Source organism: Syzygium oleosum, unplaced genomic scaffold, assembly GCF_021117445.2.
Source record: "Syzygium oleosum isolate NSW1041296 unplaced genomic scaffold, Sole_v2.1 Sole_v2.01, whole genome shotgun sequence".
In the NCBI taxonomy this organism is placed as follows: domain Eukaryota; kingdom Viridiplantae; phylum Streptophyta; class Magnoliopsida; order Myrtales; family Myrtaceae; genus Syzygium; species Syzygium oleosum.
The window spans coordinates 33,614,160-33,681,023 of NW_026607485.1; the positions used below are offsets into that span (position 1 = coordinate 33,614,160).

The window sequence follows — 66,864 nt, forward strand, 5'->3', positions numbered from 1 at the left end:
GTTCATCCCGCTATCCATGGCCAGCTTTGATGTTATGTTCATTCCCGCGTAGCCCACTTGAACAACGACCATGGCCAAGAATGGCATGAAATCTACATTCGCCATTTCTTTTCTCTCTCTCTCCTTCTTAGCTTCTGTATTGATCTTCTTTGGACAGATCCCAGAGAGAGAGAGAGAGAGAGAGAGAGAGAGAGAGAGAGAGAGAGAGGTTGTGGAGAGATGCGGGGGAGAGAGCTTCAATATATAGGAGAGAGAGAGAGAAGATGCAAGTGCAACAGAAAGCTAGCTCTTTTTTGAGTTTCATGGGGGAAAAAGGAGACGGATCCATAATAAATGAAAATGAGAGAGACGGTTCAAAAAAGATGACTTGCAACACCTGGGCGGATGCATGGGACAAGGGCTGCCACTATAACCTCCTAAGAGTTGTTGCGCCTTTCAGTTCTAATTTACTTGCCATCCTAACATCCGATTGTCTGCAAAACTGGTATACTAAGTCATATAAGCGATTGTGATTAGGCCTTCAAACGAGTTTATTCTAATAATAGATTGTCACATACCTCAATCTCTACCACATTAATAATGTGTTTGTGGATTTCATTAGTCAGTCTTGCCGCACTTACTACATATAATTCTATTTCTTGGAGTCTTTCTCTTCTCTCTCTGTGTGGCTTCTCGCAATATACAAGCCTTCAAGCAACCGAACGAGGCTTGAGTGCGCAGCAAAATATGGCAAAAACAAGGAGAAGTTTGCTTTTTCTCGTGCCATTGCCATGCATGGCATTGTCGTTGTATGTTAGCTAAGAAAGGCTGAGGATGGAAGTCCTTATCTCGTGAAAAATAGCGGGATTGTGCCGTTGTGGTGATTTCTGCCCATAGCGAAATCCATGTGAATGGGTTGCTCATTGCGTTTGCTACAAGTGTTGGACCCGTGTCAGCATGTATAAGTTCATTATGTATAAAACCCAATTAATCATGACTTTCCATCTTTGATTTGTATCAAGCGTTTCAATTATGACCCAAAAAATTGGGCTACCAGGCATTAACTCACATGATTGGTGGTGTGATTTAGCTCGATGGGGGTGCATTTAATGCGCTACAGCTCCTGCATAAAGACCGGATATTTGCATATGGAAAATCAAGAGAGTTTGTTTATCAAAATTAATAGCAAATTTCAAATTGAAATCCTCACGACAAATTTATTCCAAACTATCATAAAAAAATCTTAAATCAGTACCGCATAACACATTTACTCCAAAGTAACTTGCGTCTCACAAAAATCCCAAATTGGTACCACCTAGCCATTGTACTCTCCAGGTTAGATCACAAATTGTTAATAGAGCGTATATTTGAGTCGGGGCTACCGGTTTGAGTTTTTCGTGAGATGGCAATTAAGTTGGGATAAATGTATCATGACATAACGGTATATGATTTTTAATGGCATTAACCTAATTTGTTACGTGTGCGTGGCCAAAAAAAAGTATTTTCTAATTAATACCAAATTTCAAATTGGTATTCTTGTGACAAGTTTATCCTAAACAATCACCTCATAAAAAATCTTAAACCGGTACCCCATAACACATTTACTCCAAATTAATTTGTCTAAAAAAAAATCCCAAACTGATACCATCGAGTCAATGTACTCTCCAGCTTAGATTGCAGACTACTAATGGAGCGTTGACTTGACTCGGAGCTACTAGTTTAAGATTTTTCGTGAGACGAAAATTAGTTTGGGATAACTTTATTTTGACATATACCGGTTTATGATTTTTAATGGCATTAACCTAAATTGTTATGTGTGCGCAGCCCCAAAAAAGTACTTTCTGAATGTTTACTAATCCAGAAGAGGGTGCACCAAATTTGAAGTTTTTTGAACTGATACCTGTCTGGTTGGCCAAGAAAAAGAACTAATACCCTACACGGTTCTCTTAAATATCCATCTGCTCTAGATTTTGAAAAAAAAAAACACTGTTAAATTGATTAATTGAACCTTATAATTACTACATTTTTTGGATTCTGGTGCTTCATTAATGAAACATGCTCTACATCGAGTCCCTCGAAACCTGGCTAAAAAAACAAAGTTGACAGAACCCAAATCACAATTTAAGTCCCATTTATGGTTATGATTCATGATTTGTCTTCCTCCTGATCCATCTGTCCCATTCTTGGAAGGAGGGCTTCAATAAACTACTAATTTCCCCAGAGATAACATCTTAGTGAAAAGTTGGAATAAAAATAATTAAGAAATAATGATACATTAATTTGGAAAATATTTTTAAAAAGTGATTGGTTATATAACTTAGAATCTACGGAAAATGTTTTCATTATCTACAATAATTTATACTTAAGTATTTTCGTAGGTGATGAAAATATTTTTCATATATTTACTTTTGTAAGAGATACAAGCAATTATTTTTCCAAAAACATTTTTCAAATTTTGAATATTCCTTGAAACAAACTAACCTTAAGAATGGGAATTGGTTCCTAGCTTATTGCGCTTGGGTTTACTTTGAAAATGAATTTCTTGTTTTCAATTTTATATTCGTAAATTATTATAAACTAAGAAAATTACATAGTTATAAAATGCATTTAGCATTTTAAAATTTTCTTTTGTGCGTGGCTATATGTTAATGGAAACACGGTGATGTAACATTTTTCATGTTGAGATTTGATAGTACTCCTCTTCATCTCATGCTACCAAACACTCTCGAGGATATAAGATGAGTGATCTCATCTCCATTTTCATTAGTGCTATTCTCAGTTACCAAACAGGGCCTAAGGATTCATACAACTATACAATAAAAGTGTTACTAAAAAAATTAGGAAATACTTAGCTATACACCACACATAAAATAAACCCATTGACATTTGTTAAGCTCAAACTTTACCCCAAATTTTCATTCTTGCAATAATATCTCTAACAACATACGAAATCATAATTTAAGCGGTCATAATAAAACATCAAATGACTCCACACAAGAAATACAACATGTTTTGAAATCAAGCTTAAATTTCTTTCGCAACATTACCAATTAAATTAACTTCACAAAATTAATTCTCCAAACATATTCTCCCCAATAAAAACAGAATACTTCTTTTCTTTTTCTAGATGCATATGATGTGCTCTTTTGCTAGTGTAAAAGATAATGCCAACATCTGAAACAAGGATGATAACTAATTCCTTGTTGTAAGTCCCATTAGATTATGTAGACGGACTTCAAATGAAAAATGCTGACCATGAAGCTAAAATCAGTGTTCAATTAGGAAAGGATGGAAAAACACATTTGAGAAACCTCTTTGGTGAGGGTATAGTGAAGCTGTTCCATTTCCGCTATAGTGGGTGCAATTGTTTATTGCGTAATTATTTATCATATTATTTGCGATTTGACTCCCTCACTGTGATATCAAGCCATGATGGAGAGAAGACTCTTTCTTTCTAATGTGTGGTGGTTTCAGATAGGGGTGACTAATCGAAATAATTCAACTCAGAAACCGAATCAAGAATGGGCTTTTCTTGGGTAGAACGGTTATCTCTGTTCTTCTTTTTCCCTTTCTTTGTTAATAACATGATAAATATGTTGAAGATGGGTTTCAAACCTAGGAAGTTTAGGAAATCCATCAAGGCCTTAATCGCCATGCCGCAAATTATTCACATTGCATGTATCTAAAAATAATAGTTATATAAATTAAAGTTGGCCCTGATTCCCAGGTCAACTCAGGAGAAACCGGCCAATTTGGGTTTGAGGCTACTTCTAAGAGAACCGACTCTGATAGGATATACTTCAAGTTTTTGATTTAGAATCTACCTACCCTAGCACCTATCATCCCTAATCTCGGATAATATGCTTTACCACTATGGTAGTTATACATATAGTTGTTTATTTGATTTTTGAGAGATTTTTATCCAATTCTATCCTGTTAATTGATCTTATCACGAGCTTGATGGCTTATCAGGCACTTAGGCTTGATGCATAATCTGGGTAGCCTTGGACAAGCATTTTCCTTGCTTAGGCTCAAGCCTGCCCATTTAGGCCTGCCAGGCCTGGTCAAACCAATTCATGTTAGTACATTTATATGATGCTCAAGCCCAACTAAATATGCAAAGATATGAGACCTCAAATGGGTTTCTTTCAAGTAAATGACTTTCAATGAAGGACTGCTCTCCAATTATGTTAGGATTACTAATTCTTGAGGTGTCAACGTGTGCAATTGAATAGAATTTGAGAAATCACAGCCTGAGAAGTCGAATCGAATTGGATCGTTAGTTAAGCAACTCATGAACATCGGTTTGGATTTTGCCGGATTTCTCTGTGGCCGCGTGAGACCCTCAAAGCGAGAGTGAAATGAGGTTAGAATTTCTTCCATTTGTTTCTATTCTGAGGACCGCGAGACACGAGTAGAATTGTAAGGTAAATGGCAAAAAGTAAGAGAGAAAAACTCACTTTCACTGGAAGTGAGCTAGAGTTTTAAAAATATATTTATAGCGGCTCGGTTCGGGTGGGCGGGCCCACGTTTGGAACCGTGAAAGGGACCGGTATTTACTGGTTCCAGTAAATTGAAACTGGGAACTGGTCCAGCCTCTATGGGAGCCTACCGTTCTAGGCCGATCCGATCCGATTTCGGGCGGTCTAGGCGGTTCCCAGTTCTTTTGCATACCCTTAATTTCTGGATAACACAGGAAGCTCAAGCTAAAGCGAAAATGGAGAAGGAGCTCGGACTACAAAACTATACATACATAGCTTAGGTAAAAAGAAAAGCTTTTGGGTGTATAAAAAAAATACAAAAAAAAAAAAGAAAGAAAAGACCATTAGATAATGAGTTGATCGTCAATGGATTCAATTTCAAGGGTTTCTAAAGATGCTTTAATATACGTTTTGCAATCGCATACTATATAACTCGATCTTTAGAACCCGTGAATCGAAATCGATCTATAACCCCAGTCACACTAGCTATAATTCGTTGTACCAACGGCTGTAATTTGCTTAGGGTAGAACTCAACAACCTCCGTGGCCGATAAGGTCACGAGAAGGTAGAGTCTCCAATTAAATTTAAGGGGTAATTTTTAGAACTATTTGACTCGCAAAAATCGCGGGATTAGTCTTCAACTGGATTCCGTGGCAGTGAAGTTAGCCACGAAAGCCGCCAAAAATTTTCTATTTTTCCGATCCGTGGACCGACCCTGCGCCACGTCACCGCCGCTCCGACACACCTAACCCGGTGACGACGGGCCTATTTAAAACCGCTCGCCGACGGTGCCAACGGCGGTGGTGGCGGTTGTGCTTGTTATGGAGGAGAAGATGGCGCCGACCGTGGAGATCAACGGCCTCTGCTTCACGTACCCGGGGATCGACGGCCATCCTCCGCCCGGGTCCAAGCCTCTCATCGACGGCTTCTCCCTCGCCCTGGGCTCCGGCCACCGCTGTCTCCTCGTCGGGTCCAACGGCGCAGGTTCGTGTCGGCTTCAAACCGTTGTCTTCTCCTGCAAACTGCAAACTGCCCGATTCTTTGTTTCTGGGTGTCTCTGTGTTAGTTAGTAGTGGACAAGTACGGGTCGATCTCGGCTTGTGGGAAGACGTGGGATCTCGGTCGGTGTCCCTTTTGAATTGGGCCATCGGCGAAGCTGTTTTTATCGTATTGAATTTTGAGTTTGGTGGTTGAAAGTATTCGAATTTCGGTAGTTGGAGATAGTAATTTGATTTAAGATGAAAATAGGGTGGGGAGAATGAACGAATTCTCATGCAAAATGGTTTGTCCCTTCTGATCTTGTCGGGTGCCAGGACGAACTAGTGAATTGGCGAATGCTATCAATGTCCGTGGGGACATTGGAAGATTGGGGCAAGGGTTTTGGAATGGTAATTGGGAGAGAGTGTATAATTTGGCAAAATTCAATGATGGGCACTTGCAGTTTCTCGTTCGAGAACAGTAATGTAAGAGTCCAAGAACCGCGTGACATTCTCGTTTGAAGCAGCGCTTGTAACCGTGAATCGTGGGGATGTGGGGTTTTAGTCATTTGTGTGAATTCTCACTGCCTGCTCGTCCTCGGCGATATGCTTATGATAGGTAAGACTACCATATTGAAGATATTAGGAGGGAAGCATATGGTGGAGCCTCACATGGTCCGCGTGCTCGGGAGATCGGCGTTCCATGACACGGCATTGACGTCCTCTGGGGATCTCTGTTACCTCGGAGGAGAGGTGAGTTCTCTTGTCTCCTGATCTTGTTGTTGGACCACACACTTCGTTGTGAGACTGCGTTTGCGCTGACGTTGACTCTGAAAAGTTGTTGCTTTCGATTGTAATATCTGTTCTCTTCTGCCTTTTATGATAAGTTGTATGCTATAGCTTTGCATTCTGCGATTGGTGATTAGCGGGAGAGATTAATTATGATGTGATTATTTTCCTTCTCCAGTAAACTATACAATTCCTGATATAATTGTTTCTTGTTCCCTTTTTTCCTTTTTCGTTCCACAGTGGAGACGAGAAGTTGCTTTTGCGGGCTTTGAAGTTCCTATACAGATGGATATCTCTGCTGAGAAAATGTTATTCGGGGTGGCAGGTATAGATCCACAAAGAAGAGCTGAGCTAATCAAGGTGAAACAATAACTTTATGGACATAAAATGATTCAAAAACAGATCTTTTTTTTTTTTCAAAAAGAAATGCTGAATTTTAAAGTATATGCCAAATGTATATCCTGGACATTAATAAAGCTTAAGCAAAAAGTATGTATGCTATGTTTTTTATTATATAATAGAAAGGAGATGACTTGGTCATTTGATTGTTTAGGTGCTAGACATTGATTTATCCTGGAGAATGCATAAGGTTTCTGATGGACAGAGAAGGCGAGTGCAAATCTGTATGGGACTCCTCAAACCATTCAAGGTGCCTGCACCTTTTAATTCATGCAAGCATGGAGCCTGAATTGTTTTTATGTTTAAAGATGATGCCCTGTTATTACAGTTTTGGATTTTGGAAATTCTTGTTTACTTTTGCAAGTTGTGGCCTTTTGGGTACTTATGGATTACATCCTTCCAAAAGTAGGTGCTTCTTCTTGATGAGATAACAGTGGACCTCGATGTGTTAGCAAGGGCTGATCTTTTGAAGTTTCTCAGAAAGGAATGTGAACAGAGAGGTTCCACAATTATCTATGCCACCCATATTTTTGATGGCCTAGATGATTGGCCCACACATATTGTATGTACTTATCTACTTCTCCACTATCATTTCGCTTTTTCTATATCAGTGCTGGGATAAACTATAAATGTTTGTATGGCAATTCCGCATCAAAGCGAATTTATCTCTCCTTTTACTCAGGTGTATGTGGCTCATGGAAAGTTGCAGTTAGCAATGCCGATTGATAAGGTTAAGGAGATTAGCAAACTGTCTCTGATGGTAACTTTTCCTTTCAAAGTTTTGTCGTGTTTTTTTAACTTAACTTGGTCAACATAGATGTTTGATTTATCATGACAACTATCTTTGCAGAGGACAGTTGAAAGTTGGCTGAGGAGAGAAAGAGATGAAGAACGGCAGAGAAGGAAAGAGAGGAGGGCAAAAGGTCTCTCTGAATACGAACAGCAAATCGATGGAAGCCGGGTCACCGGTGATCCGGCTCGTGTTGCTGCACGACCGTTGAATAACGGTTGGGCTGGTGGAAGGTTGCACTCTACCGTTGCTGGTGAAGAAAGTTGTTTCTTCAGCTCAAACAGAGTTCTCAGACAGTAGTCAAACGCAGACATCCTCGTAACTTTTCAAGCATAATAATTCCCTCATTGATGAAAGATTACTTTCAGAGGTTTCGCTGCTTTTGCCTTTAGTTTATCTGCAGATTGGATATTCTAGGAAAAACCATCCAAAAAGGGGAAAGTATTCAGTATTGTTTTTGCTTTTTGGCTTGGGAAAGTATTCAGAAGCATTTTGCTCCTTTATTGGAGATATTTCGGTTTCTTATTCTTTTCATTTGTTAGCTATATTTTTCCATATGGTGGGCTTTGCAAGTTGTATCAAACCTATTCTTATTCGAATAGTCCTAATTTGGCACCTGGGGGGTTAATTGTATCATCTTGTCTATTGCTGAAAACTAAAGAAAAGTTTGATTCTGCATTTGGAAAGGTGTTTTGATCGCACTGCTTTGTGAAGTCTCATCTGCTGTTCAGTCTGACGCAAATCCTGATTGGCATTTACTTGCCAAATGACATTGGGATCTATATGATCTGTAAGACCTTCTAGTGACTAGTGAGTGATTGTCATTGATCACGAGAGTAATCAGAAATGGAAGAGCTTGGAGTGGTTTTAGAAGTGAAAAGCACATTGCAGCAACTAGAGTTGATTCTTTCATAAATTTTATAGCGGGCTATTTCTTCATGCAAGATACATATATAAAGCTCCTTGGGTTTGCATAAGAGCTAAGCTTGACAGAGACTTGGAACCTAAAAAGAAGCAGAAGATGCATAAACATGATCAGATGCCTGAGAACTAGCGAAACAGCAGCAAAACTTTGTTGGTACACAAACGAGAAAGTTAAATTGTATGGTCTTCTTCGACCAAAACATACAAAAAAAAAATTGGATGTCTTCTTGTATGGATAATACTCAATTGTGATCATATTGAACGTTGCTGCCGTTTCTGTGTTCCTGAAGCTGCATCTCCAAGTCTTCTTTCTCTCCACACTTCACTGCTGCTTCCATCTCCTCAGCGATCTTTGCTTGTTTTGCCTCTTTATCCTTTCCCCATAGGACAGAGTAGAGCCCAGCAATGATCAATGTAGACCCCACCAATCTGAAATCAAAAGACACGAAGAAATGAAGAACTCTCACTGAATGCTTCTTTGAAAATTGTAGACAGTCCTAGCATCAAATGGATTGGGAAAGCCAAAACCGTAGCAGTGTCAAATACATACGTTCCGACAGACAATTTCTCTTGAAGAAGTGCCCAGCTCAGGATGGCCGTGATTACTAGCAACAAAGGGCTGAAGACCGCGGTGTATAGAGGACCCTTTCTTTCGATGCACCAGGACATAACACAAAATGCCAGGGCCGAACATATGCAACCCTGAATATAAATTCCAATTAGCATTACGTTTGTGCACGAAATTTCTAATAAATCAGTGTTGCATAAAAGCTAAACGATAACTCTCCATTATTTGCTAATGGTTCGTTTAATGTCCACGACACTTTACCGCATAAATAGCTGAGATTAGCCGGATTCCAGATCCCAACGACCATGCAGCGACACGGTGTTCAACAGCTACACCAACGACTGCACACTCGATGCTGGCCATGAGAGACATTAATGTTGTGGTAGTGTAAGGAGCTGGAAACTTAGTACTCAGTTTCGCCTAAACGCACCACAAAACACGCATTAGAAAATTGAACTCTCTAACTCTTTCTTCGATGGCAATGCTCAACACCCAAATTGATTTTTGATAAGTGAAGTGCAGCACTTGTTTTAGCAACTTTGGACATGAATTAGTTCCTTTCATGAACTCATGATAAGAACGACTGCATAAAATAAATTGGTGATGAAAATGAAATGAATGTATCCCTCACTTGGATGATGAACCACAGTGCCCAGGCAGCAGAGCTAGTGAAGAGAAGAACTGGTCCCAACAAGAAGTTGCTTTTGTTGGTAGGGTGTTTGTCTGTCATTCTCTCTGCATATGTCCAATGAATCCTCGAGTGACCGATCCCGATATAGGGTCCATGGTAAAAGGAAAGTAGCATCGCTCCGCCAACACTAACAAGCGTCCCGATCACTTTCACCTGCCCTGCCTTCGACTTGATTCCAAGCGATTCTTGTCTATAGACAAATCACGAAAAATGTGAACAGATTGTTGAATACGGATTGCATATGGACTAGTAGTTCATAATGCAGCATTCGAACAACTAAGTTAAGGAAAAAAATAATGAATATCGTTGTCGAAGTAAACAAACAAGAAGGGATGGAATGAAGTAGCACTATCAAAGGCACCTGAAGATCAGCGCGAACACAAATGTCACGGCCGGGAGGATATTTCCCAGCGCGCACGCGATTGTGGGCGTGGAATTGTTCAAGCCGATGAAATAGAACACTTGGTTCATGAACGCCCTGCACATTTTTTGTGGAACCGCAGCTTATGTAACTCCAAATAAGAATGGAAAAACGACACAAATGGTTCTTAAACTTTGACTCAATATTTAATGTGGTTATTCAAATTTTAATTTGTTCGATATGGTATCTGAACTTTTTGTAAATGTTCAAACTATGAACAAATCAAAAGTTCAGGGACCATATTGCATATTGTGTTAAAGTTCAGGTATCGCATTGAACAAATTAAAAGTTCAAGGACTAGATTGCACATTGGGCCAAAGTTCTAAGATCATTTGGGTTATTATCTCAATAAGTATCAATGCAAAATCAAGATTCAAGAGTCAGCTTACTCACCCGGTGATAGAACATAGAAAGATTTGGAGCAAGATTGGGACTGTGATTTTGGGTCTTGTCTTCCTGTAATGGACCGTTAGGAATGTGAATACCCTCAGAACCATTCATTCAATTTGCCAAGCCACAATTGTTCTTCATCCTTTTAATATATGGTAGATAATTTAAATCAAATTAAAATTTTGAAAAATCAAACACTACCCTCGTTTTTTCGATTTTCAAGAAAACTCATTTGGACAAAAAGGTGACAAAATTCTCGCAAACGTGAATGGTTTCAATTGATATATATTGCCTTTAAAATTATAGGAAGCTTAAAGTCATTTCGACCGGGGTATTGTTCTTCAATTTTCTTAGAAATCTATAGTTATTATATGAGCGAAACTTTTGTCAACAATCGCACTCATATTGATCTTGTCCTACACAGCATAATGCAAGCCTGGACAAAAAATTTCCTCGTAAACTGGGAGGTGACGTGGCAGCCATGCAGGCCCGCCTAATCCAGCCGTTTCAATGGGGTCAGTAATTAGGCCTCTAATTAACTTTGCTTGCTTAGGGTTTCCGCCCCGTTCAAGCTTTACAGCTTACACCTAATCAGTGAGAGGAAAAAAAGAGTAGCCTACTTAAATATTTGCAGATCCATTTAAATTAACCAAAATATTCTCTCTATTCCTTCTTCAACGCTACCATTTTTTATTCATTAGTCATTATTATAATTATAATTATAATTATTTGCAAACAACCATGCCATCATCAGTTTAAAGGACAAACACTTTTTTTTCTTTATCTCAACGCTCATTTGACCGCAAGAGCACGATCAACCTTTCCTTGTTTGGGGGTCAGTGGACAAAGCACGATTAACATTATTTGATCAATTTGAGTTCGAAGCTAGAAGCTAGAAGCTCTCTCCCTAGAGAATGTGCGACACTTTCATTAGTCTTGGCGACCCCGAATAGAACACTGGCATGACCTAAATGAACACTCGAGAAACTATGGCTAAAGTTGACTGAATCATCCTAGCAAGCCAATTCGGCATAAAATAAAAAAAAATCCTAGCAAGCCAAGAGTTTATTTGTCTTTTCACCACAAAAGAAGCCATATGCATTGAAGATTAAAAAAAAAAAAGAGTTTTTCTTGATGGAGTTGTTTGAAGAGATACCTCTCCATGAAATGAGCAAAAGGGAAGGTGGCAAGGGTGGCGAAGATCTGGCGATAGGTGACTAGCACGAAAGGGTTCATCCCGCTATCCATGGCGAGCTTCGACGTGATGTTCATTCCCGCATAACCCACTTGCACGATCACCATGGCCAGGAAGGGCACGAAATCTACACTTGCCATTTTCTTTGGTTTATTCTGGTTTTCTCTATTCTTCTTCGGACAGATTTGAGAGAGAGAGAGAGAGGTTGCAAAGAGATGCAAGAGAGAGCTTCAATATAAAGGGGAGGGAGAGAGGGAGAAAGAGAAGATGCAAATGCAACAGAAAGCTAGCTCTTTGTTTTTCATGGGAAAAAGAGAGATGGTTCCGTAATGAATTCATCAAATCGTGTGCATCTCGGAGAGAGAGAGAGATGACTTGCAACACTTGGGCGCATGCATGGGACAAGGACTGCCACTGTTACCTACTAAAAGCTATTGTGCCTTTCAGTTATAATTTCCTTCGTCATATTAACGATCAGTATCATGAAAAATTGATATACTAAGTTACACGATCAATTGTAATTAGACCGCCAAACAATCATTCATATCATACTCCCAATAATAGTTCGTTACATCATTTAATATGTACCAAATTCATTCATCAGCATGAGCGCACTCGCTCTTTTTCCATTTTTTGTCATCTTTCTCCTCCTCTCTCTCTCTGGCTCCTCACATTTTCAAGCCTTCAAGCAACACGAAACAAAGCTTGAGTGCGTAGCAAGGTATGGCAAAAAACGAGGAGAGACCCCCCAAAATTTGCTTCTTTTCCTCGTGCCATTTTCATGCATGCTTCGTCATTGCACATAGCTTAGATAGGCTGATGATAAGCATCTTTTTTTATTCATGGAAAATAGTGGGTTCATGGTGATCTCTCTCGGAGCGAGATTCACGTGAATCGGCCATTAATTTAATTTGCAACAAGTGTTGGACCCGTGTCAGCATGTATAAGTTCATTTATATGAAGGAAATAATTAGCGGCTTTCCATCTTTGATTTGCTTTAAGTTTTTCGATTATGACATAAATCAGGTTCCTGGTCATTAACTCACATGATTAGTGGTCAATTTAGCTCAATGCAGTTGTAATGGGGATGAAAAAACCACAACTCCTATATGGACGAGATATTTGGAAATAAAATATCAAGAGAGCTTATTTATTAGGATTATTACCATTAAAAGTTGTAAACCGGCACCTTCATGCCACGTTTACAAAAAAGGCTTAGGTGATAAAACGCACGTTCTGCTGACGGATCGTAGATTTGGGTTAGGGTGTTGGTTTGGAATTTTTCGTACGACAAAAGTTTGTTTGGCAATGTATCACGGGGTACCGGTTTGGAATCTTTTGTGAGACAAAAATCAGTATGGGATAAACATTAAACATGTTATATGGCACCGGTTCGGGTTTTTGATGCTATTCATCTTAATATTATGCTTGCAAAAAAAACAAAAGTAAAGGTGTTTTCTAAATGTTCACAAATCCAGAAGAGGGTGTACAAATTTGAAGTCTTGAACCGATACCTACCTTGGTTGGCCAAAGAAAAGAACCTCCACCCTACACGGTTCGCTTAAACATCCATCTGCTCCAGATTTCGAAAAAGGCAAAACTCCTCTTAACTAAGTAATCGAACCTTGTAATTACTACATTTGGGATTCTGGCGCGTCGTTAATGAAACAGCCTCCTCATCGGGCCTCTCAAAACCTGGCTAAAAAACAAAGTTCACCGAACCCCAAGTCGCAATTCAAAGTCCCATCCATGGTTACGGTTCACGATTACTCTTCCTCCTAATCCATCTGTCCCTGGAGATCGATATCTCATGTCCGAGTTTGGTTTAGGAGAGACGAAAGGAAACGTGAGTAAGGAATAAGAATAGGAATTGAGGCGATCACAGTGACTAGGTCCGGGCGACTGTCTACCAAAAAAACAGGTCTCCGCGCAAAGTCATAAGACCGTGTATGGGGGCTGATGCCTGCCCAGTAGTTTTGAGGATCCGTTTTCGAGAGTTTCTTACGATGGAGGTTATCTAAGATCTGCAAAACCCGCCATGTTAACACAATCGATTGTAAAATGTAGCTTTTTACTGCTCTTTCCCTTTCAACTTTTCGCTTGTGTTTTGTACTGGAAGCAAGAATACGAGAGGGAGAGAGCGAAGAGAAAATATAGAGGCGAAGAAAGTGATAATTCGTACTTAGAGAACACAAATGAAATTGAAGAAAATAATCGGATTGTACCAATAATAATCCCATTAAACTTCTATTAACGTTCAATAAGTTCAGTACACTTTGGTGCAACTTTTAGAGTTTCTACATTTTAGGCGGTGCCCCAATTCACAGGTACAAGCATGTCCATGGATGGTGGTGTCGAACTTTTCCAATTTTGGTAAGATTTTCTCCTACCCATTTAGAGAGCATTAACGTGTGCAAATAGTGAATCATGCATCTCTAAAATCGTGTTCATTATTTTTTGGACTTATTATTTTTGTAGATTATTAAAAAGCTAAGCATATTACATGCTTATAAAATGCATTTACCACTTCCCATTTTCTTCTCATAGAAAGTTGTCAATAGATGCCTGGCTATATGTCACTATTGGGATCTCATTTTCATTCGACTATCTATTCTCGGTAACCAAAAAAGGCCTTTAGGATTCACACAACTAAGCAATTGAAGTACTATGTTATAAAAAAAATTAGGCAATTTATTTATTTATATACAACATGCTAAATAAACACATGGACATTTTTCAAGCTCAAACTTTACCCTCGAATTTTCATTCTTGCGACGACACTTCTAACAAAAAAAGACAGAAATCATAATTTGAGCGACCATAATAATTAATATGAACCACCTCCAAACAAGAAATGCCTCACATTTCAAAATTAAGCTTAAATTTCTTTCATTTTATCGCCATTTGAATTGATTTCCAAGGCTAAGTCTGCAAACATATTCTCTCTCCAGTTAAACATCTCTTTTCTTTTTCTTAGACGCACACGATGTGCTCTTTCGCTCGTGTAAAAGATAATGCAAACATCTGAAAAAAAAAAAAAAACAAAGGAAGATGACAATTAGATAGATGGACTTCCAATGATGAAACATGAAAACTAAAATCAGCTTCAATTAGGAAGGAAGAAAAATCCATTGAGAAACATTTTGGGTAGAGTCGTGAACCGGTTCTTGCGCATAACTGGCCTTTACCGTGTAGAACCAATTTCTAGTTTTTTCTCTTTTCTCTCTTTGTTTAACGAAATGACATATACGTTGGAGATGGAATTTTAGTTCTTCCCGTTGAGGTGTGGTTCATACTTTCCTTCAACAAGAAGGCACGGGGAAATCTTCTGGTTAATGTAACCTTAGTTTAAAGGTGAATCAGGATAAAAACCTCGTGTCTCAATTTACTTTTCCCCCTTTTACTCTCTATTTCCTTGTGATTATGCGCCGAATCCTAACACCGTCGATAATTGGTGACACTTGCTCAAATTGTCTTTAATCTGCTAGTACAACGCAGATTCCGGCACCTTTTCTCTCCTATAGATCCAAAGTCCAATTGTAAATTTGAGCAGTAAATGGCACTGGTCTCTTTCACTGTCAATTCGATGGAGATGAGCGAAAGAAAAGGATTATCCACCAATTTAGTGCCCATATCACTCAAAAAGAGCATCATACAGAATTCAGGATCTTTCGTCTTGTTGCAAATTTCAAGTATTACATCTGGAGAAACTGTAATGCAAGCAGGTATAAAAAAGAAGATGAAGAGTGATGATGTAAGAACAGTTACAGGAGGTGGAAAAGAAGATGAGGCCATTTTGGTTGTTGGTTGGGTGGTATTTGTGTGCGTATTTAAATCAAGAAGTTATATTGATATTTGTCTTAGCGAAAAAGGGAAATTTTTTTGAAAGAAACATCATTGAGAAATGAATTACATTCCAGTTGTGCAATTTTCATTTTTTTTTTCCAATTTTGATCACAAATAGTCAATAAAATTGAGATTGGTATTAATTTTTAGCAAGTAAAGAAGCATGTAAAGCAAAACTAAGCCCAGGAAATGCTGGAGGAGTGAATGCTGAAGACACAGCCAATATATCTTTTTGCAAAATTACTGCTTTTTCATCATCAGAAAAAGAGAATTGTGAAAAAGGAAAAAAAAAGGACTTGTATGTATTAGTTCAAACATTTAAGTCAACTTCTCTGTTTAGGACAAACACATTTGAATTTATCAACTATCTCGACACAAGAAATACCTTATATGTCAAATCAAACTTAAATTTCTTTCATTTTATCGCCATTTGAATTTAGGGTTAACACCACAAAAAATCTCAAATTAGTACACTTACGATAAATTTACTCAAAACTAATTTTTTGATTACCAAAAACTAAAAATTGGTACATTTGTGACAAATTTACCCTTCGTTAAATTGAATTAATATCACGAAAAATCACAAACTGGTACATCTGTGATAAACGGAGGGTAAAACCCTAAATCGGTACGCCCCTCCCTCAACTGTCCCGTGTCATCCAACTCAAAAATTTGAAGGTAAAATTTAACGGAAACTAATGGAGGCTAAAATTGTCACAGGTGTACCTAGTCAAAAAATTAATTTGAGGTAAATTTATTACATGTGTATCAATTTGGTATTTTTTTTGGTATTAATCATTGAATTTATTTCCAAAAGCTATGTCTCCAAACATATTCTCTCTCCAATTAAAACATCTCTTTTCCTTTTCATAGGCCCACATGATGTGCTCTTTTGCTCTTGTAAAAGAAAAATGCGAACATCTGAAAAGTTTGCTGCAAGTCCCACGAGATTAGATAGATGGACTTCCTATGATGAATGCTGAGCACGAAACTAAAATCAGCGTTCAATTAGGAAGCAAGAAAAATCTATTGAGAAACATCTTGGGTCGAGTCGTGAACCTTTCTCCCTGATAATTGGCCTTTATCGTGTAGAACCGACTTTTATTTTTTTTTTCTTTTCTCTCTTTGTTTAAAGAAATGATATATATTGTTGGAGATGGGTTTTGAATATGAAAACTTAGGAAATACGTCAATACCTTAACCATTATGCTACGGATTGTTCGCATGACCTCTTTTCCAAAATTAATAGTAAGATTACTTGAAGTCAGGCCCGATTCCAAAGTCGATCCTGGAGGAGCCGGCCGAATTGGTTCCATGCCGGTTTGAAAGGGAACTGACTTTGACAGAGTATATTTCGATCACCCCAATCTCAGAGACGACGTACATGACCGCTATAGTAGTTGTCATTTCTATTCGACTTCTTACAAACCGGTGACCGCTTATTTGATGGTTTCCTCTCCTTGAGTGAATGTTGCGCCATTGGGATTCAGAGAGAGCAATCATTAGAGGTCCTATACTTAAAGTTATTTATTCGATTTTTAAGAGACTTTAACCTGATCCTATACTATTGCGAGCTTGAGGACTTATTGGGAGCTCAAGCATGATGCATGATTTTGGCCGCCTTGGACAAGCATTTTCCTTGCTTAGGCTCGAGCCCGCACGTTGAGGCCCACTAGCCTGGTCAGACCAATTCATGTTACAAGCATAATGTAATACAATTTGATATCCTGCTAATTATGCACAGAGATGAGAGATCTCAAACGGGTGTCTTTCAAGTAAATGGCTTCCAATGAAGGACCGCTCTCCGATTATTGCCTGGAGATCTAATTCTTGAGGTGTCAACATGTACAATCGAATGGAATTTGGGGAATACACGACCCAAGAACTCGAATAGGATCGAATTGTCATTTAAGCAACTCATGAGCATCAATTTGGATACTGCCGACTTTTGCAGTTTGCGTGAGGTTGAAGCTGCAACTCTGAGTCTTCTTTCTCGCAGTACTCGGCTGCTGCTTCCACCTCATTAGTGATTCTTGCTCGCTCTGCTTCCTTGCCCTTGCCCCACAAAACAAGGTAGAGCCCGACAATGACGAGCACAGCCCCTACCAATCTGAAATTCAAAAGGAAACACTGAAATCTCGGTGAATGCATCATTGCCAATTTGTAGACGGTCCTCAAAAATTGTGCAGCTTCACATTTTATATATCTTAACCTAACATTACCATAAAACGGATACGTACGTTCCAACATATAGTTTCTCGCCAAGAAGTGCCCAGCTCAGGAGGGTCGACATGACGAGCAACAAAGGGCTAAAGACGGAGGTATAGAGCGGGCCTTTTCTGTGGACACACCAGGACATAATGCAGAACACGAGCGCTGAACTCACAATACCCTGAAATTGAAAAACCATCAACCCTACCTTTGTGCAAAACATTTCCCATACTATTGATGCACCAAGAGCCACAATAAGCCAACTCTACTATTTGTTGAAGTTCATTAAAGTCTAGGATATGTACCGCATAGAAAACTGTGATGAGCCGGATCATGGATCTCAAAGACCAGGCAACAGCATTGCATTCAGTAGCAGCACCAACGATTGAACATTCGATGCTAGCCATGAGACACATTAGTGTTGTGGTAGTGTAAGGAGCTGGAAATGTAGGGCTCAATTTCGCCTGAATTTGTTACAAACAAGCATCAGGAGATTGAAGTGAACTCTCAAACTTCCTCTTCGATATAAGTTTGTCCCCACAAAAGAGAGATATAGAAAATAATTGTAAAAGCAAGAAAAGGAAATGTTTCATTTACTTGGATGATGAACCAAAGAGCCCAGCTAGAAGAGCTACAAAAGAGAAGGCAAGGTCCCAAGATGGAGTGGCTTTTATGGGTTGAGCGTTTATCTGTCATTTTCTCTGCATAGTTCCAATTAATACCAGAGTTACTACCTGCAATGGTGTGCCCATGGTAAAACGAGAGCAGCATCGCTCCACCCACGCATAGCAATGTTCCAACCACTTTCGCTCGCCCCGCCTTTGTCTTGATACTGAATGATTCTTGTCTATCCAAAAACATTCATTGATTATGCAATTGCATTTTGCTTAGTAGTTTCTAACGGGTTCAAACAAATAGATTAAGGATGAAAATATACAGTACTTGAAGATCAGGGCGAACACAAATGTCATGGCGGGGAGGGTATTGGTCATTGCTCCTGTGATTATGGGACTCGAATTGTCCAGGCCAAGAAAAAAGAAAACTTGGCTCATGAAAGCCCTGCACAATTTGGTTCAACTATCAATTCCATGAAAATCTTTCTTTTTTTCTTTCGATTCTTAAGGTGCGGAGAAGAGCATAATTTTATGTGCATCAAAACATTGTTTTTCTGGATTTGCATTTGTGATTCCTAGCATACGACTGAGAATAGAATGGCAACAACCTAATTAATTCCAAATCAATGCAAGATCGAGAGATGGAGGCTTACTTACCCAGTAAGGGAACTTAAAAAAATATGGAACAGGATTGGCACTGTAATCTTCGGTCTTGTCTTCCTGCGATGGAAAATAATTAAGAATAATAAATAACCTCGAAGTCAAAATTCAACTATGGTATGATAATCAGTGTAAGGGTACTCATGTATTCAATTTGCCAAAGAAGAGAAACTTCTTATGTATTGAAAAAACCTGGATATGTCTCTCCTGGTAGCACTAATTCTACGATAAAGCCATATTGCTACTTTCGCAACTCTTTTGTTTAAGGAAAGAAGCCTAACATATACACATGCATCTGGTCCAGGAGAAATTCTTCGATTTTTCTATTTTCAGATATTCACTTTGTTAGTCCATTTTTCCTCCAATATATGCACCCGTTTATTTCATTTCTTAATGATGTTACATAACATATTTAAAATGAAACTCGAGTAAGTGAACACCATTTTTTTAATTTTGAGAAAACCCTTTTTTGAAAAAAAGATAGATTGCCTAAGCCCTTAGAGATTTGATTCGGGTGAGTTTGTCCAATTGGGTGCTTCATTACCAAGACAAACCACTTATGCATAAGTGGTGAACAAAATTTTCACAAGGTTAGATGGTCTCCATTGGTATATTAGTTGCCAAATCTAGGAAATCTATAATCATTTCAATTTTACATTATTGGTTTTCAAGTATAAGAAATCTACAATTCGTTGTAAGAGACAATTTTCTGTTTCAAATAGACATAAAAAAGTAATTTACATTTTTTGCATCATAACTGTTTTTGTCGCACGTTATTTAGAACGCGAGTCCCACACCTACCCCTCCCCTAAAGTGCGATGCGACGTGGCACCCATGCATGGCCACCTTAATTAGCCGTTTCAACAAGTCAGCAATCTTGGCCAAACAAAAAATAAAATGGGTCAAGAACTCCTTCACTGCTCCTTAAATGACCTCATGCTACAGCCTCTTAGCTTCGCTTTGCTTGTGGTTTTGACCTCACTCAAAGCTCTCATCTATGCTGTGATCAAGCTTGAGCAGAAGTTAAAACTCAATCCAGAGAGCGTGCCTAACCTCACATCACATGATAGTTCTTGTGAACCAAGAAACATGCATGACCAATGAACCCTAATCGTTATCCCCAACCAAAGTTGACTAACCATCATCACCCGAAAAGCAATGCAGCACGCAGTCATGTAAAAAAGGAATGAAAAGAACATCATTTTTCACACAAACCCGAGTCCTTTATCTTCCCCCTAGAGAAAGCCATTCGAGTTGACGATCATCGAAATGGAGTTGCTTGGTAATTTTAATTGTATACCTCTCCAAGAAGAAAGCGAAAGGGGCGGTCGCAACGGTGGCAATGATTTGGCGATAGGTGATGAGCACAAAAGGGTTCATTCCGTCGTCCATGGCCAGCTTCGATATGAAGCTCATTCCTGCGTATCCCACTTGCACGATCACCATGGCCAAGAATGGCATCAGATCAAAATTTGCCATTTCTTTTATGTTATCTCTCTGTGTCTCTCTCGCGGGCTATCTTGATCTTCTCTGGACTGATTATAGAGATCAGAGAGAGAGAGAGAGATGGATGGAAAGATAGACGTGAGAGAGACCTTCAATACGAAGAAGAGAGAGACAGACAGAGATGCAAAATCAACAGAAAGGTAGCTCTTAAGTTTCATGAACAAAGAAAGAGATGGTTCCACAGTAAATGAATGTCAGACATAGGGAGACAAAAGGAGGGATGTATTGCAACACCTGTCGGCATGCATGGGACAAGGGTTGCCAGATTGCGAAATTCAAGTGACATTATGGCTTTCAGTTATGGGCTATTCTTTGGTTTTGGCTTCTTCTTTCTTCTTCTTGTTCTCTGTGGCTTGCATTTGCATTTAGAAGCATTCAAGCGACCAAACCGCTTTGCTAAAATGGCAAAAGGGGAGAGACCCAGAATTGCATTTGAAATGAATGTGTTGTAAGTGATAACGTAATCCGTTTATGCGGAAAATTTATGAAATCTAGGATATTAGATCTTCATGATTTTCACAATAAAAGGGATGAAGACATACCTTTATCCATAGCGTTTCCCTTGAAGATAATTGTTGCAGAAAACGGAAGAAACAAAGAAATCTGATTTCTCTCCCTTAACCCACTTTTCGCTTAATGTATCTTATCGATGGAGGATAAAAAAATATAACGTTCTTTTCTTGCATTATCGTGGGTGGAGAGAGGACCAAACTCTATTTATATATACCTCTTTAACTGGTGCCTTCCATCAAAGCATATCCCACTTCATAAGAGTCGCACCTCTTCGGAGGAACTGTAACTTCTCAATAGAATTACACATTTTCATCTATTTTTCATAGCCAATATGTTTTAGCACTTAAATATTTATTAAACCATTATTCATAACATCATGTGAGCCACATTATTCTTACATTCTCCCGCTTGGCCCATATGACCTTCCTTTCATGGTTTAATAAAGACCATAATGTGCACAATAACATTATGCTAAAACTTTTCTTAAATTGGCTATGTCATAATGATCACAGTTAAATAAAGAAACTAATGCGAGTCATAGCGATTGTATGCCATTAATCGACATAGGGTGCGTTTGGTACAGCATTTGGAATGCTACTTTGGGAATGCAAATGCCTTTGGGTGGAAGCCCTTTAGGAAAAATGCAAATGGCGTTTGGTAAAAACTCATTTGCAAAGCTATTTTGACCCAAGTGGTGTTTGGTTAATTTTTTTACAAATGGGCTTTGAGGGTTTTTTAAAAAGGCAAAATACCCTTCCGGAGAAGGGCTACGCTCCGGCGAAAGGGCCGTCGCCGTCGCAAGCGACCCGGCGAGGACGCCGACCTCGGCGACGAGGCTATACCCCTGCCGCGATCCGCGCGGCCGCGGGTCGCGCGACCCAGCCCGCGCTGGGTCGCGCGACCCGCCGCGGCGCTGGTCGCGCGACCCGCCGGACCCCGGGTCGCGCCCGGCCGACGGCCGCTGGGTCGCGACCCGGCCGAGCGCGGGTACCCCAGCGGCCGCCGCGTCGCTAACCGCGGCCGTCGCTGGGCGCGCCTCGGACCGCCGCGGCCCTTGCCTGAGTCCACAGTGAGGTTAGTTTGGGAAGTATAAAAATGATTTGGCATTTGGTTCGAAAGTAATGGTCGCCAACCATAATTTTGGGAAGGGGCTTTCTTGAACAAACGCGCCATAGTCCCTTCCATGTACTACAACTATAGCTCTTTACTTAATATGATCCACAAATGAGAAGTATCGTAATGGTCCAACCATAATGTCTCTAGAGACGTCATACACATTCATCTATTTCCATCACGTATACCAAATAGAAAACAGGAATCAGAAACACATAATTGAGCTCATAGTGTCAAATAAATAAACTTAATGCACTCATAATTTAATCATTAATGACATCCAATAATACCCATCCTTTCAACATGTTCTTTAAATATTTTAGGCGGCAGTCCTTTTGTTAAGAGATCTGCAATCATAAGGTTGGTGCTAATGTGCTCAATTGACATTCTTTGTTTCTGAACTTCTTCTTTAACATACAAGTATTTAATCTCCATATGTTTAGCACCCTTGGCGTACTTGTCATTCTTAGAGAAGAAAACTGCTGCAAAGTTATCACAATAAATTTTCAGCGGTCTGGCAATATTATCGACAATCATAAGCCCTGACATAAAGTTTCGCAGCCATAACCCATGAATAGTGGCCTCAAAGCATGCCACAAACTCAGCCTCCATAGTAGATATAGCAATAACTGACTGCTTTGCACTTTTCCATGAAATTGCGCCTCTAGCCAAAAGATACAAGTAACCAAAAGTTTATTTTCTTGTATCAGTACATCCGGCTAAGTTTGAATCTGAATATCCAATCACCTTAAGATGATCAGATCTTTTATAAGTGAGCATGTGATTCTTCGTTCCTTGCAAGTATCTGAGAACTTTCTTTGCAGCTTTCCAATGATCTAATCTTGGGTTACTTTGATATCTGCCCAGCATTCTGACAACAAAACTAATGTCTGGTCTGGTGCAAGTTTGTGCATACATTAAGCTTCCGACAACAGGTGCATATGGAATACTTTTCATTTGTTCTTGTTCCAATTCACTTTTCGAACATTGCATAAGACCAAATTTGTCACCTTTCTGAATTGGAACTGCTCCTGCTGAACATTTATCCATATTAAATCTCTCTAAAATTTTATCAATATAGGCTTTCTGAGACAACCCTAACAATCCTTGTGATCTATCACGGAATATTTCTATTCCTATCACATACGTTGCCTCTCCCATATCTTTCATTTCAAAAATTTTTGATATAAATTTCTTGGTTTCATGTAACAAACCAAGATCATTAGTAGCAAGCAAAAGGTCATCAACATACAAAACTAGAAAAATAAACTTGCTCCCACTGACCTTCATGTATATATACCGATCAACAGTGTTTTTCTTAAATCCAAAAGAAGTTATGGTATCATTAAACTTAAGATACCATTGTCGGGAAGCTTGTTTAGGTCCATATATTGACTTCTTTAACTTACACACCATGTGTTCCTTTCCTTTAACTGAAAAGCCTTTGGGTTGGTCCATATAAACTTCTTCCTCTAAATTCCCATTAAGAAAGGCAGTTTTTGTAACATCCTAGGCTTGCCCCTTACTAATACTATTCACATCACTTACTAAATTTATTTTGTTAATATCCCAGCGGAAATTATTATTCTTTTTAGTTCAGCATTTATAACATGGTTTTAATATAAGATAAATTTCCATAGAAACTAATCAAGCCTAAACTTCTTATTATATCAATCCTGACAAGACCTTCTTTCCTTAATACTCATCCGAATCATTTGCGTAGTACAAATACCTGTTAACTAAATTTTTAACCATTTGTACCCTATCTAATGCCCATTCAATCCAAGCTATTTGATTGATTAGTACAGAAATAGTAAATATAGGAATGACAACGCTTTCTAGGAAACTCGTCTTTCTTTATTTATAACGTTGGGTGATGTATAGGGCGAAGATCGACTTGGGATTCTATCCCTAAACTATGTCCTAACGGATCACTTACTCGTCTTGCCTATAACATAAGTCAAAAGGTGTCACCCAACTAGCATGACTCTATACCCCACAAAAACTGACTAGTCATGCCTCAAAAATGGTTCCCACCGTCAACTCCCGCCGACCTGCTCAGCCACGCTTGCCCCTTCAGTTACCTCCGTTGCTGCCACCATCACCATTCACCGGATATCTGAGTGGTCCCACTAAATTGCCGCCAATGTCAATGAAGACCGAAACCAGCCTGATGGGCACCTTGTGGTTGGGTAGTCCCACATCCACCCATAAGGTAGCCTCATATCGGACCAGTCGGACTATTGGGAACTCCAGGTCGTTGAATGGGATGAGTCGGCCCTCGAATTCAATAGGAGAGCCAAAAAAGGTGACAAGAACAGCAGGTGGGGGAAAGCTCATATTTACTAATCTGAAAAAAAAAATTGTAATATCCACAAGAGTGAGTGATAGCTCAGCAATGAAATATCAATCACGCTATACTAAACGAATAACTCACCAAGCAATACGAATCAGGTCATGCATACGTAAACTACGTTCAACATTTCAACCAGACTATCAATCGCTAGAAGAACTGACCTCAATCATGAGTATCATGATATAATTCAATATCACATGCAATCTTTCAAGACATATGAACACACACAATTCATCTTTTCACTTATACTTTAATTCTCAACTCCAAGTTACATGCCTGGTGCACTTGCCGGTCACACAAGGAGGAAAACTCCCATCTGGCAGGATCCGGTGCGCCCTCCAGTCTGCCGTGGTGTACGCCGTAAATCTCAACGGCCTCGCAGGCTTCGTGATCCACTGACCACGGCATCCCGATCAAACTTCCGAGGCATCCGGGGCAGAATCCTCCCAGGCATCGTAGTTCCACGGACCACGGCATCCCGCATTCCCTACGGCTCCTCGGGGCATTTGTCAGTTCACTAACCGACGGTATTCAATTGTATCTTAACCAAGCAAGCACAAACACAAAAATTCTTCCCATTCATTACACAGACTGTCAACGACAATCAATATTTTCTCAATGTCACTTGGTTTGTCTGACTTAGACTTACCACTTACCGAATACAATTCTAACGAAACGTTCCACGAGTTCATTAGGAAACAAGCATAAAACTAATATACCGAACATATCTCACCACTGAACCTAGCTCATCACTCTACTAAACAATCCATGAATTCCCAATCATCTAGTTAAACTCACGGTCCAACCGAATCACTAAGCTCGTGACCCTCTCTACCGCAACCACATCAAGCCACACAATAAACTTGCTGCCATCAGATCGCCAATCTCACAGCCCTGTTCCCCTCTCTACCGCGGCTACAACAAACGGCACCATGAGCTTACGACCGTCCTCCCACACCGTTTTTGTGTCCTATCTCATCCATGTCCACACGAGCTTCAATATGTTTATAAATTTACAGACTATGATACACACAGCCTCACTGACTATCCGAAAAATCAGCTCGAGCACCAACCTAGCACCCCTTCTCCTTCGCGGTTCCATTTTTCCCTCTCGCACGGCAATTTCGTGGTTCCGCCCAACAATGTCTTACTCCCGTTCAGATTGTTTACAACCACATCCACCAAAATTCTTGTTCCCTGAGTAAGGAACTTCATCATTTGCATCCCAACCAATTCGCTTACGGTCCAAAACTCATGAGCCGAGTTCGTAGCTTTCTTCTCTTCGCAACACCATCCACCCGAGCACTACAATGCATCCAACAGCATCTCACTCAGCATTCGACTTATCTACAACCAAATCCAGCAGAAAGTTGTTCTCTGAACCACAAATCTCATCATCCATTTCCTCACCAACCCGCTTACGGTCCATGAATCACCAATTAAAATCGTGACTCCTTCCTGTTGTGGCAACGCCAACTACAAGACACTATAACCATCAATAACTCAAGCAGCAACACAGCATTCCCTACACCTATCCGGGACCCTATTTCGACATGCAAGCGGTTAACGGTTAGTATAAAATTACAGAAGTTCACTTGCCTCTAGTGGAAGGACTTGGCGCCGAGCAGATCAGACCGAAAAAGAGAAGAACGAGGCTGTTCTGGTTCCCGGTCCGGCCTCTAAAGCTCACGAACGGGAAGAGAAGGTCATCAGCATTCACTCCTGTCCAGCAAAGCCGTGATGACCAGAGTTCAACGACCGAGAGCTTCGGGAGTGTCGGGCGAAATTCACGCAGAAGGAAGAAAAATGTCAAAAGAAGAGGAAGGAAGGAGTTCCTCTTGCATGTTGCGCTGAAGGAGGTGGAAGAAAAGGTTGCCACGTGGTGCAACACCCCAGCCACTTGGCAGGGACGAAGGAAAAGAAAGAAACAACGGGAAGAAAAGAAATCAGAAGAAAATGTGGGTGAGCAGAAGAGAAATTAAAAGAAAAATAATTGGGAGGCTTTGTCGATAGAAAATGGAAATTAAAGTTTAGGTGCACCCATCAAAGAAGTCGTGGCAAAAGTATAAGATGCATGATAATTGATGTCTGAATTTAAAGAATTGAGACCCACCCAATAATTTATAAAATAAAAGCAAACAACATCGTGATGACGTTCGAATTTCTAAAATTGATAGGTTTTCCAATTCTACTACGAACGTCCAAAATTCCGCCGTCTGTATTCGATTTTACTTGTTAAATAAGCTGACAAAAATGAGGATGCCACAGTTTTAACATTCATTTGATGTAACTCTAAATTGTAATGAGCCACCAAAGCCATAATGATTCTCATTTACAATCCAAAGACTTCCTTATATCGTTCGATATTACCTTTTGACTCGCGCTTGGTCTTAAAGACTCATTTACACCCGACCTTTTTGCATCCTTCAGGCAATTCAACGAGATTCCAAACTTGATTTTGCTCCATAGATTTTAACTCTTCTTCCATGGCATTGAACCATTTGGTAGAATCATCACATTCCATGGCTTGTGAAAATGAACCTGGATCATTACCAATTCTTAAGTTAATTTCTGATTACTGTAGATAAACAACGTAGTCATTAGAAATAGCCGGCCTCCTTTCTCTTTGAGATCTTCTTAAAGCTATTTCTTGTGGCTCAACTACTGTAGGTTCAATATTGACATTTTCATTATGGAGTCTTTGATCATTAATTTGTTGTTCTTGATTATTGTTGGGTTGAGCTATAATATCATGAACAACTTTAAAAGTTTTGGGTAGAGGAACTTCCAACCTAACTTCTTGAATGCAAATATCACGCATTCTTTCACTCCTACTAATGTCAACATTTTCAATGAACTTGGCATTTCCAGATTCAACAATTCTTGTACTATGATTATAAAAGTAAAATCTATACCCTTTGAATTTCTCTGCATAACCAATGAAGTAACCACTCGTTGTTCTTAAATCCAATTTCTTTTCATGTGGATTGTAACTTCTTACTTCTGCTGGACAACCCCAAACATGCAGGTGTCGTAAACTAGGTTTCCTTCCCGTCCACAGTTCAAAGGAAGTCTTTGGAACTGCCTTACTAGGAATCCTATTTAATAAATACATAGAAGTCTTTAACGCATGCATCCACAATGATAAGGGTAGAGATGAATAACTCATCATACTCCTAACCATTTCTATTAAAGTACGATTACGTCTTTCTGCTATACTATTTTGTTGTACTGTACCTGGCATTGTGTATTGAGCACAAATACCATGTCTTTTTAGGAATTTAGCAAATGGACCTGGACATTGTCCTGATTCATTATACTTTTCATAATATTCACCACCTCTATCCGATCGTAGTATTTTCACCTTTTTATCTAATTGCCTTTCAACATCTTTAATATACACCTCAAGTGCATTCACTGATTGAGATTTATCATGTAATAGATAAATATAACCATAACGTGAAAAATCATCAATAAATGTGATAAAATAACTTTCTTTACCAAAAGATGGCATATCAAAAGGACAACATATATCAGTGTGTATAATTTTAAGAAGCTCTGTGCTTCTTGTGGCACCTTTCTTAGTGTGTTTTGTTTGTTTACCCTTAATACAATCAATACACACTCCAAGATCAGTAAAATCCAAATTTGGAAGAAATTTCATTCTTCACTAATCTTTGCATTGTTTCTTTGGATATGTGACCCAAACGTTTATACCACAAGTAAGCAGAATTCTCATCCACTAAACTGCGTTTAGTGCCAACATTATGATGCAAGGTCATTAAGGTCTCAGCAAAAGCATTATCAAGTTTAAACTTGTAGAGACCATCACATAAAATTTCAGTTCCAATAAGATTATTATTCTTATATAAACTGAAAGATCCACAACCAAATTTAAAAGAGAATCCCGCTACATCAAGTCTTGGCAAAGAAACTAAATTGCGGGAACAAGTAGGTACATAAAGGGTTCGAAACAAATCCAAATAATGCCCATTATCTAAGATCAAACGATAAGTGCCAATGCCTTCAACTAGAGCTTTGTTTCTATTCCCCGTGAGCACATAATTCTCATTTGGCTTTATGGTTTGGATCGAAAGAAATCCCTGCATCGTATTTGAAACATGAGTGGTGGCACCATAATCAATCCACCAAGTATTATGAGGAACTTCAGTAAAGTTTGATTCAAAACATACTAAAGCACAAAGGCTTACCTTTCTTTTTGAACCCAGCTTTACACTTCAGACAATCTTTCTTCAAGTGTCCAATTTTATTACAAAAGTGATACTTAATAAAATTGTGTTCCTTCTTGTGGATTTGAGAAGCCTTAGAAGAGTCATTCAGTTTGTGTAAACCTTTCTTTTTGCTCTTTCCACCTTTCCTCTTGGAATTTTTCTCAGCTTCTTGATGACTTAAGAGATGAACAGAATGAGCCTTTTGATTCTTTATCCTTATTTCCTCTTGAACAAGCATACTGGCCAATTCATTTACATTCCACCTGTCCTTTATAGTGTTGTAATTCATTTGAAATGGCCCATATTGTTCATGAGGCAAGGAATTAAGTATGAACTGTACTAAAAAGTACTCATCCACGTTCATTCCCAAAGTCCTTAATTTTGCCGCTAAGTTTATCATCTCTAGTACATGTTCATGCATGATACGTGAACCATCATATTTCATGATGGTCAAAGTACTCATCAATGTACCAGCTACTGACTTATTAGCAGTTTGAGAACGCTTTTCCACAAATTTCATAAATTCCTTAGCATTGTCAGTTTTGGGAAGAGTTGTCTTTAAGTTGTTTGCAACTGTCATTCGCATAAACATTAAGCTTAATCTGTTCGATCTTTCCCAAGCTTTATGGAAAGACTTTTCATTATCGTTGCTCTCATCAGTAATAGTAGCCGGTTTCTCAATTTAAAGTGCTAAATCAAGATCCAAGACACCTAGGTGAAATTGGACTTGTTCACTCCAATCAGGGAAACTCATTCTATTGAATAAAGGAATAGACGAAGCATGCGAATGAAGAGAAACAAGTACAAATACTGCAAATATACAAGAATATACTCATACATTAATGCTTTGAGAATATCACATTATCATATTCAAATTAAACATTACATATATATCATACTTCTCCTTTGGGTGATCCTATAATATACAAACATACAATAAACCACAATGATGCTAATAACTTTTATTTGGTAATTATAAATACACCCCATTAAAATTTATTTGATATATTTGGATATACAAACAAATTTAACAAGACATATTAATTACCAACTATTATGTTCATGAATTATAAGAAATTGATTTACCTTTGGGTCAATCCCTAAGTCCTTATAATAAATGAACTGCAATATACCCATGACACCAATAAGGATATGTAATATATCAATTCCAATCATAGCATGAATTAATCATGGGTAATTGAAAGAAACATTATACAATTTCAAAAATTCAAGACATTATGGTTCGGCCACTTTGGTGACTAACAAACCATTCATAATTGAATTCTTGAAATTGTAAAACACTATAATTGTTTCATTCACAAACATTTACCAAATTGCATGCTGAGGGTAAAACCGTAAATTAATGCGTAAGGGCAAAATTGCAAAATCAGAATCGATAGGGGGTAGAACCATAAATTCAACAGCAAGTGGCAAAATGGTAAATTACTCGGTCAAGGGCAGAATCGTAAATAAACACATAAGGGACAGAAACGTAATTAGCGGAGGGGAGAGAAGGCGCGTGCCGGTGACTGCCCCGTGGGTGCGTGCAGTGCACGCGCCTACATCCGCAGCGCGGGTGCGTGCGTGGCACGCGCCTCTCCTTCACTATGCGCGTCAACGCGTGGACCCACGCGTAGCAAGCAACTGCAGCATGCACGTGGAGGCCACGCGCCTTCTTCATCACGCCCTTTCACTTTTTTTTTTTTGTTCCCCGTTCTACCGCGCTTTCCGTCATCGGGGTCTCTTCCAATAGCCCATCTCTGACCAAATTAACAAGTGGGTTTTGGAGACCACGCCGGCGCCATCACACAGGTCCAAGATTCGACGAAATGAATCGGAACAAGAAATCATTTCAACCACTTTGGCAAATAACAAAAAGGCCAACATCGTTTGGCAAATCCAAACCCAGAAACCATAATCGAAAAATCATGAGATCTTAAACCTCGCTCTGATACCAACTGTAAGTGATATCGTAATCCTTTTATGCGGAAAATTTATGAAATCTAGGATCTTAGATCTTTATGAATTTCACAATAAGAGGGATGAAGACGTACCTTTATCCATAGAGTTTCCCTTGAAGATAATTGTTGCAGAAAATGGAAGAAACGAAGAAATCTAATTTCTCTCCCTTAACCCACTTTTCGCTTAATGTATCTTATCAATGGAGGATAAGAAAATACAATGTTTTTTTCTTGCGTTATCGTGGATGGAGAGAGGACCAGACTCTATTTATATATACCCCTTCATGTGGTGCCTTCCATTAAAGCATATCTCATTTCATAAGAGTCGCACCTCTTCGGAGGAACTCTAACTTCTTAATAGAATTACATATTTTCATTTATTTTTCATAGCCAATACGTTTTAGCACTTAAATATTTATTAAACCATTAATTTATAACATCATGTGGGCCACATTATTCTTACATGTGTCGCTTGGAAGATGGGTTGACCTTGCCGTCGCCTGGGCCTCTCTCGCCATCACGACGGCAAGGTCGGCCTCGCCTTTGCTGGGCGAGCTTGCTGCCTGGTCACTGAGATATGGGATTCGGCTCATCGCAGCTATCTATTCGGTATGTATCCTGATCATTGAATAAACTTTAACAAACAGTACAGTAGCCTTATTGTGGCTCTTCGAGCATCGAAAGTGTGCGAAATGTTTTGTATAAAGGTAATGCTGACGGTTATTCAATTCTAGGGCGTTGTGTGCTATGCGCTCATATTCAGCATCATGACCCGGTGCAGAAGTAAAAAAGGCGCGCTCTATACCTCCGTCTTCAGCCCTCTGATGCTCCTCATGTCGACCCTCCTGAGCTGGGGACTCTTTCACGAGAAACTACACGTCGGTACGTTCGTATCCATTTGACAGCGAAGTTAGTTTAGGTTAAGGATATTTGAAATGCGATAGGTGATCTGTAATACGAAGTTCCATTGACATATTCTTTGTTTCCTCTGGAATTCCAGATTGGTGGGGGTCGTGTTTATCATTGCCGGGCTCTATTCCATTCTGTGGTCGAAGGGCATAGAGGAAGAGCAAGCAAGAAACCCCTAGGAGATGGAAGGTCCCCAACCCTGACTCCGCAAAATCTTGGGCTCTACTACCTTATTACTAGCTTGTCTATAATATTATTCGATGGGACTGATTACCACTTTCTATTACTTTCTTTTGGCCACCCATTCAATATTAGCTGTCTATAAAGGCTTACACTTCATTGGCCTTTGAGAAGATACTCAAGAAAGGTATGCTCGTATGTATGTAGTCTTATGATTTTAAGGGTTGTTGTCATACTTTATAAGGAGTTTATTTCTTCTATCAAAAGAAAAGAAGAAGAACATGGCAACATAGAAGTATTTCTTATAATATCAACAAAGCACTTCTTTTATGTTTTGACAAAACACATAACCCAATATACATAATTGGAGGCAATCCAAGTTGATGAGGCAACAGAAGAGGTTGGAATTATTATTATTGCCGCCCATAATGTTTATATGGTCCATCAAAGCTCAACAATTCACCTCTTCAATTGCCCACCTCGATAACGACGGCAAATCAATCAAGTTCAATACATAGAGAGAGAACCTGCTTAATGTGTACCAATACAATACGCGACATGCAATAGACAATGTACCAATACAACATCGTATAGGACGAAGTTTGTAATGGTCCCACGTCGTGCTTTCTGTACTCATGCAGCAATCTCCAGCATTAACCACATCGCCCGCCTTTTGCGTCCAGGACGTATTGATAATGCGCGGAGGAGGGTGTTCGACCACATGCTTCACACAAGCCTATCGCGTCATGGAACGCGGTCATTGCCGGGTATTTCCAGAACAGCAGGCCCCGTGAAGCGCGGGAGCTGTTTGATAGGATGCCTGAGAGGAACACGGACGAGCAACCGCCGCTCCGGTAACTACGGTCGACTAGTGTCAGGCTATTGTATAGGACACGCGTTTCCGTTTCTTGGGATAGGACTATCCTAGGACTATCCTATCCGTATCCCGGAATAACTCGGCGCCTATAGCCAAACACCCCCCCAAAAAACTCCAACTACAAAATCAAATCCTCCAGCTCGATCGCATCACGTCGTACCGTCGTCCTCACCATGTACGCTTCACGTGTCGTCTTCTTCCTCCTCGCTTCACTCTCTTGGCTGCGCTCCGCCGCCGTCGCCGGCGGGTGCGGAGGCGGCGACCGGCCGGTCATCTTCAGCTTCGGCGACTCCAACTCCGACACCGGCGGGCTCGTCGCCGGCCTGGGCTTCCCGGTCAATCCCCCCAACGGCCGGTCGTTCTTCGGCCGATCCACCGGCAGGCTGAGCGACGGGCGGCTGGTGATCGACTTCCTCTGTAAGCCGCCTCCCCCCTGCATTTCTAGGTCCTTCCTTCGCGGATCACTGAGTAGTCACTCGCCCGTGCCGTTTTTCCCTCTCCTAGTTCGATTTGTTGTAGCTGGAATTGCGGATCACTGAGTAGTCACAGCTTAAGCGTGTGTTGCGGATTAGAAGTAGCAAGCACGGTGCTTGCCTCCGTGATCGTGAATCTGGTGATGGTATCGTTCTCCTTTGGTTGAGTGAGAGTCTGTCGTGAATGATTAACATGGGAATCTGCTGATATTGTATAATATTAATCTGGGAACTTGTCATTTTGTTTATTCAATTGGGGATTTGATAGGAAGGTTTTGTCGGCATTATACTATTTTACTAGTCAGGCAATGGCGACAGGGGTAAGAGGGAGGGGCCCCACCATTGCGATGCTGTGGAGGACACCTCTTTTGGTCAGGAGTAAAGCTTTCTAATTGATGCGTGTTATGCACTGAAATGGATAATTAGTTGATGCAATCATCAGGAGCTGCAAACAAGTCTGGGTTAGTAACAAATCTAAAGCTCTTGGTCCTTCTTGCGGACTTTAATTCGTAAAAACAGATGGTACAGGTGCGTGATTGTTCGAAGATAACACTATTTTTAAAATAGGGTATTATGTGGGTTCTGGTACCGGGTATCGATTTATGAATTTGTTTTGACCTCATCGTTTCTGTTTCTTTTCTTAGCCATCGATTTAATTTCAACTGGATAGCTAAACGTTTGAGATTCCAAATACTTAGACTGCTTTGAATTTCCTTGGAGTTGCTTTGGCATTTTGAAAAATGATCGCCTCCAAGATGGCTAATGAAACATGTCATTTCAATTTTGACAAATGGTGCTCCTCAAGTTTCATTTTAATAAACTTAAATATGATGGGTTTTGAACAGAAGTGAATATAATTGCTTTAGTCATGGATTCTCCTAGCATGGAGATCACATATTTTGCGACAGTCTTGACGAAAAGGGAATAGGGAATGGGGAAGAGAGCGCGTTTAGAGATTGACATGGTAAGAATTTGCTTAGCATGGTTCTGAGCTTGCCATTTAAGTTCAGCTTTCCAAACATTGAAGTTGTTTGTGTTTTAGGGAAGCAGTAATACATTTGGTCGGGTGGTAACTTGATAAGAAATGACTGGTATATTTTAATAGGTTGTGTCAGCTCGAAGGGAAAAAGTCATGTGCGATTTCTTTTTATTCTTGTTGTATACAACTTTCATACCAATGAAGTAGGGGTTGAAAATTCTTTTGTTGGCCGATATGTCTAATCTTGCAGGCCAAAGTTTGAATACTAGTTTTCTCAATCCTTACCTGGACTCTCTGGCGGGGTCCAAGTTCACAAATGGCGCAAATTTTGCAGTTGTAGGCTCGTCAACCCTCCCTAAATATGTTCCTTTTTCGCTGAACATTCAGGTCATGCAGTTTCTCCATTTCAAGGGACGCATCACTGAACTTGCATCTGCAGGTGTGAATTTATAAATTCACTCATCGATTCAATGGTTCCCTTGATAGATTAGCTAACCTTTGCAGATGAAAGTGATACTCATTTTCAGTATCAGTAACTCTGCTGCTCCGTCCCTCAATAAACAAAAGTTAAGACAAGAAAATTATACAATATTTGTCCAAAAAGAATGCTGACAATGTATGATTAAATCATCTGTAGGTTCAGAAGTTCCAGTGAGCGTTGATGAATTTAGCAAAGCACTTTACTTGATTGACATTGGGCAGAACGACCTCGCAGATTCATTTTCCAAAAATCTCACCTATTCAGAGGTGATAAAAAGGGTTCCATCTATCATTGCAGAAATTAAGAGTGCTATTAAGGTGAGTTCATGCCTTAAGTGGTTAGATAATCTTAGGAACTTTTTCAATAATATTCTTGAGTTTCTTTTCTCAAATTGTTAGTTTTTATTCAATTGGGTAAGCCCGGTAAATGGTGCCTGATAATTTTGATCCCGAAGTCTGGTGTGACTCATACCGGCATTGGTATTATCTTGCTTCTTGCACATTTCCTTTTGAAGGGAATGGCCACATGTCATCTATGGACTTCTACTTATAGAAAGCAGATGCTTCCTCATATAATTGCTAAATGATGCCCGGAGTGCTTTTATCAGTATCTATATTTAACAATTTATGCAGACTCTATATGACCAAGGTGCGAGAAACTTTTGGGTACATAATACTGGACCATTGGGTTGTCTTCCTCAAAAGCTTTCGTTAGCTGAGGAGAAGGATCTGGATGAAAACGGGTGTCTTTCAAGTTATAATTCTGCTGCCAGAATTTTCAATGAAGGACTACTCAAATTATGCCAAGAGATGAGATCTGAGCTGGCTGATGCTACTATCATACACGTTGACATCTATGCCATCAAATATGATCTCATTGCTAGCGCCTCTAAATATGGTAAGCTTGTTAGTGTAGCCCTTCTCTTTTCCATTGAATCATTTGAAAAGCTATTGAAAGTTTTCTGATATTTTAAAAGCAGTATATTAGTGTAATGATTGTAACTGCTCATCCGAGCGATGCATGTAGCTGGTTCTACCTAATCCTTCTTTGGGTCTAAATCTAATAAAAGATTATACCATCAGCAAGGAATTTTGAATGTGGCTCTAGCAATCATTTTCAGGAAGTAATGACCACTTATATCACTCTGCAGGTTTTTTGAATCCGCTAATGACTTGCTGCGGTAATGGAGGACCTCCATATAACTACAATATCAGGGTCACCTGTGGTACACCTGGCTGTGAGGCCTGCAGTAATGGATCTCAATACATCAGTTGGGATGGCATTCACCACACAGAAGCTGCTAACTCCATCATAGCCTCGAAAATATTGTCCACAGCTTATTCAACACCACGGACTCCGTTAAATTTTTTTTGCCGAGGATGGTATGTTCAGGTGAAGCACATTTGAGTGCCCACCACACATCCACGTGCTTTATTGTAGCAATTTTTCACCTTATAGCTATGAGGAGATGGTAACCTCGCATTGCCTGTAACGACAGTTAATGGAGGAATTAGGATGATCGCATCGCTGATCAGTGATTAGACAGATTTAGTTCCTTGCCGAAGCTAAACCGGGTGGCGAAGCATCTGTTAAGTGGCGAACTGGAAATAATTGGAGCATGGGAGAGCGTATGGATGGTCAAGATTCATGGCCAAAGGAACATGTCATTTGAGAGTCCGCTGCTATTCTCCTGCAGAGGGTTCTTGTGTTGTGCTCGTCTACGGTTCTTGCTGTCTTAGAAATGGGTGTTGTAATTTTGTACCGCTTTGAGTCGAATGTCTCTTCTCCAGTGAAGTAGTGTGAATGTAATGTTATTTACAATATGATGGAATAAAAATGTAATCAGCTTCGTGTCTGTTTAGTGGCACACATACATTAATTTTAGAGGAAGCAGCATGCCTCGACATCACGAAGTGTCACTTATCCTATTAGCGAATTGCGATTTAGCTCCCCAAAAAGTACGAGATCTCACGTTCATTTTTTGTTGGCATGATCTCTTTCGAGACTTTTCGTACGGTGCTTATTTGAGCTTAATAATTTTTTTTTTCCAATCAACGAGGGCCATGACTTCTAAAATAAAGACGTTCACTTGAATGTCCGTTCATTTGTGGGTCATGACTTCCAATTAATCATTTGAGTTTTATGAATTTTGAAAAAAGTTCACCGCAAGTGTCATGACATGTTGAATGTCCGACATTATGGTGAACGTTTTTTAAAAAATTGTGTCACACGAGTGAATTTTTAGAAGTCATACCATTATGGTGATCGAAATTTTTTTTATGGCATTTAGTTTGTGCATGTGAAAATCATGACAATTAGGCTTCATTTGTTTCGTGAAAAATAAATGATATACAAAATATTTTCTTAAAAATAATCGTTTATATCACTTAAAATAATTAGTTAATGTAAAATGCTTTCATTACTGATAATAATTTATATCTAAATATATTACTTGATAATGAAAGTATTTTTGTAAATTCATTTTGACTTTGTTTATTTTGCGGAAAATGATCGATTAGAAAATATTTTTGTAAAAATAGTTATTTATATTGGTTGAAGTTATTAGTGAATGAAAAATTTCAATTATTGATAACAATTTATATTTAAACATTTGAGTTGAGGATTCATATGCGGACGAAGTTCTTCACGGTCCCACTTTCTGAACTCATGCAGCGATCTCCGGCACTTGCCCCCGCCTCACGGGTCTAGGACAAATTGATAGTGCGCGGAAGGTGTTCGACCAAATGCTTCACAAGCCTGTTGCATCATGGAATAGCAGGCCCCATCAATGAACTATTTCGGAACGATGCTCAGGTAAGAGGAAAAAACCACGCATCAGCTGAAAGAGAGAGGAAAGAGGTTCCAACTTTTACGGTCTTGGAACTTCGTGTTGCAGATTCATGTGCGGACGAAGTTCGTAATGGTCCCGCGGCGTGCTTTCTGTACTCATGCAGCGATCTCCGGCACTACCCACATCGCCCGCCTCGCGCGTCTAGGACAAATTGATAATGCGCGGAGGGTGTTCGACCAAATGCTTCACAAGCCTGTTGCGTCATGGAACGCGGTCATTGCCGGGTATTTCCAGAACAGCAGGCCCCATGAAGCGCGGATGCTGTTTGATAGGATGCCTGAGAGGAACACGGTCTCGTGGAATGGGTTGGTTTCTGGTTACGTTAGGAATGGGATGATCGATGAAGCCAGAAAGGCATTTGATGTAATGCCCGAGCGCAATGTTGTCTCGTGGACGGCAATGGTGAGGGGGTATGTGCAGGACGGGATGATATCCGCGGCAGAATTGCTCTTTTAGCAAATGCCTGAGAAGAATGTTGTATCGTGGACTGTGATGTTGGGGGGCTTGATTCAAGATGGTAGGATTGATGAGGCCCGTCGGCTCTTTGATATGATGCCTGTCAAGGATGTCGTTGCTAGGACTAATATGATTGGAGGGTACTGTCAGGGAGGACGACTCAATGAAGCAAGGGAAATTTTTGATGAGATGCCGCATAGGAATTTGATCTGCTGGACGGCCATGATCACTGGGTATGCGCAGAATAATCGGGTGGACATTGCTAGGAAGCTTTTCGAAGTGATGCCAGAAAAGAACGAGGTGTCCTGGACAGCAATGCTGATGGGCTATACCCAGTGTGGGCGGATAGAGGAGGCCTCAGAAATTTTCGATGCGATGCCAATGAAGTCAGTTGTTGCCTGTACTGCAATGATCCTTGGATTTGGCCAGAGTGGGGAGGTAGTTAAAGCAAGGCGGGTATTTGATATGACGAGAGAGAAGGATGATGGAACTTGGAGTGCAATGATCAAGGTTTATGAGAGGAAAGGGTTAGAGTTGGAAGCATTGGACTTGTTTGCTATGATGCAGAGAGAGGGGGTCAGACCAAGCTTTCCTTCCTTGATTAGTATCCTATCTGTTTGTGCCAGCTTGGCATGTCTTGATCAAGGAAGACAGGTTCATGCCCAGTTGATAAGGTCCCACTTTGACTTTGATGTGTATGTTACCTCAGTTCTCATCACAATGTATATTAAGTGTGGAAACCTTGTAAGAGCAAAACTGGTGTTTGATCGGTTTGGTGTTAAGGATGTGGTCATGTGGAATTCTATCATTACAGGTTATGCACAACATGGTTTAGGAGAAGAGGCTTTGAGAGTATTTCAAGGGATGTGCTCTTCAATGACTCCACCAGATGAAGTTACCTTTGTGGGAGTTCTCTCAGCATGTAGCTACACTGGGAAGGTAAATGAAGGGCTAGAGATTTTTGATTCAATGAAGATCAAATATCTAGTGGAGCCGCAGACTGAACATTATGCTTGCTTGGTTGATTTGCTTGGCCGGGCTGGCAGGTTAAATGAGGCCATGAATCTAATAAGGGGGATGCCAGTGGAAGCTGATGCTGTAGTTTGGGGTGCCTTGCTAGGTGCCTGCAGGACATATATGAACTTGGATTTGGCAGAAGTTGCAGCAAAGAAACTTTTAGAACTGGAGCCTGAGAATGCTGGACCCTACATCTTGTTATCAAATCTTTATGCATCAAAAGGTAAGTGGACTGATGTTGCAGATTTAAGGAGAAAAATGAGGTCGAGGAGTGTAAGCAAGTCACCTGGCTGTAGCTGGATTGAAGTAGAAAAGAAAGTACATATGTTTACTGGAGGCGACTCTAGGAGCCATCCCGAACATGTTGGTATCTTGAGAATGCTGGAGAAATTGGGTGTGTTGTTGAGACAGGCGGGTTATTCTCCAGATGGTAGCTTTGTGCTTCATGACATTGATGAGGAAGAAAAAGTGCATAGCTTAAGATATCACAGTGAAAAACTTGCTGTAGCTTTTGGGCTTTTGAAGATACCAGAAGGCATGCCTATCCGAGTAATGAAGAATCTTCGAGTTTGTGGTGACTGTCATTCTGCAATCAAATTAATTGCTAAAGTCACCGGAAGAGAGATAATCCTGCGGGATGCTAACAGATTTCACCATTTCAAGGATGGCTCCTGTTCCTGCAAGGACTATTGGTGATGACTCTTAATGTTGATGCTACTAGGAGAGAATCAGACCCAAGCTAAAGTTTACTACGTATCCTGGCTCATTCAACTGAAGATGAGATAAGGCAATCCATCTTTGCTCTAAAATTTGAGCATGCTAGGTGCCAACTTCTAGGTATGTGTGTCTATACCCTATTGGCAGAATCATAAGACTTAGATGGATACAGAATTGAACTTTATTTATGGACTCTCTAAAAAAGATTAGTGGAATATAAATTGATTGACCTATACCTACTTCTTTTTTCGCACAATGTCTGAGGCAGTTTTTGTGATTGGGGAATCTTGCCTAATGTGCACAAATTCTTTTATTTCAAATCTTACCTCAAAATGCACGAATCAATGCATAATTATGCTTAATGATACATATTTAAAGGAAATTATGCTATCTATGTATCCTCTGTTCACTGCGAACTGCTTCCTTGCAGTGACTTGAAAAATTTGAAGATGAATTGGCTAGATGCAAGGATTGATTGGAGAACTATACTGGCCTCAACCAACAGAAGGAAAAAGGTGAACAGTCATGGAATCAAGGTCTCATATTGGGTGTCTAAGCTTTAAGCAAATAAACTTTATCGCCAGCAAAGGGTATCCAAATTGGGGAAGCTAGAGTTTGCACTGTCTGCTCCGGTTCTACTTTGGCATGGCGGTTTTGCCCCAGAAACTAACATGACACCTCCCACATCTTTCTAGACTTTTTAAGTGTTACTACTCTCATGTTGTTACTTGTTGATGAACCGCCGCCGGGGTGTTGTGGAAGTATCAGTTGCAACAATCTTCGAAATATCAGAGCAGCCGGTCAAAAGTTGATTGGTTTGCCACATGGAATCTTGGATAGTAGGTGGTGTCCTTGCTGTATCATTTGGTATTATGCGTTTGTTCTAACATATGCAACCGGTCAACTTCGTTCCTTTTCCCTTTTCCCTAAAATTAACTTTCCTCCTTTTCTAGGTGGTGCTTCTGATTCGACCTTGATGTTCTTGGAAGATGCCGGATCCTCTGCTGCTGCAGTGAGTGGACCCTGACCTTCCTGATCTTTGTTTCAGGCTCGCCTTAGAGTGATCAAAGTGCTGAAGAATTACCTACGTTGTCAGTTTCGTAAGGTCAGAGATGTTGAGTTTTTTCTGTTAGTTGGCTAGAACTTCTACCTTATTTGCTATAAAAATATTTGTGTAACACAAAGGTAATTTGAAGGCAATGCAAAACATTGGATGCATAACATAATTTCAGTAGGCGCAACTTCATGATCGACCTTAATCTAGGATTTTTTTTATTGCGTGGTCGATGGTTACATTCAGAACTACAGGTTAAAGAAATGTTCATATCTTCTATTTTTTTCTCAGGATATCTGAGAAACAGACATGATGGATTCTGCTTGCTTTAGTGTGGCGAAACTTATCTCATTGTTCGTAACGCCTTCTGTCGCGTAGTCATTCGTCTTTCATGTCGGATAGTTTATCGCATGGTCCTGAGCACACGGGAGGATATTGCATAGACTCGTTTCATGGACAGGGCTAATAATACCTTACGAACATAGTTCAATCCCCACAGGACTCCAAAAAACAAAGTTACAGGCTTCACCTATTTCGCGCAACGCTATTAGTTCTGTTTCACACCTCGGCGATGGAACGAGTCTGTATAATGATTTCTCCCTCCCTCTACAGAAGCCAATGTGTTTCCCACCACATTCAGAATTCAAAATATCTAAGTGGAACCCTCGTTCTTGGGTGTCGTTGTCCTCTTTAGGTGTGTCCCCTGACAGTGTTTGACATGAACCAACTAATATGGGATTGGTTCTACATATTTCAGCAGCATCAATGGCGGTTGGCCCTTCTGATGTCATGGACGTTTGCGTCATTCTGACAGGTTGCTTTTGCATGGAGTTGAAATGGGTGTTTTTTTCCCTCGCTGTTCTCCTTATTGACCAATGCACCCCCTCTCCTTTCACGTGGATCTCTCCATTGCCATAATCATTAAGGAGATATTTTGAAGGGTTTTCACACTGTGCATGATTTGATAAAGCAATGGCGCGCAGTGAACTAGACTTTTGCATGATGTGAATTGGGTAGGCTTAGGAGGGAAAGAGAAAGGCTTCTAAAAAAAAGCACAATCTTGTAGGGATGGAGGGGAACAGACGGAGAAATTGGTTGGTAAGGATTAGGTGAGATTAATATGGTATTTGGTTTATTGTATGTACATTTTAAACTTCTACGTAGGGATATGAAGGGATTCGTGTATTTACTTAGCAAATTCCTCTTCCTCGCTTATACCCTTATTTTGCATCCATTTATAAATTCATGAAAGATGCTTCTGTCATAACGCATTCTTATCTTTTCTTTTCCCGCGTTGGTATCCGAACCGAAAGTATAATAAATTAATCCATTCAAATTGTTTATTTTCTTTTCTTGTATAATTGTCTAAGTTTCTTCTTTTCCTTCTGGCCTGAGTCTAAAAAAAGTACCAACTTTACCTTGAGTGACAATTCTGATCCAAACGTTTTTTTTTATCTCATAAGAAATCACCAATCTTCACTTTAAATCCCAAATCTGGCTCGAACAACTTGAAAATTTCACATCACGGGAGCCAGATTTGGGACTAGAGTAAAAATCGATGCTTTTATTCAGACAAAAAACAGTTCAGGTGCTTTTTTTTTTTGGAATTAACCATTTTTTCCTTCCTAATCGCTCCATCTAAACTGAGTACGAGTCTTTTCCAACAAAAAATAAGATGACGCGATATCTAGGCGCGGAGGAGTCTAATTAGTCTTTTTGGGACGACTGTTACTTTAAATTATTATTATTATTATTATTATTATGAATCTTGCGGCTATAACGGTATGGATTTGGTTCAATACAATACACCTTAAGTTTAAAAAACATTAGACTAACATGAATCATACGCAAAAATATTTCTTTTCTATTTTCGTAAATAGAAGAAAAAAAACCTTGCCTCAAAAGAAATTTTCCTTTTCTTTTGCTAGAACCAAAAAGAATTGCATGAACAGTAAAGAGCTGTTCGTGCTCTCTATAGCTCGAGGCTTAGGAACAAGCAAGAGACGTAGCAAATCGTCACAGTTATACCTTGCATGTGTCCAAATCCACCTCGACTGATGACTTTTGTGGGTCACCCGTGGAGTCCACCTATACTTCCATCGATTTGCACGTGTGAGTTCTATTATTTTTTTGGTCGAAAGAGAAGATTTCAATCGGAGTACTTAGGAAGTAAGATATCATTTGGATGTAATACAAATAACATGTGCATCACACGTTCATGGTTGCATAAAAGTTTAGTGCAAACGGTATCCAGCTTAACTCAAAAGATTCTTCTTTTTTGGTCGAATGACGCAAAAGTTTGGATCAACAGTAAAGTGATAAAGACCTTTGGTCCCTCGAGAAAAAGGGGGATATAATTTTTCCAGGAAATCTCCTAATCATGACGTGGAGAACTTATCTTTTAATCAAATTAGTTAGGCGGTGAAAACTGGTCAAACTTTATCCGATTATTAGTATGCTGTTTTTCATATTCGAGAAGAAAAATCGTTCGGAATCGGAGTCCCAACCGGTTGGGTTTGCGCCGTGCCCAGATCGGTATGAGTCGCTGAAATTATTTTATATAAAAATAAATAGATCAATATCACTAGAGAATTTAAATCGGAACGATTTTCGACGCGTTCATATTCGACCCCACCCGTTCAATAAGTCAAATCAAGACAAATGAAATCGAGAAACTGCCTTGGATTCTATGTGGACCCAAAATCTGACTATTATGCAGAGGCCAAATTGAAGTGTAGCTTTTCCGGAGCTTGATAATCTTAGCAAGAATTCCATTGTTTACCTCTTCTCTTTCTCTTGCCTCACACCTCGTTTTGATTTCGCCATTTTTCGCCATCTTCATCGTTGTTACAATTACCGACACGGGTTCCATTATAATAAAATAAAAAGGCGCAAATCGAATGCAGAATCAAGTACAAGAGTATATGAAAATCGAGCCAGCAGCCACCATAAGATATATATCGACTAGATTCGTTCACATTACATTAAATCGATCAGCAAATGAGCCTCGCGATAATGGGATTGAATGAGCAAAGATTTGAACTTGTTCAATACTAAGCTGTCATCTCAAAGAAGTGTCACTGAATTGACTAGAGGGAAAGCTTGAGTTCCAAGTCATTGTCTTCTTTTTGCTTCTCTCGTTTTGCCTTCCCTTCTTCTTCTCCTTCTTTGGAGTTGGAAGGGCCAGCTTGAACTTCAGGAACACTCCCGCTCAGAGACTTGTCGTCTCCCGCAAAATCTTCTGGCCGGAACCTCGGAGTCCAGGCCGCTGCCGCCTTCTTCGCCCACTCTTCCTCTTCCAACCTCGCCCTCTCGCGGGACTCTCTCGCGACGCTCTGGAGCACGTCCTTCGTGCTCCGTATCAGCGCGAAGAACGTCTCCATCTTCTCCTCCTCATCCGCGCCTTCACCGCCTCCGTCTTCTCGACCTCCCTCTTCGCTCCCAATCCTCCTCCTCTTTCTCTCTCCATCATCCATTGATCCTCTTCTTTCACTGCAGTGGAGCTGTGAAACGTGCAGCGAGAGCTTCACTTCTTAATATAGGGGCCATGAGGGCCATGCGGGTCTTTGATTAAGATTTGTGAAAACACGAAGATGACCATGGCAAAGTTGATTGTCCATTTGTCCTCTCGTGGGAACTGAGGGTTTCATGGTAAATTCGCACTGCCCTTAGAAAAGGCTAAACCTGACACATGCAGTCAGACCGTTGACTCGGCTGGCCTCTTCGGTCTGCACTTCGCTTCCTCCCTCGGTTACTTCGGGTCAAACCACCTTCCTATCCTTGCACCTAACACAAAACGTCGGTGCCTGTTCGTTTTTACTGAAGCTGCAACTTATGCAGAGTTCACATCTGTCCTCCCCTTGTATGATCGTTTCTCTTGTTTTCTTTCTCGGTCGACTGGTGCGGTCTGATACGGTTGCTCAACGTCGAAATACGATTACACTATCAACTGAATGAGGGTTCAAAAGAATTTTCAAATGGTTGAAGATTTTGCTAAACTCATCCACAATTCCAATTTATTTGCCATGTTCTTCATCCCACTGTTCACACAATTACAGTTACTGCTCACATACATCAACAGGAGAGAATCTTTTCTTTTTGTTTTCAACTTTTCTTCTGTGGTGCACTTATGGGATGGATGCGCTCGCTAGTTGTCGGCCCACCCAACCCCGTGTTTGGCCCAAAGATAGTAAGCTCCAGTAGGACCTCGGCCGCCCAATTCGTAGATCTCCGGCGCAATATTCCTCTTGTCTATCTCTTGTAGGACTGGATTTAGTATATTCCACGTGGCCGCAAGCTCGTCGCTCCGCATGAACAGATGGCTGTCTCCATCTATGACGTCGAGGAGAAGATGCTCGTATGAATCAGGCACCTCCACGTTATACCTAACACAATCCATGCCAAAACCATCACATCATGGAGTAAATTAGAATGGTATCAATGTGGAGAGATCTTGTAACCAGGACTTACTTGTCCTTGTATAATAAGTTGAGTTCAGATGCATCTAAGTGCAAGCCCAGCCCAGGCATCTTATTGTTCACTTTAAGTAGGATGGCTTCGTCAGGTAAGTCGCGTAGAATCAGCTCATTAGTGGCGAGGTCTACATTATGCCCCAGACATTCCCGATAGATGTTTCCAGGAACATGATTGAATTGTACGCGTATCTCCACCCTGCATAACATGGACCGTCGAAGCAAATACATCACTGAAGTGTAGAATGATGGACTTACATTACAGAAATACAATATAAGCGAAGTTCGCAAACCTTAAAGCAACGAAGGGTCGTATCTAACTTTACAGTGTTGAAAGAAATGTCAATCTCTTCAAAGCAATTATGAATGAGTCTGACCTGTGCTTGATCATTCCCATGCCAGTCCTAACCATGAAGGGCACACCATCCCATCTTGAATTATCAATAAAAAGTGCGGCAGCAAAGAACGTCGGAGTCAAATCATTCAGATATAGATCAACATTGTTCCCAGAAGTAGCTTTATATTGACCAAGAATCACATCATTAGGCTCTAAGCTCCGTATCGATCGCAGAACCTTGACCTGGACAAGAAACTCCTAAATCAGCATGTACAGATACCTCTTATTGGGTGGATAGCATAAGAATCTGCCAATGTACCTTTTCATTTCGTATATCCTCACCATCAAGACTTACTGGGGGTTCCATGGCAAACAATGCTATCGTCTGAAGGACATGACTGTGTACAATGTCGCGGATGATCCCATAACCCTCAAAGTACCTGCATGAGGGTGATAGTTATTAGGGAACTACATATCCAAGTCTAACGTACAACGACCATTACATACTTTCCTGCTGTCACAACTGAATCTTCAGATAAGATGACCTGCAAAGTCATTCAACGGCTTATGACTACTTCTAGTGCATGTTAAATTTCAATGTATGAAGCAAATGGAGAAAACTATACATTACCTGTACATGACGTATGTATTTTCGGCTCCAGAGCGGCTCAAAAACAAGATTGGAGAACCTTAAAACTGTAAGATTCTCAATTAAGTTCCTTCCTAAGAGATGATCGATCCTAAAGCAACATAGACAGATTAAAGTTCATAATAGTAAAACCTGTTCCTTGCATTCTCACTCTAAGGAATACATGCATGTACATGTGCAATAGAAGAATGTAACCAGTACCTGTATATTTGATTCTCCTCAAACTTTGAAAGAAGTAACTGTGACAGCTGATTCGAAGATGGTGCATCAAAACCAAATGGTTTTTCAATTATTACGCGATTCCAGCCTTTCTGGGTTTGGGCGTAGTTTGCGAGGGTTGACGTGACATCTACAAGTGCTTCTTGTGGTACAGATAGATAAAATATCCTGTTTGCTTCAGAGTTCCCCTGAGGTAGATAAGCTGTTAAATGAATGTCAAAGAGACTGAATTTATATAACCAAAGTAGAATGAGGTCTATAAGAACATGAAGAAGTCCAAACGACAGTGGTATCCAGCTTTACCTCAAGCAGCTCCATCCTGGCATCAAGTTTTGACATCCCTTCGTTGTTGTCGTATCCCCCATAGAGGTAAAATGTTTTACTAAGGAAACTTTCCATCTTCTCCGCACAATTTTGCCTAGAACAGTATGCATACATGCAATGCCAGTCAGTCAAGGATTCGGACCACAATAGCTTACAAGGGAAAACTGAAATGTAACAATCATGGTAACAGAAACCTAATCTTTTTAAGATATCACTGGATTTGCAGCCCTGATTGAGATAGAAAAACAAAGTTTCCTGTATCACTTTTCAGAAAAGTCGAAACTCTCCCGTAGTATCAGATGGGTTCTGATGGTGGCCCAAGAAACTATCAGGACAGTTTGAAACCTGTGAACAATTGAGTCTCCTAAGTAATTTTTAGCAAGCACAAACCAAGCGATCAGCTCATAGTATATTTATGCTTCTTAATTAGATTTTTTTCAGGAATGTCATCCTATAAACATACTTTCTTAACAGGAACAAGAAGTAAAAATTTGATGTGCAACGTATTAGAGTTCCATACTGATGATCAATTCGGCAAGTCAAAGTTGAAGATATCATCGATCTCAGATCTTCATCTGTCAAATTCTTTCTCGAGTAACCAATAATATAGATGTTCTGTATGCACAAAAACAAAAGAACTTCAGAGTTACAAATTCATCCAATTCTGCTCACAAAAGATTCTTAAGATCCCCTACTATTCGATAAGATGGCCTAGTTAAAGCAGGCAACAATCCATCTGAACAGAGAGGAATCTCACTTTTATTTTATCACCAAGAACATCTTTGTGATTCATCTTTTGTGTGTCAGCCAATATGTAATAAATAGCTGAAGAATAAATGACATACAAAATCAGAGAGGTGAAACAAGTAGAATAAGTAATGAATGAACAAAAATACAGCTGTTACTGACACAAGGAAAAGAACAGACAAAGAGGACAAAAGCAAAGCTCTTCCCACTAAGAAGAGTTGACAGGATACATATCAGACTATCTCCAACAAAAGCCATATGGATTTTCACCATGATGAATACCGACGTAAGTGCAACTATCTCTCAAACAGCAGTTTACCTCAGGAAGGAAGCCACTATAGTATAGAGCGAACAGAGCTGGGAAGATCTTTCTCTTTGCCAACTCGCCCGTAGCTCCTATAACTGCAATGCAGAGGGATGATTCTCCATCGCCCTTTACAGAGAAACTGCAGGAAGGCGCTTGTCGCAAAGATAAAATGGATTTTGCCAAAGCGACCACGCTCTTGTCAGGAGGAGACTGAACATATTGTAAAGAAGTTCTCTTGGACTGTAAGCTGTCCTGAGCTGCTTCTCCAATGAAATTTGTGAGTTGCATACTCAACAACATCTTACAAGGTAACATAGGAAAATTCAACTACAACACAGCAGTTCAAATCACAAAAGGAGAAAATATTGCAGACCTAGTTTTAGTCATAATTCATCCGATCAATCAATATGCTAGAAAAATAGGATTTATGGCATTATGGCTTACCATAATGCAATTTTAACGTTGATGCTTCTTCAGGTGTCAAGGCTGATTGAGAAGGATCTGCACCTCGATCTTTCTTTTGATTTTTTATACCTCCAAATTTGTTAGATCTACCAAGTTTTGCAGGTCCTGGCTGAAGGTTTAACCTCTGGAGTATCCACAGTTTCAGACCACAAAATCTTCTGCAGAGACTCGTAGCACCTCCAGACACAATACGATGCTGATGAAAACTGCATGCAAGCAAATTTTTTGGAACCTAAAAGCACCATGATTAGATACTCAGTTCACATGTTCAAGAAAATTCCTCAGCTACATTTTTCCAACATCTTCACAAATCAACTTCTAGTGACCACCGTACAAACCTGCTAGCCAAGCGTAACTCCATTTCTTTAGAAGCATCTTCCTATTTAGTAACACAATATGTTCTTTGTCTTAAGCAAATTCATTAGGTTCATCAGCTTTTAACAGCCTAAAGTTTCATCAAACATCAAAATTAGTTGTCTACTTGATACAGATATGATGACACCTACATAGTAAAGCTAGTAAATGCCAACATTAACTCCATTGATCCTGTCCGGTTTAAATATATCGTAAGGTAACACACATTTCCATCTCTTTTTGAATTCTGGAGAGATTTTTTATGGCAGCCCAAAGCATATGAAATAATACATCCACTAGCACTACTTAAGACTGAAATCCTATCTCAGATTGCTCAAAATCCCTACATATAGTGGCAAGCTCTTGCCTATCGTTCGAATTGCTCATGTGGGTTCTTCTCTGAAACCACTCAAAAAGTTCCAAAATCTGAACTACAAATACACCCTCTCCTAGCAAGATTTACTCGCTTGCAGTCACTTGCTATTGATCCCAAAGCACACCCATTTGAGCATCACAAATAAGAAGCAACACGAGTCGTAAAAATTTCCCATCTTTAGCGTAGAGCTACGGTTGCATAAAGTAGAGATGGGAAACATGTATCCGAGATAAAGAACTCACGGTCGGGCGCGAAACGATCGGTCCCGCGAGCGAAGATTCTGGGTGGAGTGAAAATGACATCGACATCGGATGGTCTGACTAAAGCTCGAGCCTTTCTGTCATGCGTGCACATCGGACAAAGAAAAGTTAGAGAAATTTTCCAAGGAAACTAAGGCTTCGTCACCCCTGTTTTTTGCCTGTCGGTACTCGGCAGTTCGCAGATTGCACGAGCCTGGAAGCGAAAGAAGAAGAATCTATGGGTCGCACCTGGTTGTGGTCCTGCGGGTCGTGGCCGTGGTTTATGGAATGATTGGAGGGGTTCGAGTTCCCTTTTTTGTTCATTTTCATAAATCTATCAAGCCAAAGTTTTGTGAATCATATACTTGACTTCTTCTGTAAGTGAGATTTATCCCATTCTACCTCCTACTTAATTCAAGTAAAAATTCGACAAAATTACTTGAGATTTATCCCAAATCATAATAAGATTGCAAAAATCAATCGTTGAGATCTCACCGTTCTTGAAAAATTGGCTCGCGTTTTCCTTCCGATTCACTTCAAAAATGGTCCAAATCCATGCTCCTTACCTGTGCTCATGTCTCAATGTCATTCTTAGGGTCGGCTGTCAAGAATTAATAGAAATGACCAGTTTCGAAATGGGTAGGTCTCAAATCAAGAATTTGGAATTTAATAGGTTCTTGATAAAATCGGTCTGAAACTAAATCAGCCGGTTTCAAAGATAAATCTCACTACAGGAGAGACAATGTAATTTAGGATGCCCAACTCGCTTCAATTTCATCGAACGCACACTCAAGCGAGATTTCTCTAGGGGCAAGAGATTCCAAAGTTTGGCCCCTTTTTGGCGATTACGTGTTGAGTTCTCTTAAGCCATGATGTTAGCATTCATACCTATCTCGATGGAGTTTCTACCAAAATAATCACTTCATATTTGAAAAGTACTAGAAGAAAACTCTAAAAGAGCAGCAATACAATAGTATAAAGAAGTGGCTCAATGGATTTTCTCACAATCACCTAGCAAAAGTCGGTCCATCAATCATCAACAATCATGTTGGGTGGACTCATACATCTTGTTAAAGGCTTTTGATCCAGAAAAAAGGAGAAAAACAGAAAAAGGCAAAGTTAAAGACTGTTCCAATTTCTGCAGCTAATTTTTTATTGAAATGATTACACGCCAACCCCACATCTCAAACTTCTTCTAACCTGCATACTTATCACATAAAAAAAAATCGCAACTTTTTTTAATTGAACAATGGAGATAAGAATCCCAAGACTTTATACATAACTGATTTTCGAACCGATTTTATTGAAAACGGATTCTCTTTCGGTGCTCGAAAACAATGTATTCTTTTAAATACTCACCAATAATCCGTCGCGCAATTTTGAAAACCATAACACGGCTTTATTTTATGGTTACCATTTCTCTTGACATATCATCTAATCTTATTTCAAACAGGAGAATTTAGAACAGCATTTCATGGGAAGAAAGTGCTCAGTGACAAAACGACAGTTCAGAGGATAAACGGGGTTGTAAGAGAACCGTGCACTGTCTGCAGTCGCCTCACCCTCGAGCCAAACGTTAATCAATTCCACGCCACGCCCGCGCGAGCCCCAGCGATGGAGCCACCTCCATTCCAAAACCAAATACGAAGACGAAGACAACCCTTCTTCTTCGTCCTCTTGACAGTGACCCGCCACTAGCACGTTCCTTGTATTAAGATATTATCCATCTCCCGTCTTTTCTTTATCTCTTGTGCTGAATCTCTCTCTCTCTCTCTCTCTCTCTCTCTATCAGGTTCCAGAGTTGAAAACCAACTTCGCTTTCTGATAAGATAGGGATCGACCCTTTTCAATTCAATCATCCTCTCCTCTCCTCTCCCTGAAGGGTACGCAGGTTCTCTTTGTTCTTATCTTTTTGGCTGCTTAACTTTTCAATCCATAGGGTAGTCGTCACAAAGTCTCGAAGTTTCTGAGGTGGGTCTCGCGCGTTGAGCTTGCCCGATCATCTGGGTCGTCGGAGAAGGGCCGATGCTCAATTGGGTTCGATCCGTCGGCACTCTGATTTGACCGATGAGTTGTAATGTTCATGTTGGTCGGAATAAAGATTGCTTTTTTGATGATCCATCCTCTGTTTCTGGCGTGGTCCGTCAATTTAATCAATTTATGCTCCAAATGCCTCTTCTCTTTCTATTGTCTCGAGGTGATCGTTGGGCTTGTTGCTCTCATACATTTCCTGGGTTTCCCGCTAATTGCGGTTACTAAATCAGTGCATCAGCATTTTTTTGGTAGACTTTATTGTGCTAGTGTTGGATTGAACACCATCATTGACTTTGCCTGTTAAGGGATAGATTTTGCAGCAGGACTTAGAGTTGGCATGTCATGTCCTGCAGCTATGCTGTAATCTCATGGTCACGATTTTTAGATAGATTATTGTGAGATCTTTGCGTCACTTGAATTTGCGATCAGCTACTTTTCAATGGAGTGCTTGACTGGTGCTTCATTGTAGTCTAAACAAATTATTAGCATCATTTTCTATCTGAGATTGTGCTGAAGTGATAGTCTACTAATCGTATCTTATATTTCAACCATCCAAAACAGGTGCTTGAAGGTGAGCTTCCATCTCGACGCGATAACAAATTATTAATTTATAATTCAGTTGCAAGAAAATGGGTTCGGAAGGGCCTCCAGCTGTGACAATTCATATGACCGGTTTTAAGAAGTTCCATGGAGTTCCTGAGAACCCAACAGAGACAATTGTGAGCAATATAAGAGAATATATGAATAAAAGGGGTTTGCCAAAAGGATTGACTCTTGGAAGTTGCAGCATTCTCGAGACAGCTGGACAGGGGGCAGTGGCTTCTCTCTATAAGACTTTACAATTGGCCATAGAGGAAAATGATTCCGAATTAACAAATTCGAGACGAGTTATCTGGGTGAGTTGCTTCACCCGTGAAATACCTAGTCTTGTTAATTTCACTTTGGTCTTCCCCAATTATTTATCAATGACAGCATTTTACAACACATCCCATCCCAGAGTTATCCTTTTCTGAGTCGCATTAGTGGAATCTTCAGAACTTAAATGACTGTGTGTTGCCAACATACATTCTCTGATATCAATCTTCAGGTACATTTTGGGGTCAATAGTGGTGCCACAAAATTTGCTATTGAGCATCAAGCTTTTAATGAAGCTACTTTTCGCTGTCCGGATGAGATGGGATGGAAGCCTCAGGTGTATACTCATCACGCTTTCCTGCTTTTGTACCTATGTTTTGTTTGATCAGTTCATTCTTCATAAGTTATACTGTTTGTTCAATGCCTTTGATTCTTTAAAATTTGCAGAAAGTCCCCATCATCCCTTCAGATGGTGCGATTTCTCGAACACGTGAGGTAGAGCTAATTTTCTGTTTTTTATTTTTTTGTTCCTTCTTCCTAATGTTTATGCTGGACTGGCATTGGTCAGCTGCAATTTCGGTCCTTTTAGCGTTGATGCATGTGCTTAGTTCTTCTATTGTGTATGTTAATCCTATAAATAATTTCCATCTTAATAGAGAAGATGCGTGTAATTTTATGGCTGAGTAGCAGGATGTGTTTATGTGATCTAAACAAATGGAGCATATATTCGCATACTTTTTGTTGCCAATTCTGTGATATTTGCCTGAAATACCTCATTGGGTCATTTTGGTTTTCTTTGATGGAATTAAACATCCAAATCCTTACCTGCATTTGTTGCATATCTCTGCATAGATGTAATTTTCTTCCGACAATCAACTAATCTTGTCAATTTTGTACTTAAGGAGTCCATTATGGGTTTTTTTATTCCACTGTGTTTTCCTAATTATGAATCATCCATAATTCCAACAATTATGATTTTCAATGATATCTTCATAGCACTCACACGTAATGGAGGAATAATACAAAAGAGACGCAAAAATTTAGGGGTCTCCACATTCCTTGTTTCTTGCTTTAATTTATTTCTTGATCAAGAGTTTCCCGAGCTTCTCCCGGATGGGAACCCTTTACACTGTCATTTACTGAGCATAGCATGAGTTGTTTGCTGAAGTGACTCAACTGGACTGTATCTTTTGAAACATTTATTCAGACTAAGGTTTCGAAGAAGTCTTAGACTAATGATCTTGCTTAGCCATTAAGAAGATAATATTGTACCTCTTCCTGTTTCTTCTGGGTCTGTTACTCTACAGTCAGTAATTGAAGAATCAAGTTCAATATATGAAAACTTTTTGCTGGTTTAAAGTGTATGGACATTTAAAGTCAATGGACACAACATCACTAAAATTGAGTTCTAATAGTAAGATATTGCACTGAGTGAAAATTCAAAAAGCAATTTGGTGAACATTCAGTTTGGTTAATCCTCCATTAATTAATGAAAAGGTTCAGGAAATAGCTTCTTCACGTGGAAAAAAATGTAAACGATGATAGCAAATAGTGAATGGTTGGCTATTGGTGTTCTTGGATTCACCTTCATGTTGATTCACCTCCATCCAGCTACTTTTGCTATTAAGTTAAGCAAAAAATTGAAAGTTCCATTGCATACGGTGATTCTCATTTGAATTACAACAGTATCAATAAGTGTTTTTCGGCTGAGTGGGTCCACTTCTTAGATTTTCTTGCACAGTTGCTCTCTATTTAGATGGATTGTCTTCAATAAGAATCAAACAGTGAAGACCTTCCCTTAAGTTCTTTGGCCCTGTGTGTTTTAAATTTTCCTTTACCTAACCCATGTCCTTGTCATAAAGTTGCGTCTTCTCAGGAGCATCTGAAGGTTGTCTTTTCATGTATCCAAAACCACCTTAAACAAATGTCCTTAGCTAGTGCAACGCCAAATTTTTCTTGGTTATCCTCATTTCTAGTTCTATTTTCTTTTTCCTGGTGACGGCATATCAAGTGAAGCATTTTCGTTTGCAATAAACTAGTTGTTTGCACTTATTCTTACTTAATTGTCTTAGTTCGACAGAACTTGCCCTCAAGTTTGAATGGCAGTTCTCCTTTGAATGGATAGCAATTCTTCTTGTCAGATGTATTACTGACAATTGTGGATCACTTGGACCTTGTGATGATTCTCTTCTAGTATTATTTTTTATTTTTCTTCTCAAACTGCTACTGTAGCTAATCTCTAAAGCTGTGGCTATGATATTCATTTTGCTTCATAGATCCTGCTGTGCGAATGTTTGGATCATTTAATCTCCTGTATTTGATATGGAATGCTTTTGTATTGTTCTACTTCATGCAGACCTCTCTACCCATTCAGGAGATAGCACAGGCCTTGTCAAAGAAGGGCTATCACGTCATGACTTCTGATGATGCTGGTAGATTTGTGTGCAACTACGTCTATTATCATTCCCTTCGCTTTGCAGAGGAAAATGGGATCAAATCCCTCTTTGTCCATGTGCCTCTCTTCTTCACTGTAGATGAGGAGACCCAAATGCAATTTGCTGCCTCCTTGCTGGAGGCTCTTGCTGCTTTTGATTAGCAGAACATCCACCCATTTTTTTTTGGTTCGCCATTAATGTGAAGGTGGATGGGTGTAAAGAAGGAATGTTTATGCATAGTAAGTTCATGCAGAATGGAAAAACCAAAAAAAAGTTATTGTGGGACACTGTTCTCATATATTTGCCTTGATGTTTGTCAGAAGGGTTTTGATCGCTTCCAAATGTAAGTGATCTTTGTGTGGGGATGTCAATAAATTTCTGATGTGCTTGGATCTGAACATATTTTCTCAACTGAAGTCATCATCGCCTGATTTTTCTTCATCCTAGGTCAATACTACTGTCATTGTAGAATGTGTTGTCAAGACTTTAGATATACTGAATTGTTCCTGCATACATGCTATCATCAGTCTTGCTTAAATTATGAAGTATTATTGCATTTGAGGCGCGGAAGTGACTGGAAAGAGCCAGGGCGCTTAATTACCACGCTCTATATTTGCTCCCCTTCTTCGATAACTAAGGGATCTATGATGGAACTCTGCTTGGTCTCATGTAACGGTGTATTCTGGTGTAGTTTATCCGGGAAAGGTTCTGGTTTATTCTTAATATCCTCTGAAGGTTATTAAGTGCTGTCATGCAGGCTACGTCTCAGTTTCATATGCCAAGTTTATGGCGTAGTATAAAGGATTAAAGACAATTTTGTTGAGGCTTTTGTTAATCTGTGATGGTGAAGTGGATCGATCTTGTGATGGAATGATTGCGAGAAGACCGTGGGGTTTGCTGCATTCCCAATGGAAGCAGGTTATAGTAACCGATAAGTCCATTAGGGATCGATTGGTTTGCTTCGATGCTGCCACTCTCTTTCCAGTTGGAAACAGTCCAGCATTTCAAACGCCCTCTTTCCAGAAGGATGGTACTTCTATATCTTCAAGATTACTATTGCAGGGTAAACGGCAATTATCGCCTTCTAGTTAGGTCGACTGAACCTCAAGAAGTCGCGGAGTAAGTCCAAAACCATCCCAATCCTGACTCCGGTTATTTTCGCAGCATTAGGTCCAGCCATAGACCTGCCAAAATTGGTCGACTTGACTTGCCTTAATACAAACTAAACGATAAATTGTTGAATATGCTGAGAGGTACGCGAATTCTCACTTGTCGCTTCCATGAAAATTGCATGAGTAATCTTACTTTTACAAAAAAATACGAACGTTAGGGAGTTTAAAAAATAGGGCAGACAGGTTCGGTTCTCGAGGTACTCAACGGTGTTAGAAGCTTGAAGTATAATACATCAATACTCCTCAAAAAGCATCCACAAGAATCACTCGGGTCAGCAGAAAAGGAGCGTGATTGGGATCATCATCGAGTGTGATGTATGATGTGGAGAATATTCTGGTAAAGGCGAGCACTTTTAGTGATCTTTGCACTAATTATGGTGAAGGCGACGTCCTGTCCTTCTCCTTTATCTCCTTGTTCTTGATCTCTTTTATTAAACTTATAGTTAGTACCAAGATGAGATGCGATACCTTGAACATGTCTACCCAGTTGAAGTTAAAATAAGCTAAGAGCTGTCTTCTGGATGGATGGCTGTGGCTGTGAGTGGGCTGTTGGCTTTGATAAAAACTAAGCTCCCTCTCGTGCACCGACCCACCCTTTTCTTGGCCTCATGTCATCGCTACAGTAGAATGCGCACGCATGCCTTTGGCCTTGATTTGCTTTTCGTGCGTAGGCTTGAGAGAGAGAGTCTGAGCCTCAAGTCTGATAGCACCCACAAGAGCACAAGCCGTCCTTGTGCCCTTGGACTTCCACCATGCCTCAAATCTTCTGAGTGGACTAACTGGAGTATCTCTTCTGATCATTGTATGTTATCTCTCTCACCTTTTAACCTCCTCTCATTTCACCTCCATACATACATTTTCTCTAGCTGTATAGACCAGAACTTTTCTCTCTCACTTTTCAGATTATTTCCACTCCTATTATGGGTCATCGCTTCTCATAGTTACATCTGTATGGTTTGCACAACATCTTGAAGTACCAATGATAAAGTGAAAACTCTCCAGACACAATATAGTAATTATAGTGTCCGGACCGTCGTTACTGTCGAGACGCAACACATTGACATGGTGATGGCCACTTTGGAGAATTTGGGCTTGTCAAACTCGACCTCGTGGATGGGAAATACTCCCTGCAAGGAGCAGGTGCTACTGGAGCCTTCCTCCGAAATCGACACAGATAGCGGTTTGCTGGGCATATCGAACAATTGGGAGTCACATACTAAATTACCTCACTAAGAGTTCTGGTCACATCACTTTTGGTGTAACAATTAGAGACCAACTGAAGTGGACAACGCATGCTGTGAAGTATGTCACCTCTCGAATGGCAAGAACCCACGGGCTCTCCTTTTACTTTCCTCTTCAATTAATCAATTGTTTATGCGATTTTTCTTTCCCGAATTGGGCCATTCACTAGTCCTCAGCAGCCAAAATTAGGGTCGTGGCATCATCTGACATGGCTCAGCGGCCAACTGCTATTAGTAACAATTCAACTTAAAGTTCTTTTCGATTCCAAAAGGTGGCTCCTTATGGTCCCCCAATTCGACATTTTTTTTTCCAAATAAGAGCCCACATTGGTCCATTCTTCGTTTTGTTTTTTGGCAATGTATGCAATTATCTTTTGCACTTAGTCCCCAATCAAATATGCCCCCACCTCCCCCTTCAACATATAGAGCCAATCTCGCATGCATATGTTATTAATCTCCTTGCACATTTTCTTTTCTAGTGGTCGATCCACGTCTCTATCCTCTTTTTCTGCATGTTTAAGCATCTCTTTAGTTAAGTACAAATATGAATACCCTGACAAATACTCAAGTTAAGGTAGATTAGTTAGATATAAATTGAAAATACCGTATCGCCGTTGTTCTCATCGATTCGGATACGTTGAACACCAAGAAATATGCAGCACATAAAAATATTCGACGGCAAACACTGGAATCTCATGTAATTATGTCACTTTAGAGTCTTGTTCATTAAAATATCAATCTACAATCGGTCTACCGTTGAAACATGATCGAATCGCGTGACGGTTTACGTATTAATTTAGTTATGTAAATCTATGTAACTCGACCAATTTAGTCAATTAGACTCTACATTTTTGTTAGGACCCAACTACTATAGCCATTTGGTACAGGCTGAACGTCGCCCACGGGATCATGGGAAATTTCTCTTTCAGCATGGGATAGTTGCATGCTAATGTTGCCAAGTCATTTTCCTATAGATATCTGACCCTAGACCTCGTTATAGGACGCATGTGAAAACATATCCGGGAAATTTCCTCCCATAGTGCACCGTTCAATGCATGCCTTGACAAATTGACCTAGGCAATAAGCATGCGGGTCATACTTCAGTCTTAAAACTTTTGATGTGCTATATGGTTTGCAAATTGAATTAAGAGCAACATATCACTAAGAACTATTATCTTTCTTAATTGATATCTAAATAGACTCTACATATTTCTTGAGTACGATGATTTAGTCTAGACAATATTATATATTAACCCCACGTGGATCAACAATGATCAACATCAGTCTGTATTATCTTCTCCGGCATTCCCTCCACCAAGCACATAGCTGGTGGGATTGTGAGTGTCTGCATAATCCCATAAGCGTTCCAGCAAAATGGGTTCAAGAAGTATTCCCCCTGCGCCGGAAGCAGCTCGATCTCCGAGAGCGTCAGGTTGGTGCACGGGATCGCATCGCTGCACCCAAAATGCATCGGCGGGCTTCGGACGTCATATGTGCCCTTGATGTTGGAGTACAAGATGTCAGAAACGTAGACCGCCGAGGTCTGGTTGGCGCACACCTTGGTGAGGCAGTAGTATTGGTCGATGATGATCGGGTTCCGAACCGAATCCATGTGGATGTTGTCGAAGGTCACGTGAGAGACGGCACCCGAACCGCCCTGCCACGTCTTGATCCGGACCCCGTTGTCCGAATGCTTGATCACAGAATCCGTCACGGTGATGTTCGAGACGCAGGCGTGGGAGTTGCGAACGCCAAGACTGCCGATGCTGCACGAGTGAAAAGGAAACTGATCATTGGAGGAAAGTAAGCTAAAAAGTAGTGGGACATACAGACATTGAAGCCCACACAAGTCATAGGTTATATGAATTTATGTTCAACAATGGTGGCTAGGAGTTAAGATGGAGGGAGAGAACTATGCTGTAAAGGGAAAAGGCTGTTCAAAATTTTAAATAGCCACTAATCAGTACCTTTTGTCGTCTATGATTCACACCTTTAAGTGTTAATTCATGCTTTTTCATAAAGCTTTAAGCACTATTCAGATCATCAATTGCCGTACCTTATTCCATGACTAGGACCGCAAGTTATGTTTCTTATATTAACGTCATAGCAACCCGCTCCAATGGATACGCAGTCGTCACCTACAAAGGCCAGTCAATTAAATTAAGGCTGTGATAATGTGGCCGGATAAGCCATTTTGTTCTGAAACTATAAGGATTGAGCCTGTTACCATTAGAGATCATTGAATTGTATATTCCCACACTGTTCGTGTTCTCTATATGAATCCCATCCGTGTTTGGACTCTGAGAAGGCGCCTTGATGGAGAGCGATTCGATGAGGACGTTGCGACAGCCATCAAATCGGAAATGGAATTGAGGGCTGTCCTTGATTTTAAGTCCCTGAACTGTCAAGTTGGAGCTCATGAAGAACCTTATGGCCTGCATTACAAAAAGGTCAATCATAACTTAATAAATTTATCCTTGACAAGGTGATGAATCTTTGTCCAGAAAACTTGCAGTGTCTCTGACTTACAACTGGGCTGTCACAAGGGCCAGGCATGGTTGTTCCATTTATTCCCTGTTCCATTATGCATACAATAAGAGTGTAAGTACTAGTAAATTAATTTATAAATACAAGATAATAGAGATTCTGCTAGCTTCTAAAGGCACTGCCTAGTGTCGTCTATATGTTGTGGTTTAGCTTACTTTGTGTGGCTTACAAGGAAGATTCCACCATTTCTCTCCTCTCCCATCTATTAGCCCGCCTCCTTGCATTGACATTCCATTGATCCTGTAAAAGACCAGCCACTGCCTCTTGCTTATGCGCTGCGGCCACAAGTCGGGACCGTCCGGTGGCATTATAGTTCCGTCAATCTGTGAAGTGTGAATGCAAATACACGGCCAATGTTAGATAACTTGAGTACTTGTTGCCAAATGCAACGCCCGTTTCTTGATAGAGGACATCATCAACAATTACCTGGAAAACAAGGTTGGCTTTGCAAGGCCCTGTGAAAATGGTAGACTGTATCATGAAGGAATGGCCACGAGGGATGAGCAGAGTGGCTGACTCGGCGTCGCAAGCCGCGTCCCAGGCCATCTTGAATGCATCCGTATCGTCGGTGACTCCGTCACCTTTGGCACCAAACTTTCGCACATCGAACGCAGAAAAGGAATCTGCATCGCCACCATTGTAACTGGGGCTAGCAGCATTGGCGGGCTCAGGGGACGGAGAGGGCGGTGCCGAGATATGAGACACGGCAGGCAAATTCTTTTTTTTCGTGTGGTGACTGTGAGTCCTCCCATCAGTTGGAGGAAGCAACAAGATGAGTGACAAGAAAGTGAACACAGCAAGAGAAGCTAGTGAGTGTGTCATGGTGAAGAGAATTGCAAACTTGGGCAAAGATGAGTGACTAAGGTGATGGGAGAAATGTGTAGATATTTAAAGAAGTCACAAAACTATCACTATCCTAGAATAGGCTCTTTTTTTCCACTAGGGCTTAGCACGTAGCCGTAACTCGAGTTCACGCTCAATTATTCCTGGAATTCAAGGAACCTGACTCAGATTATGACAGGGTTGTGCTTTTCTGAAGTGAACAAAGAGGCATGAGAAGATGAACCCACGTTTTGGGAAGTCCTGAAAACCAAGTGGGACTGGAGCTACACCGAGCATGTGAAAGTGATGACCACTTTGTGATGAGACACTAGAACAAGTTGCGAGGTTGTTCTTTTACACGCACACGCGCAGTGGCTAGTTTCGAGAGTTGGAGGATGCTGGTTGAGAGACTGCCGGGAGTTTAAAGCCGGTTTTATACTGGGAAAAGATTTGGTTAGTGGGAGGTTGCTTTTCTGGAGGGTCGGTCCTAGTGCAAGGATTATAATAATGACACAAGACCGACCAATTCCATTAGAGGATTGGCTTTCGTTGGTGGCTGAGAATAGTGGGAGCTGCACATAGCATTTGGGCATGCATGAGAGAGAGAGAGAGAGAGAGTAAAGCTTGGAGGAGAATATTTGGAGTTTGTCAGATGTGGGTTGTGTGGGAATTGCATTGGGAAGGCCAAGCTTCTGCAGAGTGAGTTATAGCCTTCATTCTCTTCTGTTGTTGGGCCAAAAAAAGTACAAAAAAGTAGTAGTGAAGCAATTCGAGATGAGCCAAGGTTCCAAAATCAGTCACCCCAAAAAGGAGGATGTTCTTTTCACTTCTAAGTGAGGGCTGAGGAACACATGCAGTTTTTTGGTGGTACCATCATGATGATTCACCCACTTCCAAAAAGCTTCAATGGCAGTTTCTAACTTAGAGTGGCCCTACATTGGAGGGTTCATAATTTTGTAGTTTTCGCATTCTTATTGCACAATATTTAATTAGACGAGCAATGTTAGGTATATTAAGAAGGTATAATAATAACCGACATAACGAAGGATGTGATGTGGCCTTCAATTTTGTGACGGAGTGCTCTCAACACGAAAACGACAGCCTTTTCCTAGTGCCACATGAAAAGAATATGAAACAAATTAAAAATATGTTCAAAAAATTAAAACCGAAAGTAAAACCTTAAACTCTCCAAGCGTTGGAATGTATATTTTGCAGTTTAGTGGATTGAAACAAATATAAAATCGTTGGACTCGAGTCTTGTAAATTCTTTCTCAGCAACTTTTCTCTGTCTTGCCTTCCTTGGTGGCATTCATAGTAATGTAGGATTCTACGCCTGTTTAATGGTCTTCTTAAGGGCTGTCACCGGACTGGATTTCTCATATTTCGAGTGAAGTTTTCTCTGCGAAATACTAGTTGCATAACCTTCAAGGAGATGATGGACAGGTTTGCTATTAGTCTTTGATAGATAGGCAGATAGATTGGTCTTATTATGACATTTTGATGGGGTTGTGAACATCTTCATCTTATTATTATGCTACTTATAACTAGTGACGGTTTTGAACATAGACTCAATTCTCAAGCTTCGATTTGTTCAACAACTGATCAAACCCGACTCAATTTTCGTCGCGTCCTTAACAAGTTCAGATAGCCCAGTTATCGAATTTTGTATCGGGTTAGCATTCGATAATACCTGTCTGGAATTGGTTGCGACCATAATCAAGTACTTATACTTCTATCTACTGTGGGTAAGGCAACTCGTGTCGACAGCGACTGTGTGGCTTGCTCCACAGGCAGGTCTTGCAGAACTCCGAGTCTATCGCACAACCGCAGATGGCGGAGATTGTTTTAGGGGAAATCGTATTGGAAAAAGAAGGCAAAAAGAAGATGAAAAGAGATGAATATGAGGCCATTTTTGGGTTGACAGGCAAGTGATCTTACGTTCCATATTAAATTACTGAAAAAAAAATTTCAATCCAGCAATGTAAGCAAGTGATACGGTCTAAATCAAGATTTTAGTTAGACCAACTAAATTAGTCATTTCTAATGCACACCATATGTAATTTCAGGATAAAGTTTTGCACACGTCATTATAATCCTACCAAATAAATTTGGATAAATCGCACAAATGGTTCCTGATCTTTAGTTAAATATACAATATGATCACTGGACTTTAATTTTGTTTGATGTGTCTTTGAACTTTAGCCGAATGTGCAATGCGATCTCTGAACTTTTAATTTGTTTAATAAGATCCCTGAACTTTTGATACATGTTAAATTTAGTCTCTGAATTATATTAAAATGTTCAATGTTATCCTTGAACTTGAATTAATAGAAAGATAATATTGAACATTTTCATACAGTATGTGGACTAAATTAAACATTGACCAAAAGTTCAAGGACCACATTGAACGAATTAAAAATTTAGGAACCACATTGCACATTGAGCCAAAGTTTAGGAACCACATTGAACATATTTAATGTTTAGGGACCTTATTACACATTGGGTCAAAGCTTAGAAACCATTTGTTTTGTTATCCCAATAAATTTCCATATCTTCTATATATGTAAATCAAAATCATCCATGCCATGGCACTGCCACTTGTTGTTTCCCATGTCATCTGTTTTGCGCAAAAAAAAAAAGAAATGAAGAATCGAAGGAAGACGAATCAACAAGGAAGATTTATTTCTTCAAAAGGCTCAAAATCATCATTTCCTACACGTATCATCCTCCATAATGATTTTGCACGTAAACAGCAACTCTAGTCACCATGTCGAGTGCGTCGGGCATGTCCTCCGAAATCGCGGCGAAGCTAGGATCGAGCGCGCCGTTGCATTCGAGCACATCCGCAACCCTAGGCTTCGCCTGGATTATTTCCTTGTAATCTCTCTCCGTCGAATACTGATGACACTTGCTCAAATTGTCCTTAATCCGTTGGTACACGGAAAGGCAGATCTCGCAACCTTTTCGCACCGATGGATCCGCCGTCCCTTCGCGAATTTGAGCATAATTGTAGTAGATGAGATCCGCCTCGTTCATGGTCAATTCGATTGAGATGAGCGAAAGCAAAGGAATATCCGCCGAACTAGTGCGCGTATCGCTCTGTAAGAGCTTCACGCAGAAGTCGGGATTCTTCGCGGGGAGGCAAATGAAATTTATTGTGTCTTGGGAAATTGCAACGGAAGAAGGTATGGAGAAGAAGATGAAGAGTGAAGATGTGAGAATGCTTAGAAGAAGAGGTGCAGAAGAAGAAGAGGCCATTTGGTTGTTGATTGGATGGTTTTTGTGTTTTATATATATATATAAATCGAGTAGGTATATTGAGACATGTCTCAGCAAAAAAAGAAAAAAAAAAGAAGGAAAAAAAATCTTTGTAACATGATTATGCCGCAATCTGTAGATTCCAATTGTGCAACTTTCATTTTTTCCCCTATTTTGATCCGGAGTGAGCATGGTCCGAATTAAGCTGGTCCAGCACCTAACCCAAAAACAAATCCACACAGTGTTGGTCCCCAATTTTTGGGACCAGGGACCAACGCTGTTGAGCTGGGGGTTGAGGACTAGACCGATCTTGTGGGTCCGGTCCGGTTTCAGGGTTAACCAAGACCAACCGATTCTTCTTTTTTTTTTTTTGTTATCCTTGAAAGGGCAAAATGTACTCTTTGAAAACCATAGAGTTTGGAAGTTCCATAGAAAAACATTCAATTGTCCATTTCTTCATTACATATCGACCTACATATTTTTAGCAATTAACAAAAAAAAATCCGAAGTCACGCCCTAACAACAAATCCCCCAAGTTGCAGCATTTTGTTCCCTAATCAGAAACCCAAGTTGGAAACCAGGAAAATTAGCATAAAATAGAGACACCACATGACTCCGGACAAATGAACGAGCACCAACGAATAATAAAAGAGAGTCAGAGCTGTTGAAATTAGAATAAAATGTGCTCATGCTTTACTTATCGATCAATAATATGTGGTATTTCTCATTCTTGAAAGAGTCTTTAACTCTGCTAGAGTCAGAGCTACTAAAATTGCCAAATTCATTTGTGCGAGTTAAATTAGGAACCTATAATGCCACACGATAATATCCATCATCTTTTTTTGGAACATGAGGAGGGAGATTCTGATATTACAAATTCTAACAGGGACCCTAGTTACAAGACCCGTTTTGTTATTGTTTTTTTTTAAATGTTGAGATGTTGTTCAAGTTAATCGTATTCATGTTGAAGCATCAAACATTAACAGAAAGAAATTGTTACTATGATTGTCTCAACGAAGATGCAAAATGAATATGGCCATTCGAGTTAAGATTCTCGGCCTCTGTTTCTCTTAGAATCGAGTATGAAGGTACTTACCTTTGAAATGCAGATGTTGAGTGCGAACGATGATCAATCTAAACTGCTGAGATCTTGGAATCTTCGTTGCTGATGATCGGCACTGGCAAAGAATAAACGAGTAGGGAGAGAGTCATTGCTAGAGCGAGAGATAGAGAAAGAGATCGAGCTACTAAAGGGCTATTTGGTAACCGGCCAAACAGTACCCGTTTCTATTCTTTTGTTCCCGAGAACAAAAAAAGAATAGAAATCCGTTTGATAAATTTTTTGTTCCCGGGCACAAATTTGTTCCCAGAATCAGTTTTGGAACAGAATCAAGAATAAAAAAAAAAGTTTATTCTTGATTCTGGGAACAAGAATCAGAAATGGAAAAGAAAATTTTTTTTTCTTTTTCTTCGTGGCCGACCTTCTTAATTTTTCCTGGCCTGTGGCCGGCGACCTACCGGCAAGGGCGTCGCGGCCCTCGTTGGCAAGGGCGAGGGCTAGACCCTCACGGCCTGGGCAAGGGCCGCCCTCGCCGGATCTAGCAAGGGTCGCCCTCACTAGATCTGGCAAGGGTGGCCCTCGCCTAGGCGACGAGGGCTGCGACGCCCTTGCTGACCCTGGCCTGTGGCCAGTCGCCGATACCGGCAACCTGGCCATGGCCCAAGAACGAGAAGAAGAAAAAAAAGAAAAAGAAAGAAATATTAAAAAATTCAAAATATTATTAATAAAAAGAAAATTTGTGTAGTTACTAAACATATTTCTGTTCTTTTTCTATTCCAGAAATAGAAATTTTGAGCAATTACCAAACACCTTCAAATGCTTAGAAATTATTTTCGAGAATAAAAACAAAAAAAAAATCATTTCTGAGCAGAAATTCTTTTTGGGAATAGAATAGTTATCAAACGCACCCTAAGATCTCGAGAAGAATCTAAAACTGAGGGAGAGAATGAGAGTGAGACTCAAAGAGAGGGAGAGGAAAAGTGAGAAAGAAGAGCACTTTAGTTTATATGCCTAAAGTTTGGAAAAAAAATCATTGGGTGGATCCAATCTGAACGAACCCTAAAGCTTTAGGATCAACGACCAACCCTGCAGACCCAGGACTAGGGGCTGGCCCAGGACTGGTAGGGTTGGGTTGGTCCGAGATTGACCCTGGATTGATGCTCACCTCTAATTTTGATAACGAATAGTGAATAAAATTGGAATTGGTATTAATTTTTAGCAAGTAAAGAAGTATGTAAAGTATAACTAAACCGAGGAGATGGTGTGGGAAAAATGCTGAAGATACAGCCATATATCTGCAAAAATACTGCATTTTCACCAGAAAAAGAAAATTTAAAGAAGGAAAAAATTGGACAAATTTTATAAGGTACAAATTTCTACTGTAACTTTTCCATCAGTCGAACATTTAGTTGAACTTCTCTATTTAGGACAAACACATTTGAGAAATGCTAGAACTTATTAAGATTGGTTGAAAAAATTGATTTACTAAATGATGTGTCGAACTCATCTTATAAACCAATTCTTTTTATACCACTCCTTAGTAACACTACAAGAAAAATACCCTAAATCGACAAACTTTAAGATCAAGCAGAAATTACAAATAGTTAAGGTTATCGCCTTGTGATCGATTAAAGACGACAAATCATCTAAGGCTACAAAATCAGAGTTTCTTCGCCTGAAGTTTTCAACCTTTGGCGACAAACATAAAACTTAGTCCCTTTAGATGAGACCTAAAGCAATAAATCATGGTTTTACCAACTTAGGTTTAGGCCCAAGCGACAAAATTCAAACTTTGTTGCTCTTGAGGAGGGAAAATTTGAAACCTACGACAACGAATTCATTTTTTTTTCTTGATATTGGGTATGAACTATGGCGACAAACTCATGATTTTGTCGTCTTTGGTCGAACCTAAGGTGCCAAACCTAAATATTTACTGCCTTTGGTCAATCCTAAGGTGACAAAATTTAATCGCCTTTGGTCGATCCTACGGCGACAATGATTGGACGCTTTGGGGTCGATCAAAAGGCAACAAGTCGCCTTTGGTTTTTGTCATGACATATTTTGTCTGAGGTAATAAGGTTTTTTCATCATCGACTACAATTTAAGGCAACCAACTATTAAATTTGTGACAAAAATAGTGTTTTTGTCATCACTGGTATACCCTATGGCAGTGAAAATTTTCTTTGAACATGACAGAAAATGGTATCAAATTTTAATGTGCAGTTGATGTAGGTAGTAACCAATTGTGCTTATCATCACAAGCAAACATTTGATGCTAACATATAAGTTGCAAATGGAAACTGACACTACATGCGGTATCATTAGTGAAATGAAATATTT

The 66,864-nt window shown here is 40.0% G+C and overlaps 9 protein-coding genes and 1 long non-coding RNA gene across 10 annotated transcripts in view; 4 read left to right on the plus strand and 6 right to left on the minus strand.

The window, feature by feature from the left end:
- LOC115680452 (WAT1-related protein At1g09380-like) overlaps positions 1-105 on the minus strand; it is a 3,053-nt gene extending 2,948 nt beyond the window's left edge. The window contains exon 1 of the mRNA XM_030604260.2: positions 1-105. This exon is cut by the window's left edge and continues 74 nt beyond it. Within this exon, the coding sequence (XP_030460120.1) occupies positions 1-105 (105 nt within the window).
- A 5,046-nt stretch (positions 106-5,151) lies between these two features.
- On the plus strand, positions 5,152-8,094 carry LOC115681629 (ABC transporter I family member 20-like). The gene is made up of 7 exons (XM_030605628.2): positions 5,152-5,445; positions 6,058-6,191; positions 6,468-6,587; positions 6,781-6,876; positions 7,036-7,188; positions 7,309-7,386; positions 7,477-8,094. The coding sequence occupies exons 1-7, from the start codon at positions 5,283-5,285 to the stop codon at positions 7,714-7,716; spliced, it is 984 nt and encodes a 327-aa protein (XP_030461488.1). The 5' UTR covers positions 5,152-5,282; the 3' UTR covers positions 7,717-8,094.
- Positions 8,095-8,301: 207 nt separating this feature from the next.
- Positions 8,302-11,776, minus strand: LOC115680457 (WAT1-related protein At1g09380-like). Its single transcript, XM_030604273.2, has 7 exons — positions 11,567-11,776; positions 10,414-10,476; positions 9,961-10,077; positions 9,540-9,789; positions 9,170-9,328; positions 8,891-9,042; positions 8,302-8,769 (listed from the first exon to the last, which is right to left on the minus strand). Exons 1-7 carry the CDS (start codon positions 11,743-11,745, stop codon positions 8,583-8,585), a joined length of 1,107 nt encoding a protein of 368 aa, XP_030460133.1. The 5' UTR covers positions 11,746-11,776; the 3' UTR covers positions 8,302-8,582.
- A 5,601-nt stretch (positions 11,777-17,377) lies between these two features.
- LOC115680468 (WAT1-related protein At1g09380-like) lies at positions 17,378-20,415 on the minus strand. Its single transcript, XM_030604279.2, has 7 exons — positions 20,237-20,415; positions 18,934-18,996; positions 18,605-18,721; positions 18,260-18,509; positions 17,968-18,126; positions 17,692-17,843; positions 17,378-17,561 (listed from the first exon to the last, which is right to left on the minus strand). Exons 1-7 carry the CDS (start codon positions 20,413-20,415, stop codon positions 17,378-17,380), a joined length of 1,104 nt encoding a protein of 367 aa, XP_030460139.1.
- Positions 20,416-32,726: 12,311 nt separating this feature from the next.
- Positions 32,727-36,420, plus strand: LOC115682512 (GDSL esterase/lipase At1g09390). The gene is made up of 5 exons (XM_030606756.2): positions 32,727-33,000; positions 34,286-34,474; positions 34,673-34,833; positions 35,149-35,413; positions 35,667-36,420. The coding sequence occupies exons 1-5, from the start codon at positions 32,757-32,759 to the stop codon at positions 35,921-35,923; spliced, it is 1,116 nt and encodes a 371-aa protein (XP_030462616.1). The 5' UTR covers positions 32,727-32,756; the 3' UTR covers positions 35,924-36,420.
- Positions 36,421-37,159: 739 nt separating this feature from the next.
- LOC115682505 (pentatricopeptide repeat-containing protein At1g56690, mitochondrial-like) lies at positions 37,160-40,335 on the plus strand. The gene is made up of 2 exons (XM_030606744.2): positions 37,160-39,677; positions 39,988-40,335. The coding sequence occupies exon 1, from the start codon at positions 37,827-37,829 to the stop codon at positions 39,534-39,536; it is 1,710 nt and encodes a 569-aa protein (XP_030462604.2). The 5' UTR covers positions 37,160-37,826; the 3' UTR covers positions 39,537-39,677; positions 39,988-40,335.
- Positions 40,336-44,571: 4,236 nt separating this feature from the next.
- On the minus strand, positions 44,572-49,348 carry LOC115683105 (inactive glucose-6-phosphate 1-dehydrogenase 4, chloroplastic-like). The gene is made up of 12 exons (XM_056317436.1): positions 49,104-49,348; positions 48,111-48,363; positions 47,679-47,923; positions 47,133-47,227; positions 46,592-46,706; positions 46,271-46,476; positions 46,052-46,160; positions 45,928-45,965; positions 45,740-45,860; positions 45,461-45,663; positions 45,082-45,282; positions 44,572-44,996 (listed from the first exon to the last, which is right to left on the minus strand). Exons 1-12 carry the CDS (start codon positions 49,167-49,169, stop codon positions 44,759-44,761), a joined length of 1,890 nt encoding a protein of 629 aa, XP_056173411.1. The 5' UTR covers positions 49,170-49,348; the 3' UTR covers positions 44,572-44,758.
- A 1,570-nt stretch (positions 49,349-50,918) lies between these two features.
- LOC130138997 (uncharacterized) lies at positions 50,919-51,828 on the minus strand. The gene is made up of 2 exons (XR_008817240.1): positions 51,694-51,828; positions 50,919-50,976 (listed from the first exon to the last, which is right to left on the minus strand). It is a non-coding gene; the product is annotated as an uncharacterized LOC130138997 (long non-coding RNA).
- Positions 51,764-54,822, plus strand: LOC115681658 (uncharacterized). Its single transcript, XM_030605658.2, has 4 exons — positions 51,764-52,030; positions 52,222-52,326; positions 52,437-52,484; positions 54,346-54,822. The coding sequence occupies exons 1-4, from the start codon at positions 51,764-51,766 to the stop codon at positions 54,583-54,585; spliced, it is 660 nt and encodes a 219-aa protein (XP_030461518.2). The 3' UTR covers positions 54,586-54,822.
- A 3,120-nt stretch (positions 54,823-57,942) lies between these two features.
- On the minus strand, positions 57,943-60,607 carry LOC115681648 (polygalacturonase At1g48100-like). The gene is made up of 6 exons (XM_030605648.2): positions 59,811-60,607; positions 59,540-59,707; positions 59,367-59,411; positions 59,065-59,272; positions 58,894-58,975; positions 57,943-58,603 (listed from the first exon to the last, which is right to left on the minus strand). Exons 1-6 carry the CDS (start codon positions 60,204-60,206, stop codon positions 58,102-58,104), a joined length of 1,401 nt encoding a protein of 466 aa, XP_030461508.2. The 5' UTR covers positions 60,207-60,607; the 3' UTR covers positions 57,943-58,101.
- Between the last annotated feature and the right edge of the window lie 6,257 nt (positions 60,608-66,864).

Excerpts from the sequence above, each read along its gene's own strand:
- LOC115681629 (XM_030605628.2), top strand. The coding sequence starts at position 5,283 with ATGGAGGAGAAGATGGCGCCGACCGTGGAGATCAACGGCCTCTGCTTC. Across the intron at positions 5,446-6,057 it reads CGTCGGGTCCAACGGCGCAG|GTAAGACTACCATATTGAAG; the intron begins GTTCGTGTCGGC and ends TGCTTATGATAG. Across the intron at positions 7,387-7,476 it reads TTAGCAAACTGTCTCTGATG|AGGACAGTTGAAAGTTGGCT; the intron begins GTAACTTTTCCT and ends CTATCTTTGCAG.
- LOC115680457 (XM_030604273.2), bottom strand. The coding sequence starts at position 11,745 with ATGGCAAGTGTAGATTTCGTGCCCTTCCTGGCCATGGTGATCGTGCAA. Across the intron at positions 10,078-10,413 it reads TTTCTATGTTCTATCACCGG|GGCGTTCATGAACCAAGTGT; the intron begins GTGAGTAAGCTG and ends AAAAATGTGCAG. Across the intron at positions 9,043-9,169 it reads TAATCTCAGCTATTTATGCG|GGTTGCATATGTTCGGCCCT; the intron begins GTAAAGTGTCGT and ends ATTTATATTCAG.
- LOC115680468 (XM_030604279.2), bottom strand. The coding sequence starts at position 20,415 with ATGGCAAATTTTGATCTGATGCCATTCTTGGCCATGGTGATCGTGCAA. Across the intron at positions 18,997-20,236 it reads TTCGCTTTCTTCTTGGAGAG|GAAGACAAGACCGAAGATTA; the intron begins GTATACAATTAA and ends TTTCCATCGCAG. Across the intron at positions 18,722-18,933 it reads TTTTTAAGTTCCCTTACTGG|GGCTTTCATGAGCCAAGTTT; the intron begins GTAAGTAAGCCT and ends CAAATTGTGCAG.
- LOC115682512 (XM_030606756.2), top strand. The coding sequence starts at position 32,757 with ATGTACGCTTCACGTGTCGTCTTCTTCCTCCTCGCTTCACTCTCTTGG. Across the intron at positions 34,834-35,148 it reads AAATTAAGAGTGCTATTAAG|ACTCTATATGACCAAGGTGC; the intron begins GTGAGTTCATGC and ends CAATTTATGCAG. Across the intron at positions 35,414-35,666 it reads TGCTAGCGCCTCTAAATATG|GTTTTTTGAATCCGCTAATG; the intron begins GTAAGCTTGTTA and ends ATCACTCTGCAG.
- LOC115682505 (XM_030606744.2), top strand. The coding sequence starts at position 37,827 with ATGCCTGAGAAGAATGTTGTATCGTGGACTGTGATGTTGGGGGGCTTG.
- LOC115683105 (XM_056317436.1), bottom strand. The coding sequence starts at position 49,169 with ATGTCGATGTCATTTTCACTCCACCCAGAATCTTCGCTCGCGGGACCG. Across the intron at positions 46,477-46,591 it reads CCAGGATGGAGCTGCTTGAG|GGGAACTCTGAAGCAAACAG; the intron begins GTAAAGCTGGAT and ends TATCTACCTCAG. Across the intron at positions 45,966-46,051 it reads AATACATACGTCATGTACAG|GTCATCTTATCTGAAGATTC; the intron begins GTAATGTATAGT and ends ATGACTTTGCAG.
- LOC115681658 (XM_030605658.2), top strand. The coding sequence starts at position 51,764 with ATGGGTTCGGAAGGGCCTCCAGCTGTGACAATTCATATGACCGGTTTT. Across the intron at positions 52,031-52,221 it reads ATTCGAGACGAGTTATCTGG|GTACATTTTGGGGTCAATAG; the intron begins GTGAGTTGCTTC and ends ATCAATCTTCAG. Across the intron at positions 52,485-54,345 it reads CGATTTCTCGAACACGTGAG|ACCTCTCTACCCATTCAGGA; the intron begins GTAGAGCTAATT and ends TACTTCATGCAG.
- LOC115681648 (XM_030605648.2), bottom strand. The coding sequence starts at position 60,206 with ATGACACACTCACTAGCTTCTCTTGCTGTGTTCACTTTCTTGTCACTC. Across the intron at positions 59,412-59,539 it reads TTCCTTGTAAGCCACACAAA|GGAATAAATGGAACAACCAT; the intron begins GTAAGCTAAACC and ends ATAATGGAACAG. Across the intron at positions 58,604-58,893 it reads GGTCCTAGTCATGGAATAAG|CATCGGCAGTCTTGGCGTTC; the intron begins GTACGGCAATTG and ends TCACTCGTGCAG.